The sequence below is a fragment of the Zea mays genome, chromosome 9 (genome assembly GCF_902167145.1).
Source record: "Zea mays cultivar B73 chromosome 9, Zm-B73-REFERENCE-NAM-5.0, whole genome shotgun sequence".
Classification (NCBI taxonomy): Eukaryota; Viridiplantae; Streptophyta; class Magnoliopsida; order Poales; family Poaceae; genus Zea; species Zea mays.
Genome location: NC_050104.1, coordinates 117,205,184 through 117,276,642, shown reverse-complemented (window position 1 = coordinate 117,276,642; position 71,459 = coordinate 117,205,184). Strand labels below are relative to the sequence as shown.

At 44.8% G+C, this 71,459-nt stretch overlaps 4 protein-coding genes, 1 non-coding gene and 1 pseudogene across 6 annotated transcripts; 3 read left to right on the top strand and 3 right to left on the bottom strand.

The window, feature by feature from the left end:
• Window positions 1–28,566: 28,566 nt before the first annotated feature.
• LOC103640206 (tubby-like F-box protein 11) lies at window positions 28,567–30,473 on the bottom strand. Of its 2 annotated transcripts, none has more exons than XR_004852732.1 (6): window positions 30,002–30,345; window positions 29,739–29,826; window positions 29,510–29,633; window positions 29,232–29,399; window positions 28,837–28,972; window positions 28,567–28,752 (listed from the first exon to the last, which is right to left on the bottom strand). XR_004852732.1 is itself a non-coding variant. In XM_020544267.2 (6 exons), exons 1-4 carry the CDS (start codon window positions 30,333–30,335, stop codon window positions 29,249–29,251), a joined length of 693 nt encoding a protein of 230 aa, XP_020399856.1. In that variant the 5' UTR covers window positions 30,336–30,473; the 3' UTR covers window positions 28,567–28,752; window positions 28,837–28,972; window positions 29,232–29,248. The 2 variants fall into 2 exon arrangements, 1 of the variants encoding a protein (XP_020399856.1); XM_020544267.2 differs by having other exon boundaries at window positions 30,006–30,473.
• LOC103638894 (uncharacterized) lies at window positions 30,388–31,242 on the bottom strand (annotated as a pseudogene).
• A 3,880-nt stretch (window positions 31,243–35,122) lies between these two features.
• On the top strand, window positions 35,123–35,546 carry LOC111590106 (uncharacterized). The gene is made up of 2 exons (XM_023301017.1): window positions 35,123–35,240; window positions 35,289–35,546. Exons 1-2 carry the CDS (start codon window positions 35,123–35,125, stop codon window positions 35,534–35,536), a joined length of 366 nt encoding a protein of 121 aa, XP_023156785.1. The 3' UTR covers window positions 35,537–35,546.
• A 6,182-nt stretch (window positions 35,547–41,728) lies between these two features.
• Window positions 41,729–44,821, top strand: LOC103638892 (transcription factor MYC2). The gene has a single exon (XM_008661676.4). It carries the CDS (start codon window positions 42,229–42,231, stop codon window positions 44,338–44,340), a length of 2,112 nt encoding a protein of 703 aa, XP_008659898.1. The 5' UTR covers window positions 41,729–42,228; the 3' UTR covers window positions 44,341–44,821.
• Window positions 44,822–46,082: 1,261 nt separating this feature from the next.
• TRNAG-GCC (transfer RNA glycine (anticodon GCC)) lies at window positions 46,083–46,153 on the top strand. The gene has a single exon. It is a non-coding gene; the product is annotated as a tRNA-Gly (tRNA).
• A 400-nt stretch (window positions 46,154–46,553) lies between these two features.
• Window positions 46,554–68,616, bottom strand: LOC103638891 (dnaJ homolog subfamily C GRV2). Its single transcript, XM_008661674.4, has 22 exons — window positions 67,765–68,616; window positions 66,840–67,070; window positions 66,657–66,744; window positions 66,031–66,239; window positions 65,751–65,852; window positions 65,617–65,679; window positions 61,177–63,381; window positions 60,555–60,917; window positions 57,884–58,024; window positions 57,110–57,502; window positions 56,513–57,004; window positions 56,038–56,261; window positions 55,574–55,918; window positions 55,158–55,452; window positions 53,981–54,415; window positions 53,546–53,891; window positions 52,892–53,235; window positions 52,340–52,807; window positions 51,170–51,294; window positions 50,490–50,613; window positions 47,289–47,357; window positions 46,554–47,153 (listed from the first exon to the last, which is right to left on the bottom strand). The coding sequence occupies exons 1-22, from the start codon at window positions 68,200–68,202 to the stop codon at window positions 46,956–46,958; spliced, it is 7,698 nt and encodes a 2,565-aa protein (XP_008659896.1). The 5' UTR covers window positions 68,203–68,616; the 3' UTR covers window positions 46,554–46,955.
• Between the last annotated feature and the right edge of the window lie 2,843 nt (window positions 68,617–71,459).

Genomic DNA, 71,459 nt, shown 5'->3' with positions numbered 1-71,459 from the left:
AGTGAGTAAGAGAGCCTTTCAGAAGAGACAAGGGAGGTATAAGTAACCTTTCTGCCATATCCTTGTGTCAAGATACGCAACAGATGATTGTTGGAGACCAAAGGAATAAACAAACCAAAGCTTCTCCAACTCCAATGGCTATTTTAAAGTACGACAGTGCTAGGGAAAGTTCGGTAGTGCCGCACAAGCCAGAGAGATCAAAAGGTTATGAAACTTTAGCATTGGCTTTCTACACTTTGAAAGGTAAATGTGCCTTTGAGCCATTTATAAAGTGTTTTGGTGATTAACTACCCAACACACCATCTTGAACTAATCCTCTTCATGTGAGCATGAGCATATGTGTATAAAAAGCAGATTGGAGCTATCAAGTCCAAAGAGCACAAATGTGAACCTAAATGAGCAACTTCGTGGAAAATGGTATAAGTGTGAGGTTTGTACTTTTAAAATATGTTGCATAGGTCCTTTACATGTTTCTAGTACTTGTTTTTGGCTCTAACTCCTTTTGTAGATAAAATCACTTTTGGGACTTGAATTTGCACATATTGCAAATCCTATTGAAATAGAGGAACAAAGGTACTAATCTAGCACTTAGTCATTTGTTTTAGTTGCTAACTATGTTCATCTAAGTGCTAGGGAACTTCTCAAGTCTAGCCCAAAAAAGTGAAGTAGTTTGGCTAAGAAACGACAAACTTAGGCCAGACTGGGCCTCACCGGGTAGTCCGGTGTACACCGAACATGTCCGATGCCTGGCCTGGTTAGCTGCCCAACTGGCCGCTCTCGGGAAAACGTTGGGGCTCGCCGGCTAAAAATCACCGGATAGTCTGGTGTGCATCGGACATGTCTGATACACCAGGCAGCCAACGTCTCTTCACTCGCATCAACGGTCGGCACCTTGATCAATGTGAGCCACGTCAGGAGGCAACAGGCGGGAAGGGGCACCGGACATGTCCAGTGTGCCATCAGACAATCCGGTGCACCTGCGGATAGATGGCAATCCGCACCTTCCAAATGAAGAAGCAACAGCTCCTTGGCCCCTTAGGGCTATAAAAGAAGCCCCTAGGCACCTCTACCAGGACACCAAGAATGCTAAGAGGACACTATAATTCCGAAACTCTGTGACCACGTCTTTGAAGTGTTTGAGAGAGATTTGAGCACTTTTCTGAGTCATTACTTTGTCGCTTTGTTGTTGCGCTCTCTCTTTTGCATTTGTGCGTGTTGTTGTTGCGTTGTGATCGTGTGTGTGTGTACTCTACTCCCTCCCTTACTCTGATTTGGATGGTGATCATCTTGTGAAAGGTGTGAGAGACTACAATTTGTGGAGATTGCTCACAAACGGGTTTGATATAAGGAAGAATATTGTGGCACTCGAGTTTGATTTTTGGATCACTTGAGAAGGGTTGAGTGCAACCATTGACCGAAGGAGGTCACCATAATGTGGAGTAGGCTTTGGTCGAACCACGGGAAAAATCGTTGTGTCTCTTGTCCATTTATTTTATTGTGATTTATGTCTTCCTTTGAGCATAAACTTCACTTACATATTGCTCCTAGTTTAATACACATCTCAAGTGACCAATCAAGTGAATAGTCTTTCTTTCTCTCCTCTTCTCATCTGAACTTGGTTTTTAGTCACTCTAACCCATAAATTGGGCCAAGTTTGTGTTGTTTGGAACAAGTTTTGCAGGATTACCTGTTCACCCCCTCTAGGTGCTCTCACACTTAAGTAGAGGTATTATGAGAAGTTTGAGCATTGGAGAACCAAGTATGTCTGACAAACTCACTGATTTCTTAATAGTGCGGCATCTCTACACTATGAAATGGATAAAAGCATACAACAAATCTTATAGGCTTTTGGAGTCCCTCCTTTATCATGAGTATTCTCCCTTTTTGGTGCTTTTCCTGTCATAATGCTTGGTAAACAAGATTAATCCTCTAATTGTATAGTTATTATCACCAAAACCCACAATTAGCCTCGATTGTACTTATAGAGATGACCGATCCTATGACGATTGAATTGCTTGAGTAAGTGAGGGTGATTTTGGAAAACATTACCTTTGGTGGAGAATCAAATGTTAAGATAGCATATAATTTTTTGTCTGATTTCAACCAAATCAAACACCGTGTCTAATACCATCGCAAATATTATCTTGGTACGATCCATTCACACATCGCTAAAATCCTAACCCTAGAACTTAGATTTCTACTATTGCTTTGTTTTAAAAAAAGAAAAAATGAAAATAAATATCTTTTACATTCTAGCCTATTTCCACTGCCCTGTGCCTTCAGTCTTATCCCACTATCTCCCGATGGACACCGCATGCCTCTCACCTCTGTTACCGAAGCCACGTCCAAGCGCTCATCTCCCCAACTCCTCCCTCACTGTCGTGCCTTCCGCTAGCAGCAGCCTCGCGTAGGTCGTCTGGTGAAGCGCGTCTGCTCCTCGCTTTGTTGTTGCGCTCTCTCTTTTGCATTTGTGCGTGTTGTTGTTGCGTTGTGATCATGTGTGTGTGTACTCTACTCCCTCCCTTACTCTGATTTGGATGGTGATCATCTTGTGAAAGGTGTGGGAGACTACAGTTTGTGGAGATTGCTCACAAACGGGTTTGATATAAGGAAGAATACTGTGGCACTCAAGTTTGATTTTTGGATCACTTGAGAAGGGTTGAGTGCAACCATTGACCGAAGGAGGTCACCATAATGTGGAGTAGGCTTTGGTCGAACCACGGGAAAAATCGTTGTGTCTCTTGTCCATTTATTTTATTGTGATTTATGTCTTCCTTTGAGCATAAACTTCACTTACATATTGCTCCTAGTTTAATACACATCTCAAGTGAGCAATCAAGTGAATGGTCTTTCTTTCTCTCCTCTTCTCATCTGAACTTGGTTTTTAGTCACTCTAACCCATAAATTGGGCCAAGTTTGTGTTGTTTGGAACAAGTTTTGCAGGATTACCTGTTCACCCCTCTAGGTGCTCTCACACTTAAGTAGAGGTATTATGAGAAGTTTGAGCATTGGAGAACCAAGTATGTCTGACAAACTCACTGTTTCTTAATAGTACGACATCTCTACACTATGAAATGGATAAAAGCATACAACAAATCTTATAGGCTTTTGGAGTCCCTCCTTTATCATGAGTATTCTCCCTTTTTGGTGCTTTTCCTATCATAATGCTTGGTAAACAAGATTAATCCTATAATTGTATAGTTGTTATTACCAAAACCCACAATTAGCCTCGATTGTACTTGTAGAGACGACCGATCCTGTGACGATTGAATTGCTTGAGTAAGCGAGGGTGATTTTGGAAAACATTACCTTTGGTGGAGAATCAAATGTTAAGATAGCATATAATTTTTTGTCTGATTTCAACCAAATCAAACACAGTGTCTAATACCATCGCAAATATTATCTTGGTACTATCCATTCACACATCGCTAAAATCCTAACCCTAAAACTTAGATTTCTACTATTGCTTTGTTTTAAAAAAAGAAAACATGAAAATAAATCTCTTTTACATTCTAGCCTATTTCCACTGCCCTCTGCCTTCAGTCTTATCCCACTATCTTCCGATGGACACCGCACGCCTCTCACCTCTGTTACCGAAGCCACGTCCAAGCGCTCATCTCCCCAACTCCTCCCTCACTGTCGTGCCTTCCGCTAGCAGCAGTCTCGCGTAGGTCGTCTGGTGAAGCGCATCTGCTCCTTGCTTGTAATACCCAATTTGTAAGTAACAAGGAAAAGAATTGATTGTATTACATGTTTTGCCATCTACATGATAGAACATGGGCATAGCCATAATTAAGAGAACAAATATCTAATAAAATACTCTATGCATCATGTTGGAGTTTTGTTTGTTTGTGCATTTAATCATAGTAACAATAATATTAATAAAATATGATAATGAGTTGAGAATTTGGATTGAACCCCAAATTGAAATTTAGAATTGGAAAATGGAAATGGGAAAAGAATAAAATACTACATAGTATAAAATAAATATATAAGTAAATTATTCCCATACCGGTATGTTCAAATTGAACATTTAATATGAGGACAAATTACCACATACATGTGGGATTCACCAAGTTCAGAAATTACCTAAGCGGAATTCACCAAACAGTTAAGAAATTACCACATACCTGCGTGTCACACCCCGGGCTTTAAGGAACAAAGCCGGGTGCATCTCATACATGCGCCAAAGAAGACAACATATATAATAACAGAGTGTATAGAGATAAATGTCACAATTATCAGAGTATTTATTACATAGCGGAAGTCTTACAAAATAAAAGATAAATATAACAGGATCTCAAATCTATCCTTGGCGCCAGAAAGTCAACTGGGAGACGCCACCTAGATCGAATCAAACTCCTCGATATGCGTCTCCTCTTGAACCATCTGTTCCTCTCCTGTGGGGGGTGTGAGACAGCAAGGGTGAGCTTACACATGTTCATCTCTCAACAAGTTGTGGGGAATAATGTGCATGAACTCACCAAAGGTGGGAGTTCATGTGAAGTGTAAGGCTGATCAACAAAATAAAGGTTGAAGCTGAGCATTGCCTTTATAAGTTGGTCAAAATTTTATTAGCAATTACTAAGTATAAGTAAATACCAAACCCTAATAAATAATAGAAAAAATTAACAAATAATCTCATGCCAATGCAAATGACAAATTGAGTTTTAATTCCATATATTAATCATGTGAGGGTCCGAGCTGCTCATGACCGTGAGCACGGCTAGTATACCAGTTTTACACTCTACAGAGGTTGCGCATCTTTACCCACAAGCCGTGTTACCCATCTGCCAAGGGGTCATGAATCCCATACACCTCTACCAAGGAAGCGAGGCAGGGTAACACTACGAGGCCTTTACAAAGTTCCACTAGCTTCAGAAAACCTGCTACAGTTTATAGGAAGCTCCACTGCAGGAATCCCTCGCCTGACCGCCATCGCAGCAAAATCAACCCAAGGACCTCCCTACACTGACCACTCCCCTACTGCCCTTGCCCCTTTCGAGTAAGGTAGTCATCCACTAGCTTTCCTAATTAATCAGCCAAGGGCGTCCCATTAAACCTTTGTGGTAGCACTGTTTTCCCGGGTGGTCGCTCCATGTTCCCATTAACATAATGATCTTATCATGAACATAAATAACATAACAGAATAATAGGAACATGGATATAATGAAATATTAACCCAAAACCACATAATGCAATAGCATAACTACCCAAGCGAATCAGGGGTAAACAAGGTAAACAGGATAAACAGACTAGGGTGACCTATTGGGTCCCATCAAAATTAAACCTATGCATGAATAGTGATAATAAAGAATATTATTGGGTAACAAAAGTGAATCAAGGGAACAACTTGCCTGGCACTTGAGATTCCAGTTACCAGGGTAATTCTTCAGATCCTCGTGACCTCGCACTAGTCGGAGCAATACAAACAAACATAGTATAGACAAAATTAACATCACACCAAACATAAGAATAAAACTGCGTAATAATGATCTACGCGAAGCTACGAGATCGTGGGAATGAGAACCACTAAAATCGGAGTTACGGTTAAGGAGTTATGATTTTATATAGGATTCATGTGATTAAAATATTAAACTATATTATAAATTGGTTAATATAAATCATATGAGAAGTTATTCTATAAATAATTATCTCAACTTTAATCTAAGTTATGAATTTACCATAAATTATATTTTGGTAGATAATGATGAGCACATTAACAAGACTATCCAACATAAGTTAAATAAAGATCTAATTATAAAAGAACAAGACGTGGTATAATAAATGTTGCTACTGTATAGTAAATATTTATATGAGACTAACACAACTTGAATGGATCAAATCGGAGTTATAGATTTTAAGTTATGAATTTCTAAAGATTCTATGTGTTTTGTACAAACTTAAACAGGATATAACTTTTAAAGTAACTTTCATGTGAAAACAGGCGTACTATGTGATAAACAATAATATTATAGAATTACAGAAATTGAAATGGACTCATTTGGACTTAATATGAATTTTCTATGGATTTAACAAGATTCTAGAATTGTTTTTATATAAGAAATTCATTTTATGAATCAATTTCTCTGATTTACCATTTCCCTGGACTGCGCCTCAATTTGCAGAGAAGACAGGGGCTAATCTACAAAAATTCCAGAGACTCAGAGCACTGTTGCACTGGACGGTGGGTTAATTTGTAATTCAGTAGGGGTTCTTTAGCATAATTGCCAAGGCGAAGAGGTATCGCGAATCCACAACCGTAAAATCTAACTCAACACGCCAGATTAGATCGCACTGAGGTAAATAGACTCCGGCCCTTAGATCTCAATCCCACGGTCCGAGTTTAATGAGAGCATGGTCAACACTCGGCCACCGATCGCACATCCAACGGCCCGGATCAGAAGTCACGAAGGGGTATCCACACATTTATTCCTAGGCATACATCGATGGATCAACGGCTCAGAACGAATCGGTCATGATCTAATCTCATTCGCTGAAAACCGATCCAACGACACAAGATGTTTACCCCCAGATCTAATCCTAGCCACAGGTTCTACATCTGACGGCTGGCGTGTCTTCTCCTATCCCGAGCACCCTAGGCGGCGGGGCTGGCTTCCCCCGCGGTGGAGCTCGCCCGCGGGCGGCAATTCCGCCGCCACCGAGCACTAACCCAAAATTAAACTGGTGCTGAGAGATGAGCGATGAATGGAGAACATCCTGGAAGACGAATTTGAGAGCACCTAGAGGGGGGGTGAATAGGTGATCCTGTAAACTTCAAAACTTAAGCCACAAAACTTTGATTAAGTGTTAGCACAGTTAATGCCAAGTGGCTAGAGAGAAGATCTTGCACAATATGATAATCACAAGGAGTTCAACACAGAGAAGACACAGTGATTTATCCCGTGGTTCGGCTAAGTACAAAACTTGCCTACTCCACGTTGTGGCGTCCCAACGGACGAGAGTTGCACTCAACTCCTCTCAAGTGATCCAATGATCAACTTGAATACCACAGTGTTATGCTTTTCTTTCAATATCCCGTTTGCGAGGAATCTCCACAACTTGGAGTCTCTCGCCCTTACACTTGAGATTCACAAAGAAATACGGAGTAAGGGAGGGAAGCAACACACACAAATCCACAGCGAAATGCGCACACACACGGCCAAGAATCGAGCTCAAAGACTATCTCACAGTTTTCACAAGAACGGAGCTCGAATCACTTAGAATAACAAACGGATGCGCAAAGACTGAGTGTGGATGATCAAGAATGCTCTAAGGTTGCTTGGTTACTCCCTCCATGCGCCTAGGGGTCCCTTTTATAGCCCCAAGGCAGCTAGGAGCCGTTGAGAACAAATCTGGAAGGCCATCTTTGCCTTCTGTCGTCGGGCGCACCGGACAGTCCGGTGCACACCGGACACTGTCCGGTGCCCGATTTATTTCCATAAACAGCGCAGCCGACCGTTGTAGATGCGGGAGCCGTTGGCGCACCGGACATGTCCGGTGCACACCGGACAGTCCGGTGCCCCATTCCGACCGTTGGCTCGGCCACGTGTCTCGCGCAGATCGCGCGGTCGACCGTTGGCCCGGCCGACCGTTGGCTCACCGGACAGTACGGTGCACACCGGACAGTCCGGTGAATTTTAGCCGTACGCCGTTAGCAAATTCCCGAGAGCGGCCTCTTCGGCCGAGGCAGCCTGGCGCACCGGACACTGTCCGGTGCACCACCGGACAGTCCGGTGCCCCAGACCGAAACAGCCTCTTGGCTGTACACAGCCAACTCTCTTCTTTTCTTCTTCTTCCTGTTTCTAATACTTAGACAAGTATATTAGTACACAAAACCAATGTACTAAGACTTAGAAACATACCTTTGCTCTAGATTTGCACTTTGTTCATCCATGGGCATTGATTCACGTTTAAGCACTTGTGTTGACACTCAATCACCAAAATACTTAGAAATGGCCCAAGGGCACATTTCCCTTTCAATCTCCCCCTTTTTGGTGATTTATGCCAACACAACATAAAGCAACTAGAACAAGTGCAAAATCACTTCAAATAAAACTCAAATTGATTTTGATCCAATTTTGGCATATATGGATCATCCTTTGCCACCACTTGGTTTGTTTTTGCAAATCAAACTCAAATCTCTATCTCTAAGTCAAACACACATGTTGAAGCATAAAGAGAGTCATTCCAAAAGAGATTGATCAAAGATTTCAAAAACTCCCCCTATTTCCCATAATCAACACTTCTCCCCACAAGAAGCCAACTTTTGACAAGAGAGACAATAAGAGACAATAAAAGAGTTTAACAAAACAAAAACTCTATTCTACTATTTTCAAAATCTCTCAAGTGGTAGCTGATCCATTTATCGCTTTGGCCTTTATTTTCTCCCCCTTTGGCATCAAGCACCAAAACGGGATCAATCTTGGCCCTCTTAACCCCATTGCCTTACCAAAATCTTCAAATGAGAACACAAAGGCAATAAGAGTCTAAAGATGAACTTGGAATAAGTTACCCTCTCATCGGAGTGCAGTGGAAGTCTTTCATGGTCCAAGTCCACCTTTTCCCTTTCAATCCTCCTTCGAGACTAAATCATCAAACTCAAGCACATGGTTAGTCTCAAAGGATCAAGTTGTAACACATCTCCCCCTAAACATGTGCATCACTTTGCAACGGACTTGTGAGGTCCAGGGAGTGTTTGTACAAATTGAGCACCATAATAAGCAACAAAATGCAAAAAGGAACATGATCAAAAGCATAAATACATGTATGCTACAATTCAATCCAGGTTCCGCGAATCTAAGACATTTAGCTCACTACGCAACCTGCAAAAGGTCTTCTCATCTAGAGGCTTAGTGAAGATATCGGCTAGCTGGTTCTCGGTGCTAACACGAAACACTTCGATATCTCCCTTTTGCTGGTGGTCTCTCAAAAAGTGATGCCGGATGTCTATGTGCTTTGTGCGGCTGTGCTCAACAGGATTCTCCGCCATGCGGATAGCACTCTCATTGTCACATAGGAGTGGGACTTTGCTCAGATTGTAGCCAAAGTCCCGGAGGGTTTGCCTCATCCAAAGTAGTTGCGTGCAACACTGACCTGCGGCAACATACTCGGCCTCAGCGGTGGATAGGGCAACGGAGGTTTGTTTCTTAGAGTTCCATGACACCAGGGACCTTCCTAAGAATTGGCATGTCCCCGATGTACTCTTCCTATCGACCTTACATCCAGCATAGTCGGAGTCTGAGTATCCAACTAAGTCAAAGGTAGACCCCTTTGGATACCAGAGCCCGAAGCAAGGCGTAGCAACCAAATATCTAAGAATTCGCTTCACCGCCACTAAGTGACACTCCTTAGGATCGGATTGAAATCTAGCAGACATGCATACGCTAAGCATAATATCCGGTCTACTAGCACATAAGTAAAGCAAAGAACCTATCATTGACCGGTATGCTTTTTGATCAACGGACTTACCTCCTTTGTTGAGGTCGGTGTGTCCGTCGGTCCCCATCGGAGTCTTTGCGGGCTTGGCGTCCTTCATCCCAAACCGCTTTAGCAGATCTTGCGTGTACTTTGTTTGGGAGATGAAGGTGCCGTCCTTGAGTTGCTTCACTTGGAACCCAAGGAAGTAGTTCAACTCGCCCATCATCGACATCTCGAACTTCTGCGTCATCACCCTGCTAAACTCTTCACAAGACTTTTGGTTAGTAGAACCAAATATTATGTCATCGACATAAATTTGGCACACAAACAAGTCACCATCACATGTCTTTGTAAAAAGAGTTGGATCGGCTTTCCCAACCTTGAAAGCATTAGTAATTAAAAAGTCTCTAAGGCATTCATACCATGCTCTTGGGGCTTGCTTAAGTCCATAGAGCGCCTTAGAGAGCTTACACACGTGGTCGGGGTACCGTTCATCCTCGAAGCCAGGGGGTTGCTCCACGTACACCTCCTCCTTGATTGGCCCATTGAGGAAAGCGCTCTTCACATCCATTTGGTACAACCTGAAAGAATGGTGAGTGGCATATGCTAGCAAGATACGAATTGATTCTAGCCTAGCCACAGGAGCAAACGTCTCCTCAAAGTCCAAACCTGCGACTTGGGCATAACCTTTTGCCACAAGTCGAGCCTTGTTCCTCGTCACCACCCCGTGCTCGTCCTGTTTGTTGCGGAACACCCACTTGGTTCCCACAACATTTTGCTTCGGACGAGGCACCAGTGTCCAAACTTCATTGCGCTTGAAGTTGTTGAGCTCCTCCTGCATGGCCAACACCCAGTCCGGATCTAGCAAGGCCCCCTCTACCCTGAAAGGCTCAATAGAAGAGACAAAGGAGTAATGCTCACAAAAATTAACTAATCGAGATCGAGTAGTTACTCCCTTGCTAATGTCACCCAGAATTTGATCGACGGGATGATCCCTTTGAATCATCGCTCGAACTTGGGTTGGAGGTGCTGGTTGCGCTTCTTCCTCCATCACATGATCATCTTGTGCTCCCCCTTGATCACACGTCTCCTTTTGATGAACCTGTTCATCGTCTTGAGTTGGGGGATGCACCGTTGTTGAGGAAGAAGGTTGATCTCGTTCATCTTGTTCCTGTGGCCGCACTTCTCCAATTGCCATGGTTCTTATAGCGGCTGTCGGAACATCTTCTTCATCTACATCATCACAATCAACAACTTGCTCTCTTGGAGAGCCATTAGTCTCATCAAATACAACGTCGCTAGAGACTTCAACCAAACCCGATGATTTGTTGAAGACTCTATACGCCTTTGTATTTGAGTCATAACCTAACAAAAACCCTTCTACAGCTTTGGGAGCAAACTTGGAATTTCTACCTTTCTTCACTAGAATGTAGCACTTGCTCCCAAATACACGAAAGTAAGATACATTGGGTTTGTTACCGGTTAGAAGCTCATACGACGTCTTCTTGAGGAGGCGGTGAAGGTAGACCCTGTTGATGGCGTGGCAAGCCGTGTTCACGGCTTCCGACCAAAAACGCTCGGGGGTCTTGAACTCTCCAAGCATAGTCCTCGCCATGTCGATTAGCGTCCTGTTCTTCCTTTCTACCACACCATTTTGCTGTGGTGTGTAGGGAGCGGAGAACTCATGCTTGATCCCTTCCTCCTCAAGGAACTCCTCCACTTGAAGGTTCTTGAACTCGGACCCGTTGTCGCTCCTTATCTTCTTCACCTTGAGCTCAAACTCATTTTGAGCTCTCCTGAGGAAGCGCTTGAGGGACCCTTGGGTTTCAGACTTATCCTGCAAAAAGAACACCCAAGTGAAGCGGGAAAAGTCATCAACAATAACTAGACCATACTTACTCCCTCCTATGCTCAGATAGGCAACGGGTCCGAAGAGGTCCATGTGCAGCAGCTCCAGGGGTCTTGAAGTGGTCATCACATTCTTGCTGTGATGTGCTCCTCCCACTTGTTTACCTGCTTGACAAGCTGCACAAGGTCTATCTTTTTCGAATTGCACGTTAGTCAAACCTATCACGTGTTCTCCCTTTAGAAGCTTGTGAAGGTTCTTCATCCCCACATGTGCTAAGCGGCGATGCCACAGCCAGCCCATGCTAGTCTTAGCTATTAAGCATGCATCTAGACCGGCCTCTTCTTTTGCAAAATCAACTAAATAAAGTTTGTCGTCTAATACACCCTTAAAAGCTAGTGAACCATCACTTCTTCTAAAGACAGACACATCTACATTTGTAAATAGACAGTTATACCCCATGTTGCATAATTGACTAACAGATAGCAAATTATATCCCAAGGACTCAACTAAAAACACATTAGAAATTGAGTGCTCATTTGAGATTGCAATTTTACCTAATCCTTTTACCTTGCCTTGATTCCCATCACCGAATATAATTGAATCTTGGGAATCCTTATTCTTGACGTAGGAGGTGAACATCTTCTTCTCCCCCGTCATATGGTTTGTGCATCCGCTATCAATAATCCAGCTTGAACCCCCGGATGCATAAACCTGCAAGGCAAATTTAGGCTTGGGACTTAGGTACCCAACTCTTGTTGGGTCCTACAAGGTTAGTCACAATTTCCTTAGGGACCCAAATGCAAGTTTTGTCTCCCTTGCATTTTGCCCCTAACTTCCTAGCAACTATCTTCCTATCCTTTCTACAAATAGCAAAGGAAGCATTTAAAGCACAATAAATTGTAGAAGGTTCATTTACTACTTTCCTAGGAGCATGAATAGTATTCTTTCTAGGCACATGATGAATAGCATTTCTCCTAGTCATATCTCTACCATGCATATAGGAAGAACTAGAAGCAGTCATGGCATAAGAATCATAAGCATGTGAATCAAAAGCATCATAACTTCTAAAAACATTTCTAGAATTTTTCCTATCATGATACAAAAAGGCATGGTTCTTTTTAGCACTAGTAGCCATAGGGGCCTTCCCTTTCTCCTTAACGGGAATGGGAGCCTTATGGCTTGTTAAGTTCTTGGCTTCCCTTTTGAAGCCAAGTCCATCCTTAATTGAGGGGTGTCTACCAATCGTGTAGGCATCCCTTGCAAATTTTAGCTTATCAAATTCGCTTTTGCTAGCCTTAAGTTGAGCATTAAGACTAGCCAATTCCTCAGTTAGTTTGGAAATTGAAACTAAATGATCACTACAGGCATCAACATCGAAATCTTTACACCTAGTGCAAATCTCAACATGTTCTACACAAGATGTTGTTTTGCTAGATTTTTCTAGTTTAGCATTTAAATCATCATTTTTGCTCTTTAAACTAGCAATTGAATCATGACATGTAGACAACTCACAAGAAAGTATTTCATTTCTCTTAATCTCTAATGTAAGTGATTTTTGTGCTTCTACAAATTTGTCATGTTCTTCATACAACAAATCTTCTTGCTTTTCTAAAAGCACATTCTTATCATTCAAGGCATCAATCAATTCATTTATTTTGTCTATTTTAGATCTATCTAAACCCTTGAATAAGCATGAATAGTCTATGTCATCATCATCACTAGACTCATTATCACTAGAAGAAGCATAAGTGGAGTTTCGAGTACTCACCTTCTTCTCCCTTGCCATAAGGCATTTGTGACGCTCGTTCGGGAAGAGGGATGACTTGTTGAAGGCGGTGGCGGCGAGTCCTTCATTGTCGGAGTCGGAGGAGCAATCCGAATCCCACTCCTTTCCAATGTGTGCCTCGCCCTTGGCCTTCTTGTAGTTCTTCTTCTTTTCCCTCTTGTTCCCCTGTTCCTGGTCACTATCGTTATCGGGGCAGTTAGCGATAAAATGACCAATCTTACCGCACTTGAAGCATGAGCGCTTCCCCTTTGTCTTGGTCTTGCTTGGCTGCCCCTTGTGACCTCTTAGCACTGTCTTGAAGCGTTTGATGATGAGAGCCATCTCTTCATCATTAAGTCCGGCCGCCTCAATTTGTGCCACCTTGCTAGGTAGCGCCTCCTTGCTTCTTGTTGCTTTGAGAGCAAGAGGTTGCGGCTCGTTGATTGGTCCATTCAAGGCGTCGTCCACGTACCTTGCTTCCTTAATCATCATTCGCCCGCTGACGAATTTTCCTAGGACTTCTTCGGGCGACATTTTGGTGTACCTGGGATTCTCACGAATATTATTCACCAAATGAGGATCAAGAATGGTAAAGGACCTTAGTAATAGTCGGACGACGTCATGGTCCGTCCATCGCGTGCTTCCATAACTCCTTATTTTGTTGATAAGGGTCTTGAGCCGGTTGTACGTTTGGGTTGGCTCCTCGCCCCTTATCATTGCAAACCTTCCAAGCTCGCCCTCCACCAATTCCATTTTAGTGAGCATGGTGATGTCGTTCCCCTCGTGAGAAATCTTGAGGGTGTCCCATATTTGCTTGGCATTGTCCAAGCCGCTCACCTTATTGTACTCGTCCCTGCACAAAGAGGCTAGCAACACAGTAGTAGCTTGTGCATTTTTGTGAATTTGTTCATTAATAAACATAGGGCTATCCGAGCTATCAAATTTCATTCCATTCTCTACGATCTCCCATATGCTTGGATGGAGAGAGAATAAATGACTACGCATTTTGTGACTCCAAAATCCGTAGTCCTCCCCATCAAAGTGTGGAGGTTTGCCAAGAGGAATGGAAAGCAAATGCGAATTCGAACTATGTGGAATACGAGAATAATCAAATGAAAAGTTTGAATTGACCGTCTTCCTGTAGTCGTTGTCGTCGTCCTTTTGGGAAGAAGAGGATTCGTCACTGTCGTAGTAGACGATCTCCTTGATGCGCCTTGTCTTCTTCTTCTTCCCATCTTTACGTCTGTGGCCCGAGCCAAAGTCGTTGGATTTATCATCTTTTGGCTCGTTGACGAAGGACTCCTTTTCCTTGTCGTTGATCACGATTCCCTTCCCCTTAGGATCCATCTCTTCGGGCGGTTAGTCCCCTTCTTGAAGAGAATGGCTCTGATACCAATTGAGAGCACCTAGAGGGGGGGTGAATAGGTGATCCTGTAAACTTCAAAACTTAAGCCACAAAACTTTGATTAAGTGTTAGCATAGTTAATGCCAAGTGGCTAGAGAGAAGATCTTGCACAATATGATAATCACAAGGAGTTCAACACAGAGAAGACACAGTGATTTATCCCGTGGTTCGGCTAAGTACAAAACTTGCCTACTCCACGTTGTGGCGTCCCAACGGACGAGAGTTGCACTCAACTCCTCTCAAGTGATCCAATGATCAACTTGAATACCACAGTGTTATGCTTTTCTTTCAATATCCCGTTTGCGAGGAATCTCCACAACTTGGAGTCTCTCGCCCTTACACTTGAGATTCACAAAGAAATACGGAGTAAGGGAGGGAAGCAACACACACAAATCCACAGCGAAATGCGCACACACACGGCCAAGAATCGAGCTCAAAGACTATCTCACAGTTTTCACAAGAACGGAGCTCGAATCACTTAGAATAACAAACGGATGCGCAAAGACTGAGTGTGGATGATCAAGAATGCTCTAAGGTTGCTTGGTTACTCCCTCCATGCGCCTAGGGGTCCCTTTTATAGCCCCAAGGCAGCTAGGAGCCGTTGAGAACAAATCTGGAAGGCCATCTTTGCCTTCTGTCGTCGGGCGCACCGGACAGTCCGGTGCACACCGGACACTGTCCGGTGCCCGATTTATTTCCATAAACAGCGCAGCCGACCGTTGCAGATGCGGGAGCCGTTGGCGCACCGGACATGTCCGGTGCACACCGGACAGTCCGGTGCCCCATTCCGACCGTTGGCTCGGCCACGTGTCTCGCGCAGATCGCGCGGCCGACCGTTGGCCCGGCCGACCGTTGGCTCACCCGACAGTCCGGTGCACACCGGACAGTCCGGTGAATTTTAGCCGTACGCCGTTAGCAAATTCCCGAGAGCGGCCTCTTCGGCCGAGGCAGCCTGGCGCACCGGACACTGTCCGGTGCACCACCGGACACTGTCCGGTGCACCACCGGACAGTCCGGTGCCCCAGACCGAAACAGCCTCTTGGCTGTACACAGCCAACTCTCTTCTTTTCTTCTTCTTCCTGTTTCTAATACTTAGACAAGTATATTAGTACACAAAACCAATATACTAAGACTTAGAAACATACCTTTGCTCTAGATTTGCACTTTGTTCATCCATGGGCATTGATTCACGTTTAAGCACTTGTGTTGACACTCAATCACCAAAATACTTAGAAATGGCCCAAGGGCACATTTCCCTTTCAGAATTACCTTCGGGGGTGAGGTAGGGACCCTGGCCCACGGCACATCGAAGCTCCGCCGTGGTGGTCGGCCGCCCACGATGAATTCCAGTCTCCCCAAGTGGCAGTCGTAGAATTGGTGGTCTCCCTAGCTTCGATTTGACCCTGCGAACATCAGAGAGGTTCTCCACTAGCGATCCATGGCATCAGAACTTGTCCATGGCACCGGCGGTGAACGGGAAGGAGGAGAGAAGGAGCAGTAAGCACGAGCGGGTCGTGGGAGGGGGAGTCAGAGAGGTGCGGCTGGAGGAGTAGTCGCGAGGCGATTGCGCGGTGGCGCGGCAGCTTCGGCCATGGGCTAGAAGGTGGTGGCCATTCTCTCTCTCTGCTACCTGCGACAAGCACAAAGTGCTTTACTGGCGCGGCTTAAGGTTGGCTATCGGTGTGGCCCAGGGATGTGAGATGCGCGCATAAGTATCCAATGGTCACGGAAGAACTGGTCCCCTGCATGCGTCGGCGGGGAGCAACGACCGATGCGCAAAACCCGGCCAGCGACCCGGTAACAGAGCCTGAGCATCGGCGAGTCTGTTGGGTGAAGAAGATGCGGGCGAGAGGATGAGGGGTCCACCAGGCAGCGATTCGAGCGAGTAGTACTGGCCGACCGGTGGGGCCAGTTCGACAGCACGCCCACGATGAGAAGAGCCAAGCGTGAGTGCGGGCGCATTGGTGGGTCGCGCGGGATTAGGTTTAGTGGGCCGGTTGAGAATAGGCCCAAGCGTTGGGCAAGGTTATTTCTCTTTTATATTTTTTGTTTCTTCTCTTCTTTTTTTATTTCAAAACCCAGTTTTCAAAGTTGAATTCAAATCTGTGTTTTAAATGTACATCCAAAATCTTCTTTCTTTATATATATATATATATATATATATATATATATATATATATATATATATATATATATATATATATAGATGAATACTTCGATAATGAAATATACACATGATATCTAATTATTTACTTAGAAAACATTATTTTTAAATGCACACTTAGAAAAGATAACCTTCATTACATATCCACTTAGGGGAGGTTAATACATAATCTCCCATGAAGTGTTTTAGTTCAACTATTTTTAAGGGGCGTATTATTTGTAGTTTATAAAGGAAATAGTAAGTAGTTTGAAAGTCTCTCTTTTATTTGTTGCTCCAACCTTTTTGTTTTAAGTTTTGGATATAAATCTTGAATACCAAATTCTTAGTTATCATTATGTGTTTAGTTTTGAGAGATATATTCTATGAAGGAATGAAATTGTTATTGGAATTCTTTTCCCAAAACAGAATTTTAGGTGCTACAAATCCTACCCCCCTTAACCGAAATCTCGTCCTTTTGATTATGGTTAATCCCATGTTATAATAATGAGATGGGAAACCAAATGATGATATCCACTTCTTTTCTCTATTCACAAATTGGGCATCACACTGCGGGACTGATGAAGATTAAAAAGAAGGAATTTCTATCAATCAAACAGGGCAACATGTCAGTTAGCGAGTACCGACACAAATTCATTCAACTATTAAGATATCCTCCGGATGAGGTGGCTGATGATGAGAGAAAGCAAGAGCACTTCATAGAAGGACTCAATGGGCCACTACAGTATGCACTGGTTGCTCATACCTTCCCATCATTTTAGAGGCTTCTTGATAAAGCTCTATCTATTGAACACAAGCGTGTTCAACTGGGAGACATGAAGAGTGAAAGTTGCCTAGAGGGGGGGTGAATAGGCGAAACCTGAAATTTATAAACTTAAACTTGCACTAAGTCAGGGTTAGTGTTAGAATTAAATCCGAGTGCGGAAGATTATTTTTCTTGCTAAGAGTTGCTCAATAGATACGGATGTCGCTTGGGAGCAAACTCAAATCAATACTAGCAAGGAAACGTTAGAGAGAGGAAATGGGGAAAACAAATCAAATGTAAATCAACACAAGTGAACACGGTGATTTGTTTTACCGAGGTTCGGTTCCAAAGAACCTAGTCCCCGTTGAGGAGGCCACAAAGGCTGGGTCTATTTCAACCATTTCCTTCTCTCTCAAATGGTCACTTAGACCGAGTGAGCCTTCTCTTAATCACAGGGGTCACTAAGACCCCGCAAGGACCACCACACACTTGGTGTCTCTTGCTTGGCTTTACAAAGCACTTAAGAATTGGAATGAGAAAGGAAGAAGGCAATCCAAGCAACAAGAGCGCAAATGAACACAAAAATTCTCTCTCTCAAGTCACTAAGTGGTGGAGTTGATTTTGGGACTTGGAGAGGATTTTGATCTATTAAATGTGTCTTGGAGTGGAGTCTTTTGCTCTTGTATTGAATGTTGAATTCAGAACACTAGGATGGCTTTGAATGAGGTAGTTGGGGGTATTTATAGCCCCCAACCACTTCCTAGCCGTTGGCAAAGTCTGCTGGCGATGGACGCACCGGACAATCACTGTTCACTGTCCGGTGCGCGCCACGTCAGCGCGTCCGTTAGGGTTTTAGAGCTGTTGACCATTGGAGCTGTTTGTCTTTTTGCTGCACCAGAGAGTCCGGTGCCACACCGAACAGTCTGGTGACCTCTGACTTCTGTGCGGCACTGTTTCGCACTGTACATCTAAGCAGTCGACCGTTGGAGCGCAGGGAGTCGTTGCTCCACTGGCTCACCGTACAGTCCGGTGGCACACCAGACAGTCTGGTGAATTATAGTGGAGCGCTCCCAGAAGAAACCCGAGAGTGGCTGGTTTGCTGGCTGCCTGGCTTGGTGCACCGGACAGTGTCCGGTGCGCCATTTTTCAGCACACTCTAAGTCTTTTGCTCCAGATTTGATTGTGCCCCTAACTGGATTTCTTTCTTTGTTTATGTTGAACCTTATGCACCTGAGATAAATGATATCTAGAGAAACTAGTTAGTCCACGTGGTGTGTTGGACGTCAACCACCAAAAACGATTATAGGAAATGATTAGGTCCATTTCACTTTCAAAGAGATGAAGGCCATTACCCAGGGGCAGGGTAGCAGCAGTATTCGCCCTCGCTATGCTCCGCCCTAGGGTACACTGGCTTGTCCTGGAGGAGGATCGTGCCTAGCTTAGTATGCTCCACAGTCCCCACAGACACCTCACACTCGTCAGGCTGCCCCCACTGGCACCCCAGCGAGGCCTACAGGACAGAGGACAGGCCCTACATGCTTCAAGTGCAGTCAGGTTGGGCACTATGCAAATGCTTGTCCGGTGGGGAATTCTAGCACACCAGCTAAAAACAAGCAACAGACTCCTGGCAAGGGATTCAGCATTGCCAGGGTTAATCAAGTCAGTGCTGAGGCCACTGCTGATGGAGCGGACATCACTATTGGTATGTTTTACATTAATGCAATTCCAGGAGCATTATTATTTGATTCTAGAGCTACGCATTCGTTTATTTCTGCTCGATTTGCCACCACCAATGAATTACCACTTCAAAATATGAAAACACCAATGGTAGTAATTACACCTAAAGGGCTTGTTGAAGCAAACTATATGACACACAGATGAACCCTGAAAATTATGGGAAGGGAATTATGGTCTACACCCATAGTATTAGAAGAAAGCAGTATAGATCTGATACTCGGGATGTCCTGGTTAAGGAAGGCAAAGGCATTTATACACTGTGATAAGGGAACCGTAGAACTCACCAGTTCCAAAGGGGAAAGATTTGAAGTCGAGATTACTGTAACCGCCTCTACTAGACCTGCCATATTTCTAGTGGATGAAAATTTTGTGGGTAGGAACATCCGAGTTGTTAGAGACTTTCCAGACGTCTTTCTCGAAGAGTTACCCGTAATGCCACCAGATAGGGAAGTTGAATTTGTCATTGATCTCTTACCTGGTACTGCTCCAATTTCAAAAAGGCCATATAGGATGTCAGGAAGAGTTAAAAGAACTTAAGAAACAATTAACCGAGTTGCAAGAGGCAGGGTACATTCGTCCAAGTTCTTCACCTTGGGGAGCATCGGTTCTTGTTTGTACAGAAGAAGGATGGTTCTCAAAGGATGTGCGTGGACTATAGATCACTTAATGATGTTACCATTAAGAATAAGTACCCGTTACCTCGTATTGAAGACTTATTTGATCAGATGAGAGGTGCTAGGGTGTTCTCTAAGATTGACCTTAGGCCGGGCTACCATCAAATGAAGATTAGGCCATCTAATATTCCTAAGACGGCTTTCTCTACCCGATATGGTCTATATGAATTCACAGTCATGTCGTTTGGCTTAACCAATGCACCAGCCTACTTCATGAATTTGATGAACAAGGTGTTCATGGAGTATCTTGATAGATTTGTCGTAGTATTCATCGACGACATTCTCATATATTCCAAGAATGATAGTGATCATGAGGAACATCTGCGGATGGTGCTACAGAAGTTATGGGATAACCAGCTCTATGCCGAAGTTACCAAGTGTGAGTTCTGGCTTGATGAAGTACCATTCCTCGGGCATATCATCTCCAAAGGAGGAATTTCAGTGGATCTGGCTAAAGTAACAACGATAGTTGGGTGGAAGATACTAAGTTCAGTTACAGAGGTTCAGAGTTTCCTGGTACTCGCGGGTTATTACCGGCGATTCATTGAAGGATTTTCCAAGAGCGAAGCCTATGACCTCATTATTAGAGAAGGGGAAGGAGTTTAAGTGGACTCATGAATGCCAAGAGAGTTTCAATCAATTGAGGTTTAAGTTGATGTCACCCCTAGTGTTGATTATGCCAGATCTGCAAAAGAGATTTGACATAAATTGTGATGCATGCTGTCAGGGCTTGGGATGTGTTCTTATGCAAAAAGGACATGCCATCGCCTACGCTTCTCGCCAGTTGCGGAAACATGAGTTGAACTACACCACTCATGACTTAGAACTAACAGCCGTCATGCATGCTCTCAAGATTTGGAGGCATTATATTATGGAGACCAAGTGCCAAGTCCACACTGATCACAAGAGCTTAAAGTATATCTTCACTCAGAAGGATCTCAAACTTAGGAAACGTCGTTGGATGGAGCTCATCAAGGATTATGACTTGGAAATTCACTATCATCCGAGCAAGGCAAATCTGGTTGCGGATGCCTTGAATCGGAAGGAGCATGTTCATGCAGCTATTGTAGCCCAGTTACCCGATGAGTTAGCAGAAGACTTTGAGAAGCTCAATATGGGGATAGTTGCTCATACTGAAGGAACCACCATAGAAGTAGAACCTACCTTAGAATAATAAATATGAAAGGGTCAGATCGGTGATGTCAAAATTCAAGAGATCAAATATCTGATAACTGAAGGTAGAGGCCCAGACTTCACGGAGGATGAGCAAGGCACGATCTGGTTCAAGAACATGATTTGTGTCCCTGAGATTGATAGCCTTCGTGAAACCATATTGAGGGAAGCACATGACTCAGCCTACTCCATTCATCCTGTCAGTACCAAGATGCATCAAGATCTAAAACATAAGTATTGGTGATGTTTGTCAGAGGGTAAAAGCTGAACATCAAAGACCCGCTAGATTACTTCACCCACTGAAGGTACCTGAGTGGAAATGGGAAGAAATTGGCATGGACTTCATTGTTGGTCTACCCCGCACTCCTGCAGGGTATAACTTGATTTGGGTGATTGTGGACAGACTAACAAAAGTGGCTCACTTCATTCCTGTGAGGACCAATTACACGGGGGCCAAGTTAGCGGAGTTGTATATGGCCCAGATAGTTTGTATACATGGAGTGCCTAAGAAGATTGTGTCAGACCGGGGATCACAGTTCACTTCTCACTTTTGGTAGAAGTTGCACGAGTGCTTGGACACGCAGTTGAATTTCAGCTCGACCTACCATCCTCAAACTAATGGGCAGACCGAGAGAACCAACCAAGTGCTAGAAGATATGCTAAGAGAATGTGCTCTTAAACATGGTGGCAGTTGGGATAAGAGTTTGCCCTATGCAGAGTTCTCATACAATAACAGTTACCAGGTCAGTTTGAAGATTTCCCCGTTTGAGGCTCTATATGGCAGAAAATGCAGACTCCACTATATTGGGATCAAACTGGTGAAAGGCAGTTCTTTGGGCCAAAATTATACAAGAGGCAGAAGAACAAGTATAGTTGATAAGGGAAAATTTGAGAACCGCGCAATCAAGGCAGAAAAGCTATGCAGATACCCGGAGAAGACTGCTAGAGTTTAAGGAGGGTGATCACGTGTATCTAAAAGTGTCACCGATCCGGAGTATGAGGAGATTTAAAGTCAAAGGGAAGTTGTCCCCTCGCTTTATTGGGCCCTTCTTGATCCTAAAGCGAGTGGGGGAAGTTGCCTATCAACTGGAATTACCTGACCATCTTGCGGATGTACATGATGTCTTCCATGTATCCCAACTGAAGAAGTGCCTCAGAGTACCCGAAGAGCAGCTACCTATGGAGGATCTTAGTATTCAAGACGATCTGACTTATGCTGAGTATCCTATCAAGATCCTTGATACTTTGACTCATGTCACGAGGATTAAGGTGATCAAAATGTGAAAGTGCAATGGAGTCATCATGGAGAAGATGAAGCTACCTGAGAGAGAGAAGAAGAGCTGCGAATAGAATTTATCCACCTCTTTCCTAGTTCCTCTTAATCTCGAGGGCGAGATTCTTTTTAAGGGGGTAGGATTTGTAGTACCCAATTTGTAAGTAACAAGGAAAATAATTGATTGTATTACATGTTTTGCCATCTACATGGTAGAACATGGGCATAGCCATAATTAAGAGAACAAATATCTAATAAAATACTCTATGCATCATGTTGGAGTTTTGTTTGTTTGTGCATTTAATCATAGTAACAATAATATTAATAAAATATGATAATAAGTTGATAATTTGGATTAAACCCCAAATTGAAATTTAGAATTGGAAAATGGAAATGGGAAAAGAAGAAAATACTACATAGTATAAAATAAATATATAAGTAAATTATTCCCATACTGGTATGTTCAAATTGAACATTTAATCTGAGGACAAATTTGCCACAGAATTTGAATTTAAATTTGAATTGAAGTTTTGAATTTGGGAAGAAAAAAAGAAAATAAAAAGAAGAAATTAAAGAAAAAAAAGATAAAACTAATTCGGCCCAATACTCCTTTCTCTCCTCGCGCGGCCCAAACTCTCCCCTTCCGCGCGCGCCACCCTGACGAGCGGGGCCCGCTCGACAACCGCTCACCTGCGCCCACAACACGACCTATCCACCTCACTGTGCGTGGGGCCACACCGTCAGCCATCATCTTCATAACAAACCATGCCAAGATCACCGGCGTCCGTGTCGGCTTCGCACCGGAGTTGGGGGTTGAACGGGACCTCTCTAATTCGCTCTACATGTACCGCAGCCTCGCCTTATGGATTCACCATGATTCGCCCATAGCTCGCTCTTCCGCTCCAGGCCGCTCTATCGTCGCTTGCGGGGGTCGTCGGAGCCGTCGTGCCCACCCCTGGGCCACCGCGCCACCTGAAGCCAAATTGGTGTGCAGAGAGGTTTGCTTGGCGCCACTGAAGCCGCTCGTCACGTCGCTTGTCAGGAGGGGTCCCTAGTCTTTGGGCAATTCCTTGTTGGAATCGTTCGTTAGCCATCGAGCCACGGGTCGCCGTGGGCAGAGCTCCGATTCGAGTATCACGCGGTGAGTGCCCCTTCCACCGTTTCACCTCGGCCTAGGGATCGTTTTAAAACAGTCGCGTGGTATTTTGGGCACTGGGGATCCGTTGCCTTGGTCTCCGTCGGGATGGATCACTGTGAGGAACGACGGTGCCGCCGTGGGCCCGGACCTTAAGGAAGGACATTGGATGACCGTCGATGCCATGGTAAACGGTCTGGATTAGATCCTTGTAACGCTTCGGGGGAGATCTCTTCTCTTGCGTCGATGAAGGATCGGATGGATCGGGGAGAATCTCGATGTTTAGAATCAGGACAGTCAGATTTGGATCCTACGGTTGGGTTGGTATTCTTTGCCACGCAAGCTCATTAAATGCCACAATCCACACCGCCCGACTCCTTGATTCCTCTCGTTAACCTCCCCTCCCTCAGATCCACCTCACGCCATCCCCCGACTCCTCGCTGTTGTCACGCCATCCCCGCCTGGTCCCCCCGACATGAGCACCTCCGTCGTCGTCGCTCGCCTCAGAGAAGAGAGGAAGGTGGCTGCTGCATCGACCCCGCCACCTCCATCGCTATCACCCGCCTTGGAGAAGAGTGGGAGGTGGCCGCTGCACCTACCCCACACTATCCTCGCCCCGATCGACACTCTGTCACCATTGCCCACCTCAGAGAAGAGAGGGAGGCAGCCGCTGCATCGACCCTGTGCCATCCTCGGTTGTCCCTTGTCACCGATCGATACGGCCACCTTCCTTGATTCAACTGGCTTGATCTACGGTACCCTACCCTAGGTTTGATTTGATCTGTGGATTTTGGGGATTTTGTTTAGGGTTTGATCAATGACGTCGAAGAGGATCCTCAAGGAGTTGAAGTACCTACAGAAGGACCCGCCCACCTACGTAGGTGATTTACTCTCTAGCGCTCTGGTTTGTGTACAGATTTACGACTACATACCCAAGAAGAGGCGCATTGCTTGTTTAGGAGTCTGTTTCTTTTGATCTTGTTGCTGGTTGTTTTTTTGGAAATACTTCTATCGGTCTGGTGTGTGGTGGTACAAGTTGCTGTGACATTTCAGTGCTCTCTTGTAAGATGTTAACCCCTGTAATAATATTGTTAAGATTTGAATGCAAGCTGGGCAATAAGCCTTTCGTCTAAAAAACAGTGAATCGATGAAATCCACTGTCATGTATACTTTCTCAATGTATGTAGTACATGTTGACCAAGAGAGATTTTTACGAAGGTCTACTATGGAGTCATCTATGTATTCGATTCAAGAAGCTCAGAAAATCAAAGTGGGTTTCTCTTTTTTTCATGGCAATCTGGTATGGTGTCTGCTCCATAACAACAAAATTTGTCAATGGGCATGCTTCAAAGTTCTAATGGAATTAATTTCATGCTCCCAGTCTAGAACATAATACAGAGTTCATGATGTTTAACTAAGCTGATGCACGTATATTATTAGTTGTTAGGGAAATCCTTCTGTTACTTTGATGTGTTTTTCAGGCCGAAATAAGACAGCCAAGCATTTGTACTTTGACAGAATTTGTATTTTAGTGTCAGCTACATGAATATCGTACTCTCAGTCACTAGCACCAAAATTATGAGGCAGTCCATTGGGAAGAAAGATCTACTTGGCTGAATTAGCATTGGAGTTAAGTTGTGAGTGCCAGCAACATCATTGTTATCTAGACATGATCAATGTGTTCTTATTTATTTGGTAATTATAACTATGCTGACACAAGTAATGAAGTTTTTTATTCAAATATTGTTTTTCTATCTCCAATCATGGGCACTGTTGGAGCTGATTAGACATGATGGTGCAGCCGTGCAGCGTTCCATATGGGATGAGGGCTGAAAAGAAAAGTACGAGGACAGAAACACACTTTGATAGTTCATGAATGAATTTTTGAAACTTTTTTGAACTAGGAAAACAACAAGGTAAGCCTACACGGTTAAATTTTATTAAAACGACCATGATACAAAAGATAAGGAAACACTCCAGGTAAGCACGTACGAGCAAGGATAGAACAAGAAAAACTAAGAACCACTAATACACAAGAATCAACCCAAAAGTGAAAAAGAAATTGCTTGTCACAAGAAATATAAAGTTTGTATATCACGGTGATGTCTGTCATTTCGTATCTATGTTTTATATTCATTTTTTAATTACCGTGGCAACACACGGGTACGTACCTAGTATCTGCATACACTACCGGAATTTGGCTCTTTGCCGAGTGCCATATTCTTTGCCGAGTGTTTTATTTCGGGCACTCGGCAAAGAGCTCTTTGCCGAGTGCCACGCAAAAAACCCTCGGTAAAAGAAAACACTCGGCGAAGAACCTCTTTGCCGAGTGTTTTATTTTTGACACTCGGCAAAGAGTTTCTTTGCCGAGTGTATTTTTTTGACACTCGGCAAAAGGCTCTTTGCCGAGTGTCACAAATACAACACTCGGCAAAGAGCTCTTTGCCGAGTGTTTTTTCTCCAACACTAGGCAAAGACAATTTAAAAATCACATTTTAAAGTAGTAAATTAATTCAAATGAAAAAGTTTTCAACTACAAATTTGTATAACTCATCATGATGTACAATTTATATATTGAACATTTCTTCATATGACAAAATAAAAATAAATTTGTTCATAAAACCTATATCTCTCTCGTAGTTTATGAAACTACGAGAGAGACGTATAGAATTTGTGCATATTGTTAGAACCATCATCTGAGATAAACAAATTACCAAACAACCAAAATAAACTTTGTAGATCTTGAGAAGTTATAGAAGTTTATAGTTGACAACTTTTTCATTTGAAGTCATATTGTCAACGAAAACTACGTCTGAATTTAAAAAATTTAAAATTTGAATTTTGAAAACGACTTCGAAAGGAAAAACCACCAACATGAAAGTTGTAGGTATTGAAGAGTTATAAAACTTTGTAGTTGACAATGTTTTAGTTTGAAATCATCTTGTTATGCAAAACTATGTTTGAATTTTGAAATTTGAATTTTTCAAACTGTCTCGGATGGAAAAACCACCAAAATAAAAGTTGTAGGTCTTGAAATGTAATGAAACTTTGTAGTTGACAATTTTTTGATTTGAAATCATCTTATCATTGAAAATTTCGTGTGAAATTTTTAAATTTAAAATTCAAATTTTATAAACGGTCTCGGATGTAGAAACTATTAAAATAAAACTTTTAGATCTCAAAAAGTTATGCAACTTTATAGTTGGTCACATTTTCAAATGAACTCATTTAGTGCCTTAAATAATCAAATTACTCTCGATTTGTTATAGTACATGGGGAATGGAAACGTAATATAAACATAATTGGTGTAGTAGTGTAGTGGTATAGGAGAGTATGCGCGAGAGAGAGGTTGCGAGTTCGAATCTCACCATTTACAAAACATATAAGTTTGATTCAAAATAATAGTGAAAAATGATAGGGCAACGAGTAAGGTAATAGGGTAGGGTTGGAGAGTTGTTCCTAGAATTTAAAAAATGTTTTGTTGTTTTTTTAATTTTTTCGATTTTTAATTTGCCGAGTGTTTTTCTTTGTCGAGTGTTACACTCGGCAAAGCCTTTGCCGAGTGTAAAATAGCATTTGCCGAGTGTCTTAGACACTCGGCAAAGAACGCGATTCCGGTAGTGATATAATGCACCAATCGTTCGTAGAGATGGCTGCTAATTAAGTCAACCATCAACCATTCATCCCTGAAAAACAGGAGGAGATTGTAAAAAACCATTTGTGTGTAATAATAGTGAATTAGGAGCTCCATTGCGAGCTAGCAATGCATGTGTAGTCCCGTTGGTTTCAGGTGAACTGGTCGAACAGGATGCCTCTTCACTTGCATATATATATATAGAGAATGCACCCAGGCCGAACTTACGCGCCAAGAGCACCTGGTCTGAGCCAACCGCCTCACCCAGGCCGAACCAACGCTTCGTCTTCGTCCCTCCCGCACGCTCCCGACAGAATGCTACAATTTTCGAACCAGACCAGCAGTTGCATCTAGTTATATAGAAGTTGTAATCACACCAGACCAGCAGTTGCAATTACACCAGACCAGCAGTTGCAATCATATTTTTTTAACAAAATTTTCCAGAGTTATTCAGTACTTGCAATAACATCAGAGCAACTCAGCAGTTGCATCCACACCACACCAGTAGTTACAATTACAACACACCAGCAGTTGCAATCATTTTTTAACAGATATTTGAGTAGAATTATACAGCAGTTGCAATCACACCTAATGCGGGGTTGCAATCACACCACACCAGAAGTTGCAATTACACCTCTTTGTCCTGACACTAAAACCAGCTAACTTTGCATAGTCAAGGTAAAAGAGGTAGGCTTCTTCCCTTGTATCAAATGTTTGCCGCACCCTGGGGACAAACACATCAAGTATGTTTGCATCCTGCAGAACAACACGCAATCATGAGTTTGCAATTAGCGGATACACATAGTTGCAATCAACAAGCAATAAACGTTGCAACTGGAGTAACAACACAGCATGCAATGGTAATCAAGGAGTAAAAATAGAGACTCAAGTTTGCAATTAGAGGATACTCGCGACGGGGGGCAGGGAGACGTGCGTACAGGTGGGCCGAGGGCGTGCTCTTATGGGGATGCGTGCTCGGGGTGTTATTGCACCCTGGGTGCATTCAATATAGAGAATGCACTCAGGTACATTTTAGTGCCGTCGTGTATATATATATATATATATATATATATATATATATATATATATATATATATATATATATATATATACTAGGTATGTGCCCGTGCGTTGCTACGAGGGTTAAAAATAATATAAAACACAGATACAGAATAACAAACATCACTATAATATGTAAAATTCGTGTTACAAAAATATCACAATAACACTAATATTGTATTGACGATATAAATATATAATATTATATAAATACGTCCACTCAAATAAAATAAACTAATATGAAACAAACATTATATTATCGCACAAATTATTTCTAAAGGCTCAATATAAAAATTTGAATGGTAGGCAAATATGTTGACAACCATACACTAATCTAATCTTTTTTAGCAATATTGATAAGTATCTGTTGTATGTACCCTGTAGTTAGATTTTTTCTTGAGTCCTCTCCCATGATTTCAGTAACGGGACAACATACAACAACTGGTCAGAAGTCAAATCCACAAATCTTAAATTCTCAATCACATATAGGTAGTAACGGGCTATAAATTTTACACTATAAAATTGAGGATTAGATCGGATTAGAATCAGGTTCTATTTCTATTCATTTTTGAACTAAAATTAATTAAGGGCTCAAAGAAATTGTGAAGAGACAATTCCATTACCATCCCTAATCACATCCCACGAGCCATCACCGTTGAAGTGCACGCGGCATAGTAGATCTCCACCCGGGTGTCGCCGCCCTCCTTCCGCACCACGTCGGACTGCAGGTGCCATCAGCAGCATCTCAGCCCTCACATTTCCCCCAATAGCAGTAGCAGTAGGCCAGCAGCAGCTTCTTCACGTACCTTGGGGTGTTCCTGGCCACCATCTCGTCGGGGTTGAGGTCCCGGAAAACGCTGAGCATGCCCGGCGCCTCCTCCTGCTACTGCCCGATCTCTTCCTGCAGCAGCTTGATCCTCTCCGGCAGGTCCTGGAATATAACTATTCCAATATATATGGCTTTAAATCCGCATAAATTATTAGCTTGACATAAACTCAGACATCCTTTTAGATTAATAGTATAAAAATAGGGATGCAATAATAATCAGTAGGAAAAAAGTTTAGCAGCATTTCCCATTGAAACTGTAATTCTCAAGGGGGTGGAAATGTATTCACATGATGGTGTGTATTCATAGTTGGACGTTTCCTTGGAAAGAAACTTGAACCTAACATTGGAAGAATAAAAAATGTCTTGCCATACCTAGAACCCAAAGTCGCCTAGTAAGAAATGTGAGAAACCATATAATTCCTAGCAGGTACCCCAGGAGAAACTTGGGCTGAGCCGATCATGTACCCCTTTGAAACCGCAGCTCTGGCACAAGGTGGATGAGCATCATAGACGGTAAACTTTGTTCTCAAGAAGTTTGATCTGATTAACAGATAAGAAAATTTTAAACCAAGGTCTCTATCATAATTTGATACTTTTTATCTTACACACGAAACAAGTTACAATTTCTAGACGCTTTCTTGAATGCTCACCTTAGCTTGCCAATGTAGGAACCAGCCGATGTGTTCTTCGCATCAAGCGAGATTAGGTATTCAGTGCATGCGGGCCTACGACATTTGCGTGCAGCAAGTAGAAATTTCCCATCATCAGCTAACCCTGCAGAGCAAGAGAGAGAGAGAAAAGCACCCCATCGACGATGATCACATCCACGTCGTGTTTGCCCAACAGGCATTGCATACATACAGGGTGAAAAGAGCATACCATCAGTGACTCCAAGGCACAGAGAATACGACTGAGCAGCCCGGTCCCTCCTGATGAAACATTTGAGAGGGGCATCCCTTGGGCCAGGCTGCAGGTTACAGATTTGAAATTGCAAGTTAATAAAACCCGAATAAAATCGATGAACAGAATTTCAGACCTAAACAAATCATACACACACAGATGGCATAATAGCAAAGTGTGTGAGTGACAAAATCATAATTTTGTATTCGGGTTCAGAGTTGGTGAGAGGGAACCAAAACAACCTGCTTGAGAGATGGGGAAGGTGAGTTTCCCAGAAGCCTCCGGCACGCGCACAATCTTGACGGCGGCCCTCCAGCAGCGGCAGACGCAGGCGCACACCACGATGGCGCTGCGGGCCGGCCACCGTGGCTCCTGGTCCTCGACCCTGACCAGCACCATACGTAGAAGCTCGAAAGGCAACTGCGCCCAGCAGCCCTCCCGCGACGCCTCGTCCGGCTCGGCTGCCGGCGCTCGCCCGGCCCCGGCGTGGCCCCCCGGCCGGAACCGTAGCACGCCGCGCAACGAGATGGCGCCGATCTTGCCCTTCATCTCCTGGATCATGCTGCTGAAAGGCATCGCCTTTCGCGGTCCTCCCACACCGAAACCACCACATATATTTCACATCTCATCAGCCCAGCTGCCATATATAGATATACAGCTGCCATATATAGATATAGAGTGAATTGCTTCTTTGTTTGTTCTTTGCAAATGCCGACGAGACACAAGAGCCAAGGAAAAAGGAGAGGTTTTTTTGTCATTCTCAATCTCACCTTGCTGATCTTGGGCATGACGTACCGTAGCATGGAGGCGGTCGTTGAGGCGCTTGCGGCGGCGGTGCTCGACCATCAGGTTCTTGGACAGCATCCCCTCGACCCTCTTCTTCTTGGACGCCAGGGCCGCCGGCGGCGCGGCACCAGCGCCAGCGCCGAACGTGCCGCCGCTCTTCGCCAGGCCGGGCTCCACCTTGCAGGCCCCGAGGCCCGTGGCGCCGTCCACCAGTGTCGCTGATGCTGCCTTGGGCTCGACGATGTCAAGGAACCCCATCTCGCCGCCATAGTCACCAGCATTGGGCCCGGCAAACGAGGCGGCGCCGTAGACCTCACTGAGGAAGTCGAAGCCGGGCGCTGCCGCCGGCTGCGGTTGCGGCTGGGCGTAGGAGGCGATGGGAAGGCGCCGCAATAGGAAGCTCTCGACCATGGCGGGATTTGGGCGCCGCGGGGAAGGAGAGTCTGCGCACTGTCGAGGCCACGCGGCGATGGAAAGGCAGATGAGGCAGGGAGGGATTTGGGGGACGCGGTCATCTGGAACGCCATTGTCAAGGAGCGCGTGTGGCGAGGAGCCGTATCGCGGCAGGGAAGGAGCACGTTGTTCGCGGAGCAGAGGGGTAGGAGAGGAGGAAGGGGCGGATCGGCAAACCCCCGAGCGGAACACACAAAAGCGCTCCACCACCGCGAACCATTCCTTTCCTTTCTATCTACCTATCCCTCCTTGGCTCCTCGCCCTTTTCCCTCTTGCCCGAGTCGCTCGCCTCCCTGCCCCTGCCAGCCGCTCCTCCAGCTCGGCCCGTGCCGCGCCTCGCGCTCCGCCTCCGCCGCCTTCTCGCGGAGCCTACGTGCCGCGGATTGGTCGGCCTTGACCAGAATCGCCCGGTTGTGGCGCCGCAGCCGATGTGCTTCGACAGGTCCCCATCGCTGCCGCACCGTCGTCGTTCGCCATTCCCTCCATTGTAAGCACCACAGGCGAATCGAATCGAAATCAGATGGGTTTGCAGGCGGAGGCGTTGGGGTCTTCGTCTTCCTGCCGTTGTGGTCCCTATCGGAGGCGGAGTGGGGCACGAGGCCGTGACCTGGCTGGGCTCCAGCGACCGGAGGCGGAGAGGGGCACGAGGCTATGGGCGGGCTGGGCTCCAGCGGCAGGCTGCAGAATGGTGGAGGGAAGAGCGAGGGAAGAAGGCGACTGGGAGGAAGTGATATGCGCAGGAGGGCAATTGCGTCGGGCACCACCCCCTTCCCTCCCATCCTCCTTTATCTCCCTCTCCAAGCGATGATTGCGGGGAATGGTAGAGAAGGAGGGAGACGTGGGATGGGGGCGCGATCATCGCGCGGTGATGAGGGCGGCTCGCGTGGTGATGAGGGCGATGACATTTTTGGAAAGGAAGGGCGGCGAGTGCGCTGGAGACGGACGGTGGCAGTGGAGGGGGCATTGATGGAGATGTGGAGGCAGAACCGTGCACCATATCCTGTGAACGTCTACACTACTGTCTTATATAGTTGTATATATATATATATATATATATATATATATATATATATATATATATATATATATATATATATATATATATATATATATATATATATATATATATCCATGCATTGCATGTGTGGGCCGGCCGGCGCCTGTAGGGCATCCAAGTTGCCGATGCTTTGATTTGACAAAACTCGACAAAGCGAAATTCTGTTCTGTGGAAGCGGAAAATACATTGAAACTGGAAAGCGAAGATAAAATTAGCGAAAACCGATCAGACAGTCCATCCAATAGCTCCGATCCCTGCTTATATATATGAAACACGTGATCGACGCATATATAATAACTATTGCAGACAGTATTAAGATTTCAGAATGTGAAGTACTATTGCAGAACGAGAATCACATGCGTGGGCGCGCTGCTTTCATTTTTTGATGCATGCACTGCACGGGGGCCCCTGAGGGTGCTGCCGCGCAAATGTGTGGTGGCCAGCCAATGGCCATTCACATCACATGCAGGTCACCGCAGGTGCAGGTGCAGCAGGAGCAGGACCCGCCAGCACGTGACGACAACCAGGGTAATAATAATTAAGGCCCAAAAATCAATTGCACTCGGACAGCTCACCACACCACGCGAGCAAATCGTGCTGCAGGCCTGCGCTGCGGTGACTAGGGTTGGCAAAAAAAAAAATCCGTAACCCAAAATCCGAACTCAAAATACCTAAAACCCGAATTTTATTTGAAAATTTCGGATAGCAACATACAAAACCCGAATTTAGTTCAGATAATTCGGATATCACAATCGGGTACCCGAAATACCCGAATTATCCGAACTTTCATTTGTCATGTACTCATGTCATGCTTAATTATTAATTTGTACATTTATAATTATGTGTATGTGTGCATAACTTGTGATTGTAGATTGCTTGTGTTTTATATGTCCATATATATCATTATTCAAACTATATTTTTATACTAATTTAATCGGGTGTTTGTGTTTTTATGAAGCCGACACAATAGTTCGGGTAGTTCGGGAATACCCGAACCCGAAATTTCGGGTACCCGAATTTTCGGGTATTGCAAAACCCGTTGTAATTTCGAGTATCCATTCTCAAAACCCGAAATTTTAAAAACCCGAATTACCCGACCCGAAATTTTCGGGTAACTCGAACGCCCACCCCTAGCGGTGCCGCCGATTTTTTTCTTATTCAGCCCTATTTTCGAAAAATATTTACGTTTAGACCCCAGAAATTTTATATGCAATTTTGGACCCGATACTCGGCGCCATAGGATGTGGCGCCGAGGTAACACAGCTCGGCGCCACAGCCTATGGCGCCGAGCTGTGACATGGCAGTAACGGCTCCCTGCGCCTAGGGCTGACATGGCACTGACGCGGCGCTGACGCGGCCTCATAGCTCGGCGCCACAGATCTTGGCACCAAGCTGCGGAGGCCTATAAAACCGGTCGCGCTGCTGGCCGAGAACACCACATTTCCTCTCATTTCAAAACTTCGTCAAAAGTTGTTGTATTCAAATATTCGAGTTGGGACACTTCGTAGACCAAGGTATGGTGTCTAACTGATTCGTTTTGTATATTGGGTTATACTTTTTCGATTATTAGTCTCCAATATTGCTCATAATATATATAGTATCGCTAATATGATGAGTACATTTCATTTGATTATTTGTGTAAACCTATTATAAAGCCTATTAGGTACAAAGTGATAATTATAATCATTTATTAGATGAAAGACATATACCGGGAGGCATTGTGGCAGAAGAGAGGTCGCCCTCGGGAGTTATATCCGGATGTATCTAGTAAGGATGCTCCTGTTCCTCCTGAACTCCCTATGCCTAACTGTAACTGTGGCATACTGGCTTGGGTATGTCGATCCAAACATCCAGACACGGTTGCTCGCTGCTTCTACCTTTGTGGCGGTTTTGACGTACGTAGCTTATGACTTGTGACTTAATTTTGTTCGCATTTATTATTTACTAGATGTGTAATAGTGCTTTGTTCCATTGTTTTAGGGGCACCTGAGGTGTTTATTTTTCCAGTGGATCGACGGTCCTGGTAAATTTGACCCTCGATATCTTCTTTTCGCTAATTGATTGTGTGGAAGGACTAGTCATGAGCGTTTTAAGCGTTGGATACCTCCTCCCCTGAATCCTCCACCAATGACGGATGCGGAGAAGGAGGTAGCAACAGAAAGAAGGCTGGACTCACCGTCTCGATGCGATTGTGGAGACCGTGCTGTCATCGACGAAGACACTGAGAAACAGTTTGTGTGTCCGAACATTGATTATGTGAGCTCATCGATACGCTAAATGTATAAACTAGTTATTTTTTTACAATAAATTACTAATTTATTGTCCTGCAGCCATACGGGTGGCGTAAGTGTCGTTTCAGAGAGTGGTTGTATGGTCCTTTGTCCCATTGGCTAGAGCCAGAGGTAAAGGAAAAGAAAAAAAATCAGTGGGCGGAAGAGTTGAAGTTTGATCCAGTACTCTGCAAATGTGGTATTGAAGCTAAGTATGGAATAGTTCCTTCTGAGCTTGATGTTGGATATTTTTATGGACATATGGTCGATTACGATGAGATTGGTATTTATTTATTTTTTTGCACCAGCTGTAATGTTATACCGATACTTACTGTTTTTTGTAGGAGACGAGGAAATGCAGTTGGGAGAGTTACGACGACAAAGGAGAGGTGATGCGCACAATAGAGTCCAAGAGACTAATGGGACAGAAGATGCGTTGTGGATCTCAGCTCGTCGATTCGTACATTAACGATCGCATATGCGACATGCGTAGGTACGCGAAATTTGCCTTTTATGATAGTCCGAAGCGTGCAGAGTTTAGGAGGTTGAAGGCAGCAGATGAGAAGAGAGCACAGGATGCAAGGGAATGGGAAGCGGCTTGAGCCGAGAAACAAATGTTGGATAATCTTGCTGATCGTCTCAAGGGAAGTGAGTGAGAAAAATGATACTATAATTTTGTTAGTACAATTTACTTATCCTGACTTTGCTAACTTATTTTTCTCATTATATTTGCAGAGATTGGATGTGGCGTAAACTATTTGGCCGATGAGGCACATGCAAGATATATTCAGGAAAAAATGGCGAGAGTTGAGCTGATGGAGGAGGAGGAGGACGACACATCTAGATTAAGTGAGCTTATCGCTCTCGCAGAGGCAGGATTACATGGAGAAGAGGAGGACGACACATCAAGGTTGAGTGAGCTCATCGCACCAGTTGAGTCAGAATTACGTGCTCAAGAGGAAGAGAACGAATTTATGTCTCAGGCCGCCGAAGAGGTAGAGGCGGATTATTACAAGCAGAAGTCTGATGAGGCTGAGGCTGAGGATGAGCTATTCTCCCAAGCTGCAGATGAAGCAGAAGCCAATTATTACAAGAGAACTGTTAACAAGTGTGATGCAGGACAATGCAGCAAGTGGAATGAGGTTGTCGTTGAGGATTGCGCGACGGATGACTCCGAAGATGAGTTACTTATAGATTGTGATTCTGATTGAAGAAACTTGTAGCCTGTTATGTAGTACTTTTATATCCAAAATATTTTAGAACTCTACTTGCATATCCAAAATAGTTTAGAACTCCGAAGATGAGTTACTTATTGCTTGTCATGTTTTTTACAATTCACAAAAATATTTTGCTAGAGTTCCCCTTGTTTTATTAACAACCACAGTTCAAATAATCACATATTATAAGACATCACCATATTTCAATATACAATACATCATAAAATAATAGAGAATATAAAAACATCCACACGACATCTAACAATGTTGCGTGATGGCTCTAGGTCTACGAGAAAGGGGGACGCTCGACCTCTCCTACGGCTTCGCAACGCGGCTTAACCTTTTTTTATTACTAGGTTAGTGCCCGTGCGTTGCAACGGGAACATATAATATCATGATAACTTATATATAATTGTGTTATATTGTTATGAGAAAAGATTTTGTAATCCATTGGTGATCCTAGCTATACATATAAATTTTGTGATCTCTGGACCATTGATTAGAAAGAAAAAGGCTCCAGTCTCGTTTGCAACAGCATGAGCAATAAGAGTCTTTCCAGAACCAGGTGGCCCATATAGCAATATGCCCTTTGGTGGCTTCACACCAATAGATTTGAAAAGCTGAGGATGGCGTAGTGGAAGCTCAACAAGCTCTCTGATTTGGGCCATTTGCTTTCTAACTCCACCAACATCATAATAACCAACTTCATCAAGACGCTCCTCATCCTCTCTCTTAATAGGCTCCCCATCACAAAATATTTCAGTATCTAGGGCAACGATACAATATTCAGAAGGGTCAGTCTCTATCACTTTGAATTACACGTTTCTCATTCCACCCATGACAAGGAAAAGGTCTCCTTTCCTCACGGGCCTGTATGCTTCTAGGAAGTATGTTGCACAGTTTCATAAGGGGTGTTATTATGACAAAACAGCTGCAAGGTCTACATGAAATGGCAGAAACAATATACAAGCATATTAATTAGGTGGTATAAATGGCAGACTCCTCCTTGATCAGAACTCAGTAAACCATTGACAACAAAAGAAAAGGGAGCTACTTCAGTTGAAGTAACATGAGAAATAAGTGCCATGGAGCCATGCTGATGCCCAAAAAACCTAGATCAACTAAGAAATTCACAAGATCAGAAACTTACGTTTCAAGAAGGCATCAAATAGGTTCCCTGTAATGCCTTCAACTGTATCATCAATTGGAAGAATGTGCACATGCTTCCCATATTTCACATCCTGGCACTGGTGGACAAACAGTAGCCATAAAGAGACTTTAAAAAAGATAGGCCAACCCATATCCAATTGTTCAGTCCCTTGAAGACACTTGAGTTACAAGTACAGCCATCAAATCCAAATTATCACGATAGGGATCACAAAAAAAGAATTTTGTATGCAGCACATCATCTTCATCTAGCAGAACAATGAAGACAAATTTGAATAATACTAAATAGTGTTGCTTCCCTATTCTAACTATGAACAATGAGTTAATCATGCATTACTAAATAGTGTTGATTCTCTGTTCTAACTATGAACAATGAATTAATTCATACAAAAAGAATGGTTGCATTTAAATATAGAACAAATGTATGAGGAGATTTGAACATAACAAACCAAGTATATTAAAATATGTTACTGAAGCAAGCAATAAAAGAAATCTAGATTACTACTACCTTCAAATAAATCAATGGTGTACGAATGTGAATTGGTAAATTTCTAAAATCTACACACTACAGCAGCAAAGCAGAGGGAGCCCAAATACCCTCACTGCCTCAGCACACTCAAGTTCTCAAACAATACAACAAATTACAACATTAAACACTTCAGCAAGTACTTGAGATAAAAGCTAAGTTTATTTCTAACAGGTCTGCACTCCAAATACACGGAATTCAGATCGAACACATAGAGATCGGTCACGTGATAATACAATATGCTAAATTAGCTCAACATCCCAAAGCTGCTGCAACAAGCTCAGATTAGCCATATAATATAAGACCTTGAGGAGCACAGTATCGCCACGAAAGAGCTGCAGCCTCTGTCAGGGTGCAGTGCGACGATGGAGTTATCGTCGTTGGTGGCCTCGTCGACGACAAGGCGGTTCGGTGACTTTTTCCTCTCTAGTATCGTCGTCGAGTAGACCTTCTTCTCCTTCCTGCACAACTGACGCTTGCATTGTAACTTCATCGGAGAAAAAAGAATGATAGGATATAAAGTAATGGTTGCCAATGTCACAAGAAATGTAACTACTACCGGAAAGAATGTTGCTACCTTTTAATGTTACTCATAATCAGAATGTTTGCATGGAAGTACATTGTTTTTACGAAGTAGTAGTCGCGCTGAGCACTCACCGGGTCTTTTTACAACAACGCTTTCCAGTATTGCATCTCCATGAGCGCTTTCACAGATCGGTCATGGGTAGGATAGTGTGATCCGGTAATTGAGATCCCCAAGCCAGGTTATCCGATTGTGACAAAATGCATGCACATGACTAAGGGATAGAATTGCACAAGATGAGCAATTGCAAGGCGTCAGTGCAATGGCATGGTGATGGGAACTAAACCGTGAAAGCTAGTGCATAACAAGGTGGTTGCTTACTCATGCTCCAAGATGGTTTCCGGCGATCCCTCATACTGTCTACAAATTCTCATTATGTCGTATTATCATAGCTAACTGATGAGTCAGATCATCTTGTAGAAACAACGCAAAGGCCAATAAGAATCATAGTGAAAAGCTTTGAAATAAATACCTTCTTTACCACTGGATTCCAAATATGTTTAAATCAAATTAAATGTTTCTTGTTGATTGCTTGTGTAGGTTGCATGCATTGTTCAAGATTGATCACGATAGAGTAAAATCCACCTTATTTCCAAGGTAGCCCATTAATCCCCTCCCAGCACAGGACACCTTCAGATTTTGTAATGTCATTCTTCATCTCTTTCAGAGCCCAAATCATTAGGAACAATCCAACCATCTGATTGCTTGCAACCAGGCAGTACCTAGTCATGGAAATTAAACAAACAAAAAATTAACTTAGTTTTACAAACATGATTTGAAAAGTTCAATTATATATTGTGAAGTCGAACTGTATTTTCTAGTAAAGAAGGCATGATCAAATTGACAATGGCCGTAGTCACGGGCTGATCCGTTGCATTCTTCCATACGCGGAGCATTTCCGTATCCTTGCACCATCAGAGAGAGCACTGAATGCCATGCTGAAAACCATGATAGACATTTTATGAAGACTTGGTTGCCGATTGAAAAGAACAAAATCCCCATCATTGAGATGCCTCTCCACCTGGGAGAATCCAAAATGAGTAAAAACATAAACTTTACAAAAGCAGCAACTTCTATAGTCAGCAGCAGCTATAATCATAGTGAAAGTTGATATTTACCTTGTAACCAAGCTCCAGATGCTGATCGCTGCTTTTCTTCACATACCGAAGATCAAGCCTCTGACCATCTCCCCTGATAATATATTTTGCACCGGTCTTTCCTGGGGGAGGGTGAGGCCCATATTCAACAAGCACGAGCAAATTGCTTCGTATCAGTCCATACTCCCGCACAAACCACCTCTGCTTATCCATTTATTTTGCACTCAAGACAAACACATATAACAGAGTATAAACCCATCACAGGATGGCACATGTAATGGGTGTTCGAGTTTTCGTGATCTTCCTAAGCTACAAGACCCAATTTACTACTACCACAGATGAGGTCTCTAAAGTCCAGGAATTGATTCGAGGTTGTATTTCTCCGATGTCGTCAGTCCGTTATCCACCCCTGGTTGGGTTCTTGATTGCTCCAGAGCATTCAGCGTCTGAAGGTACGAGTAGGAGGCATTTCGATTGGGAGGCAGGGGGCTTGGATTGCTGATCTTGCTTGCCAGGAAGAGCCTGATGAGCCCTCTGAGGAATGGAGCCATTGTGTCTGGCTCGTACTCCAGAAAATACATGATTCCTCCCATGCACATGCAGAAAAGAGCCACCTGCAAACACTACCAAGTTACTGTTTTTGAAAAAAGATGGTGCATGCTAGGTCGGTAGATCCAGGATGCTAAAAGAGACTTCATATTGAAAATGAAAAGTTTGCAAAGAAAATAAATGAACATATACAAGATATACTTCAAAGCACTAACATCAAAAGTTCAGACCCCTAACTGTGTATTGCCAACAGCAAGGCCAAAAATAATTAGTATGGTCTGCGTCATTTTGGAAAAAAACAGTCACCTCCGAGTTTTTGTACGTACTCATCAGGGTCTAGATCATGCTAGAATAATTCAAACATGAAAGTGTTAGATGCATAGCCATCTATCCAACCAACCCACCCTCAACCCCAAATTATCATAATCATGGCCATGCTCTTGTTGCAAACCACGAGCAACCACACGAGCTTTATAATGCTTAAGAGAAAAACTGATGAACTCATTTACATGTAATAGGACGAATATGAGGATAAGGAACAAGATCCCACATGCTGGTACGCTCAAGCGCAGCAATTTCCTTAGCCATCACAAGCTACCATTCTGGATGAAGAATAGGATCAAGATAATTAGAAAGAACAGTACAGGAAAACCTTGCACAGTAACTGGTCCAAAACCATACAGATGAATAGGTTGACAAGATTCATGGCTATGAAGAAGAAGCGACTCAAGTGAAGAATCGCTAGGTGAGGATGGCTACTTCCTGGCAGGCTGTTTAGCGTTCGCCTGACCAGCGACACCCACTTCCTCGCGGGGCCATTGTCCTCGGCATCGAGGATGTTCCTGGCGTTCAACAGGACGATCTCTTGGAACCTGCATGCCGGCGCAACCGCAATGACTCAAGAATAAATTAGGGGGCTTTACCCGAGGATGTAGATGTAGGCCGGCGGCAGAGCCAGCCATCGAGGCTAAGCGAGCCTGGCGGCATGCGGCCACCTACATTCCATGTAGCAGTCTCCACCGGCGGCGGTCTCCTGAAACGCGGATCTAGGCATCGGGGGTGCAGTGCGGTCGGATCTGGGCGCCGCGGAGGGAGGGAGTGCGTGGGACGCTGGCCGCGGGGGAGGGAGAGCGCTAAGAGCATGGATTCGCGGGGGCTGGCGTGCGGGCGTGTGGGCGGCTTGGTAGCGGAGGTTTTCGCGGCAGCAGGCGTGCGGGCTTGAGGGCGTGCGAGGGTTGTTCACGGAGCTAGAGGACCGGCGGACGTTCCGCCGGCGGGGGAGGCGCGGGCGGCCGTGCGGGTGGGATTCGCGGCGGGGGAGGCGCTGGCGTGCGGGTGGGATGCTGGCTGGTTTCGCGGCGCCGGGATTCGCAGGCGGGGGCTTTCGCGGCGAGGGAGGCACGTGGATGCTGGCTGGTTTCGCAGCGAGGGATTCGCAGGTGGGTGGGAGGCGCGGGCTGGTTTCGCGGCGAGGGAGGCGTGGGGATGCTGGCTGGTTTCGCGGCGAGGGGATCGCAGGCGGGTGGGAGACGTGGGCTGGTTTCGCGGCGAGGGGATCGCAGGCGCCGCGGGGATGCTGGCTGGTTTCGCGGCGAGGGGATCGCAGGCGGGTGGGAGGCGCGAGCTGGTTTCGCGGCGAGGGAATCGCAGGCGGATGGGATCGCAGGGCGGGGCCAGTCTACACTGCCTCCTTAATAGTTAGTACAGATATATATCTCCTCCTGCTTCGCGTACTCGGGACGCTACGCTTTGTAAAAGTAACCTATACCTGTAAAGAAGCTTGCCGAGCGTTGGTATACCCTGACAATTGTACATGGTTGCGTTGCGTGTAGCATGTGTTGCGCGCCAAGAGGAGATTACCATTGATTAAGCCGAACGCGACCACGACCTCCATCGGCGGCCACAGCACAGCACAGCTGCCCCGCACCTCGTTTTATATTAGCACTAAGCCGAATCACAACAGATATTTATATAGACGGTTGGCTAGCACGCTGCCCGCCTGCGACGCTCGCTAAACACGTGAACACGGATGGACGGCCCCAGAGATCGCGTGCGCCGTCCCGCATTGCCCACCTGGGCCTCCTTATCTTTCATTGGCTTGTCCGCTGCGTGGGCCCACCGACCCATGAAGTGGAGGGCCTTTGCTGCTTCCAACCGCTGCACGTGGGCCACTCTCCTGACGGGGATGGAATCAACTCAACGGTCAGACAGAGCCGGCCACAAGCTACTATAGGCTATCTACCGATGCCCACATGCTGCTGTTTCTGCACGTGCGTGGAGTAATAAAAACGTGCAGCAAATTGCGATGCTCCATTCGAGCCATCTCAGTAGGAGTACATATATTGACGATTAGGCTAAGGAGGTATTTAAGAGGTCCGTGACATGACATGGTTGCGCTCCTAGCAAGCACCAAGCAGGTGTGTGCGTCATTTTCACGTGTAAAAATAGCACGCCCAGCGGACACCATGGCTACTCACTTCTCGCTGACAATCGGGTCCACTTTTGAAGGAGGCGGGCTACGAACCCTCCTGAATTGTAGGTCGGTGCTGTGGCCCCGTGGCGAAGGGATGTTGTTTCCCTTCCTGTATTTGTCCTCGCCTCGCCAACCGGACAGGAGGCGGGACAGGCGCCCAGCCTCTGTCACGGGCGTTTTCGCCGCATAATCCCACGGGTTCCGCGTTTCAACCCATTTCCTTCGCCTTTCCCCTTCGCCCTCCATTCTCCGCCCACCGTTTCCTCGGGTCTGCCACGCTACGCCACGCCCATGAACCTGTGGACGGACGACAACGCCTCCATGATGGAGGCCTTCATGGCCTCCGCCGACCTCCCCGCCTACCCCTGGGGGGCGCCGGCCGGGGGCGGCAACCCGCCGCCGCCGCAGATGCCGCCGGCGATGGCGATGGCGCCGGGGTTCAACCAGGACACGCTGCAGCAGCGGCTGCAGGCCATGATCGAGGGGTCCAGGGAGACCTGGACCTACGCCATCTTCTGGCAGTCCTCCCTGGACGCCGCCACCGGCGCGTCGCTGCTAGGCTGGGGCGACGGCTACTACAAGGGCTGCGACGACGACAAGCGCAGGCACCGCCCGCCGCTCACGCCCGCCGCGCAGGCCGAGCAGGAGCACCGCAAGCGCGTGCTCCGCGAGCTCAACTCCCTCATCTCCGGCGGCGCCTCCGCCGCGCCCGCGCCCGCGCCCGACGAGGCCGTCGAGGAGGAGGTCACCGACACCGAGTGGTTCTTCCTCGTCTCCATGACGCAGTCCTTCCTCAACGGCTCGGGCCTCCCCGGCCAGGCGCTCTTCGCGGGCCACCACACCTGGATCGCCGCCGGCCTCTCCTCCGCGCCGTGCGACCGCGCGCGCCAGGCCTACAACTTCGGCCTCCGCACCATGGTCTGCTTCCCCGTCGGCACGGGCGTGCTCGAGCTCGGCTCCACCGACGTCGTGTTCCAGACCGCCGAGACCATGGCCAAGATCCGCTCGCTCTTCGGGGGCGGGCCGGGGGGTGGCTCGTGGCCGCCCGTGCAGCCCCAGGCGGCGCCGCAGCAGCAGCACGCCGCCGAAGCCGACCAGGCGGCGGAGACGGACCCATCCGTGCTGTGGCTCGCCGACGCGCCGGTCGTGGACATCAAGGATTCCTACTCGCACCCGTCGGCGGCCGAGATCTCCGTCTCCAAACCGCCTCCGCCTCCGCCTCCGCCGCAGATTCACTTCGAGAACGGGAGCACGAGCACGCTCACGGAGAACCCCAGCCCCTCCGTGCACGCGCCGCCAGCCCCGCCGGCGCCACCGCAGCGGCAGCAGCAGAATCAGGGCCCGTTCCGCCGGGAGCTCAACTTCTCGGATTTCGCGTCCAATCCTTCCTTGGCGGCGGCCCCGCCGTTCTTCAAGCCCGAGTCCGGCGAGATCCTCAGCTTCGGCGTCGACAGCAACGCCCAGAGGAACCCGTCGCCGGCGCCTCCCGCCAGCCTCACCACCGCTCCCGGCAGCCTATTCTCGCAGTCGCAGCACACGGCGACCGCCGCGGCGAACGACGCGAAGAACAACAACAACAACAACAAGCGTTCGATGGAAGCCACCTCCCTGGCGAGCAACACCAACCACCACCCGGCGGCGGCGGCGAACGAGGGCATGCTGTCCTTCTCGTCGGCGCCGACCGCGCGGCCGTCGGCAGGCACGGGCGCGCCGGCCAAGTCGGAGTCCGACCACTCGGACCTGGACGCGTCCGTGCGCGAGGTGGAGAGCAGCCGCGTCGTGGCGCCGCCGCCGGAGGCGGAGAAGCGGCCGCGGAAGCGCGGGCGGAAGCCCGCGAACGGGCGCGAGGAGCCGCTGAACCACGTGGAGGCGGAGCGGCAGCGGCGGGAGAAGCTGAACCAGCGCTTCTACGCGCTGCGCGCCGTGGTGCCCAACGTGTCCAAGATGGACAAGGCGTCGCTGCTCGGCGACGCCATCTCCTACATCAACGAGCTCCGCGGCAAGCTGACGTCGCTGGAGTCGGACAGGGAGACGCTGCAGGCCCAGGTCGAGGCGCTCAAGAAGGAGCGCGACGCGCGGCCGCACCCGCACCCCGCTGCCGGGCTCGGCGGGCACGACGCCGGCGGGCCGCGCTGCCACGCGGTAGAGATCGACGCCAAGATCCTGGGGCTGGAGGCCATGATCCGCGTGCAGTGCCACAAGCGCAACCACCCGTCGGCGCGGCTGATGACGGCGCTCCGCGAGCTCGACCTGGACGTGTACCACGCCAGCGTCTCCGTCGTCAAGGACCTCATGATCCAGCAGGTCGCCGTCAAGATGGCCAGCCGCATGTACTCGCAGGACCAGCTCAGCGCCGCGCTCTACAGCCGCCTTGCGGAGCCCGGGTCTGTCATGGGCAGGTAATCAGGCAGGAGAGCTCATCAGCTCGCCTGTGCCTGCCGGATAGGGACGATACCGATACACTGCTACCCACCACGGGGACTGTCATCGCGGTCACCATGGTTACAAAACACACACACGCACGATAGGCCTTAGAGATTCAGGAGGTGGAGGACGGCGGCGACGATGATGATGCTGGTGTTGTTGAAAACTCTAGAAGGATGGATGGATGATGACACCTAGCTTCCGGCTGCTGTTCATCATCCTCTTGTGTTTTTGCTAGTAGCCTGGTAATTAGCAGGATTAAGCAGCCGTCAAGCGTCACCCCCGTTGTTGTTAATTAAGTACCTGTTGTTGTGAGCTGTGACGACGATGGATCGACCGATGTTTTAGCGTTGGTTGAATCCAAAGCTGTATATAGGATGTATGTATTATTACAGCAGGAATTCGCTTGCAACTGAAGAGTCCGTTTTTTTTATTCAAGTACAGCACGTGGTCTTTGTTTGGTTTTGGTGAAAACATTCGAGGGATCGATGTCGCTGTATCTTGACCGATGTTCTATGCATCTTTATTTGATGTGCGTTCCCATTAGCCATTTTGATGAGCTGAAAGCTGTGGGCGTGTCCTGTGTCACCTGTGACTGCGAGGGCGTGCGAGAATTTAACATGAGCGACAGTAGGATGTGCACATGACATGATGGAGACGCTATGGACAGGGGCGGCATGTGAGTTGGGTTTAGTTGGGTAAGCTTCGCCATCAAGCACGTGCGAGCACTAGGCATCAAGCGAGTTAGGCAAGCCGCAAGTGAAGGAGAAGCAGCTCGTTTTTTCCTCCTAAAAAAAGGTAGGAGCAAATTGCTTGCTTCTGAGTTTGCAGGAATATTCATTTTACTTTTTTGCTATTTTAGGACGGGGTATTAAATACGACTATCCAGCGACCATACAGGCTCCAGCCAACCTCTGCATGATGGTTGAGTTTCGGTACCGTTTGGTTCACATATTTGTAACGTAATGGGTAACGAATAACATTAAATCATGTTTGTTTTAGTTCAACCGTAATCCGATACCACACTAAAATTTGATACCAGCCTATTCAAATTTGTTACCGGCAGTAATCGAACCGAAACCATTACCATTACCATTTGCGTTACATTTTTTGAACCAAACAGCACCTTCTTTTGTGGCGATGGATGGGGAAAGGGCACAGCCGCACATGCATCTGTGTAATTTGCTTTCTTTTGGGATGTTGTTAGCTCTGAGTCGGCTGGACATGTTTCATGGAGGCGACGAGTGGCGTGCGGCTTTGCTTATCGCGCATGCGCATGTCACTTTAACTAACAGCAGACCGGGGCCGGCTGCAAAAACAGCTTTGCTATATGCTTCGCTTGCCTGCCCAGTCCGTCTCAATCTAATCCAATATCCATTTGCCGCGCACTGAAAGGATAAGAGTGGCTCCATTTTTGCTTGCAAGTATCGGCGAGTGCTGCGTCTCTAATCATTTATCTTGTTTGTAATACGGTAAGCAATATTGGGCAGTGAATTGAGGATAAGAGATCCGGAGTGATGTCCACATGCCTTTTTTTTGGCTCGATCTGCTTCTTTTAAAAACTTAAATCAAGAAATAATACAAAAATGACTCGACCCCATGTCCATGTGACTCCATTTAGTTCAACCCTCTTGTAAATTAAAAGCTAACATATACTAATAATGACATACTTCGAATGGAACACTAAACAATAAAGCTAGTTGAGCTTATCAATACAACAAGCACCAGTGGTCTAGTGGTAGAATAGTACCCTGCCACGGTACAGACCCGGGTTCGATTCCCGGCTGGTGCAGCAAAATTTTGTTTTTTTTATGCATCGTGTCACCGAGGCTGAGGGAGCATGTTATTTTTTGTGTGCTTTTCTTTTGTTACACGCAAAACTTTCATTACAGATGAAATAGCAAACTCTACCCACAAGTTGTGACGGACAGGCTATATGTGAAGCAGCAGGATTTTGTTTTTTTTGTATGTCACGCATCGTGTCACCGAGGCTGAGGGAGCATGTTATTTTTTGTGTGCTTTTCTTTTGTTACACGCAAAGGTGTCAGCAAACAACTTCATTACAAATGAAATAGCAAACTCTAACCAAAAGTAGTGACGGACAGGCTATATAAAACCTACACACACTCGGTGGTCATACACGACAATATGACTGTAAAAGGTTAACTGACACCAGAAAATGCTCATCAAACAAAGGCAAAAAAAACATTTATTTCTCTCGTCACAAGTAAGTCGTGTGATCCGAACAAGGGAGTGCATCAACCCAGTAATGAATGGATACAATATTCAGCTCGCGTATTCTATGGACATCTATGGTACCCAAAAAAAATCATATGCTTTACAAAAAAAAAACACACACACAAAACCGACCCCGACCCTTATGTAATGGAAAACTGTACAATGGTATGCTATGCTATGCTATGTACTGAAATGCGGGCAACTGATCAGCTGCTCATTGGTGGGAATGGAGACACGAGCTGTATTTGGTGACAGTAACAAGCCCACTCAAGGTGGCCTCACTCTACAAATCGTTACCATGGTGGTGCCTTCATGGTCATACTCCAAGGAGCAGAGATTAAGTGTTTCGTTTTCCACTACGAATGCTGATAATATTGCCGTCCACTAGGGTTTGCTGGAGCTGATGGTGGAGAGAGAGAAGAAGATGGCGGTGCGGCGAGGGCGTAAGTGAATCTTGACGAGCTCTCAATGAGCCCAGCAACTCCAGCAGCAGAAGATTGTGCACTGGATGGAAGGAAAAGGTCGTGCTTCTGGTCTTTGTAAGCACTCCATACCTACATAAACGGATTTTTTTCAGTCAAACATTTCTTTGTCATTTTCTGTTTGGTGGACCACTTGTCATGATCACAAGTGTAGTTTCCCAATTTAATAGGGTTCTGTAATTTGTATTGCAGTGGGGATTTACTTACATCAGAGGAATTCAGGACTTCACGAACTCTAGCACAGTGTGCACCTTCGGTTGCAAAAGCATGAAGCACCTGCGTAAATCAAACAAAAAAAAAAAAGGTTACTAAGAAATGAAGAGAATACCAAATAAGCCGTCAACAAAGAAACAAGCCCTGTAGACCGATGAGGCATCCAACTATGCATAACAAGTGCATCGAAGACGACAACAAAAAAGCAGCACAAACAAACAGTTAGACCCGTTTGGTAGTTCTAGTCAAAGCAATCTGTTCGGCTCTGACTTCTCTGGTTAGAAAAACATTTGGCAAAACAACTTCTCATCTTGTTGAAAACTGTGAAATGTCTATAATACCCTTCTATTTTCTATTTTTTTCTATTTTTCCTTCATTCTTTCCTTTATTCCTTTTTTATTTGTCTCTTTCCACCTTATATCCCCACCACACATTCACAGGCACACTACGCGCAGCACCCCTCCACTCCGATGGATGTGTCGCCTCTCTTCGGTCGATGCCGCTAGGACTGCTTCAGCCCCTCCCCGCACCAGACATACAAGGGGCTTTGACAAAACCGAAAGTGGGTTTCAGACATACAAGGGGCCTTGACAGTACAAGTTTTAGTAAAATATCTACAATTCTGGAACCTCTTGGACAGATTGGAACTGCAGCAGGATATGCCGGATCAGCACTCTTGGCGCCTGTCTAAGCATGGGTGCTATTCCAGTAAATCTGCATATGAGGTTTTTTTATTGGGACAATTAAATTTGGCCCTTGGAAACGCACATGGAAGACGTGGGCTCAATTAAAATGCAGATTTTTATATGGTTGGCAGTTAAGAATCGATGTTGGACGGCTGATAGACTTGCAAAGAGAGGACTACCCCACCCTGGTTCTTGTCCTCTTTGGGATCAGGCTGTGGAGACTATCCAACACTGTCTAACTACTTGCACCTTTTCTAGAGAAGTCTGATTTCTCTTATTTTCTAAGATGGGTCTACAAAATCTTGCCCCACAAGCTGATGACAGACTTGTTAGATGGTGGAGCAGAACCTCTAAGATATTCTCTAAAGAGCAAAGAAAAGGTCTCAACTCCTTCATTGTGCTGGTTGCATGGGAGATTTGGAAACACAGAAATGCCTGTGTGTTTGATGGGAAAAGACCCTGTGTTCAGACTGTACAGCAGGCTGTGGCCTATGAGAGTGCTCTATGGTGTGCAGCAGGAGCCTCGGCGCTTCAGGGCCTCATTAGCCACCATTTTTCTGTTCCGGTCTAGGTTTTGGTCATTTTTTTCCTCTTCTTTGTTAGTCATGGATGGGTTCATGTATGCTTGTTGGTTGCCGCCATAAGGAGGCTTCAATTTTGTACAGGTCCACTAGGATCTTTCCTCTTTCTTCTTAATATAATGTCACACAACTCTCCTGCGTTTCTGAAAAAAAAGTCTACAAGGAGAGTATGAGTGTTGCATAACGACGATTAGCTAGTGACTAGTGTAGTTCGCCAATGACGTGTTGTTTGTCCTTTCATGTTGTGTATGTCCTTATTATGTTGGTCTGACTGAAGTATGTGTTGCATCTTTGCATATCATTTAGTAACGATGGTGGTTAATGGATCTACTGGTGAACTATGAGATCAAACCAGAAGACGATGTAATGGTGACTCAGTCCTGAAGATGATGGTGGATCATGTCCTGGAGACGAACAAATACTAACTTTGTACAATACAAGTTTATCTAAGCCTTGGTGCATGACCCCTATTAAAAGCATTTAGTGCCATGCTACAGGACTCACGAGAGATAGATCCGTTATACTATACTGCTATCACATGGTTTGGACATGGATAATAATTGAAGACCCGGCATGACTCTAGACTTCGATATGGATTTGGTTGCAATAGAGTGGAGCTCTAGTTGCATTAGTCCCACCTATGTCAATTGAGAATCGCTCATTGGTGGCCATGTGACAAGTTCGAAGGTATCGAACACATAACAGGGGCCTAAGTTACAATTGACCGTGAAGTCTAGTACTTCCCTACATCTCAAGGTCCTAGACAGTTTATTGGAATGCTTCACTAGCCATTTGACGAGTTATCAGAGGGGGAATGTCCAGGGTAAAACTTATGAGGGTGAACCCTGTCGTCGATTAGCGCGACAAGCCTCATAGGGCGTGTTCCCCGGGATGGTCGAGACACTTTCAGACCTAGGTTGTACTGCTATGAATAGGACTTGTATTCAATTTGAGGACCTAAGGCCAGCATATACATAGGTATATGAGGGCCAATATGTACTAAACCCCTTATACAATGGGGATATACAGGAAAACATAAATATACATCTAACACCTCCCACAAACTCAAGGTGGATCAACTACACTGAGTTTAGAGAGAGAATTGATGTTGGGCTCTGGTTTGTCCCTTGATGAAGAAATCAGCTAATTGAAGCTCTGAAGACACAGCGAAGATCAGTGGCATCATCTTGGACATGTGCTCGTGTATAAGAAACATCAACACCAATATGCTTAGTAGGCTTATGCTTTACCGGATCACAAGCAATACTAATAGCACCAGTACTCAAAAGAGTCAATATAAACAAAAACACCAAAATCAGCAAACAACCATTGTAGCTGAGTCACCTCTACTGTAGCAAGAACCATAACACACAATTCAACCTCTGTACTCAAACAGGAAACTGGTTGGTGCATGCAGCTTAATAAGGAGGCACATGCGGTTGGAGAGGAGGCTGGAGAGGAAGGAGGCACATGTGGTAGAGATGGTGCGCCGCCAAGACGGTGAGACCTATTGCTGCTCGTTCGAGCGCGAGTCGGAAGGCAGACGATGGCTGCAGTGCAGAGATGCACGAAAATGAGAGGGATGGAACGATTCTAAAGGAAACCCTGATGGGCAAAAAAACCAATGATCCTAATGGGTCAATTGCCAACCCATGATGAAAATGAAATCCACCCAAATCATCCAATTCGTCATAATTAGTCGATGACTAATAGGATGACTTGATTTCTAGTCACTCTACTCAAATCATTGGGCATAGTCGGTGCCAGGGGAACGATAAAGCCAACTAATGACAAGTAGTCGGACGACTTAATAGCACTGATCAAATCTCATGTGACTGTCACCCCTTGAAAATAAGATAAACTTAGGGTATAATAGGATTGAACTGAAAAAACTTAATGGCATCCCAAATAAAAAAGCCAACAGTTACCTCCACAGCCAAAACACGCCCAATTGAAGCCTCTGATTCGTTCCACTTCATTTTATTACGGAGTCCCTGTCTTCCACCAGCACGCCAGTCAAGAATACCAAGGAGCACTTCAACAAGACCAACCCTGTTTTGTTTCATTATGAAATACACAACCAAGATTAGTTGTTGAAAGATTTGATTCCATGAAACTAGTTTGGAGTGGACAATATTTTTCCCACAAAGTGTAAGACGAAGCAAAAGAAACTTTTGGACAAAATCATGTGTTTGGTTTGTTAAAGGTTCAGAAAATGTAACATATGTATTTACGTAAAGAAAGATGCATTAACATTTTCAATGTTTAATAAATAAGAAAAAAATCAATAAAATGGATTGCTTAAGTAATTTTATAAGCAAGCAAAAACAGGCATGCCTTGAGATACTACAGAATACTTGAATTTGCATACTAGACTCAAACAATTTCATCTCCTCTAGTAAGTTCACAATTTATGCACTGCTGACTTGACTTCATAAGCATCTTTGGCCATATAATGCACAATCAATTACTGCTCCTAAACTTCTGTTTCAGGAAAAAAATCATTAAGTTTTACTAATGTTTTTTTACGGGAATTTAGCTTTTAAGGCAATTTCACAAATTCAGATTATATGCACTAATAGCTATATAGACATTCAGAGCAGCTTACTTAAGCCCCTGTGCAACAAGAGCATCACGAGCCCGATTACCAGCACCGACTACACGCTTTAATGTCTCCAATGCCAGTATACTTCCACCTTGCCATCCAATTGCTTTCATAAGCAGTGGTATGACCTGCATGGCAGTTCAAGCAAAAAAAAAATATGATGGATCCCTTAGATGCCACTTGTGACAGAATGTGCTATGAAATTGATCATACTAGGTCTTCAGGATGCCACGGAAAGCACACTTAAAAAAAGGTAGTATCCTAGGTAGGCAAAACAGGCCAAAATCTGGAAGTGGTCAAAACGCTAATTAGATGTTGAAACCGCGTTTCATGCGTTTTAGACCATTAGCTACTTTTGGCGCAGTATGTTAGTTACTTTTGGGTCCAATCCGGCTTAGTCTCCACATGCTTGCCCTACTCCCCTGCCCTGAAGCCCAATGGCTAATAGCACACCGCTCTGCTCTATATCGTCGTCACCGCCTGAAGTTGTTGTTGTGTCTACTGCACCTTGTGCGCCCTCTTCTCTCCCTCCGCGTCGAGTGTGCCCTCCTTCCGCGGCATGTGCAGCGGCTTCTCCGCGCCGTGAGCCGTCCGTGTCGCTCCTCTCCCTTCACGCTACCCTCTCCCTCCGTGCTGCCCTCTCTCTCCTTCATGTTATCATCTGAAATTATGATATACTGGTATTTTTCCTATGTTGTTTAAAACTACGTTTAAAAGTCAAAACTTCAGCCCTGAGCGTTTCAACGTTTTATTGTTTTAATAACCTTGAGTGACTATGGAATTAAAGAGATTAATACTGCAGTCTGAATAATAAAAGATTCCAGAAGTCGAATAATCACTATATGCATATAATCTAATCTGAACTACATGTCTAGACAGAATAATTATTTTTCATAGATGATGCTCTAGTATTAAAAAGCTTTATTATGAGACATTTTAGGAGGTGACCACAAAGCAGTCACACTGTCTAGACAGAATAATTACTATTCAAAGGTATTGTTTTAGTACTAAAAAGCTTTATTATGATAAACATTTTAGGAGACGACAGCAAAGCAGTCACAATGTTGTATCAACAAAATAAAAAGATATTATGCAAGAGATCGACCATGCCTTACCTAGCTAAACTTACTACTTACTATAGTAACTTAAAAAAGAAGTCAAAGAATCAAATACCTGAGGAGTTCCTGCACTTGTTGATGCCATAGCTTCTGCACAGGTTGTGCTAGACGCAAGCTGATGCAGAACACGCAAACAACTAAGGCGGACACGTTCTTGTGGAGTCTGCACAGTGGCCTCAGAGTGAGATGAATTGTCATGTTCACCAGGTTCTGCCTGCGATCCACTGGAAGCCTGCCCAGATGCCATAGTTTCCCTTTGTCCCTCATAAGCCATAGCTGCAACAAGCTTTGGAACATAACCGAGGTAGCCAACATGGTCAGCAAGCACTGGATGAACTCGTAGTAAGGAAACCAATGCCGCGGACAGTAGCAAAGGAAGCTCTGGATCTGTAGCAATTGCTTCATGATGTGTAGCAGCAACAGAGGAGACATACTGATCTAGGAGCCCTTCAAGGAATCTTTTAGGGTTTCTCAGTGGAAACTTGGGATCCTTAAGAAAAAGTCTTACATAAATTCCACCAACCTGAAATTTGGACAGCATACCGACATCTTAAGCAAAGTTACAGAATTATTTTACACAACAAAAAAGTTCTGGAATAGAAACTACCTGTGGTTCATCCTTCATTACATGTTGTCCGGAAGCTTGTTCAGGTACATCCCAATCAACAACACGTCCTTTCATCTGCTCTTGATAGAGGTCTGATGCCATTGTTGCCAACTGTGCAGAAAGAGAAGCTGCCATTGCGGGTGTCCATACTAGTTCAGGAGTTTCAGTTGTCAGCTCAAGAGAAGAAACAACCGCTTCACCAGGTCCATCTTTAATGGCAGAAACCAAACCATCAGGCAGGAACCTGGCAAGGGTGATTGCTACCCTGGGGCCATGCATTGGTTGCCCAACAAGTTTGCCCAATAAAGATGCAGCTACAGCTCTTTGCTGCACAGGGATTTCCTCTACATAATACACATTAAGTGATTAATATAACTTAAATAATTAGATCTATTGAAGTTGTTGTAACAAGTAAAAACGTTTATAAATTAAACCAGGTGCAGAGCAGTTAAGCGAAGCAACGTTTAAAATATAACTTCACTGAAGGTTGGTAAACAAAAGTAATTTCAACCAAAATTTTAAAAAAATAAGTTAATTAATACTACTAGAACATGTGGACTGGAGTATCATGCACATTATGCAAAAAAAAAAACAACTGATAAACAAAATATCAGCCCTAACTATAGTAACAATACACTGAAGTGAAGATCAAACCTTGAAGTGGCAACATAAGTTCAAGAATGTAAACAACACCACCATGCTTGGCAGCTGCCCAGGCAAGCTCTGGTGTGCTGGCTAAAGAATACAGTACAGCAAGAGCTCCGTCCCTGCAAGGGGGATTGCAGTGGAGTATCTGAAATAGCAAAATCAGGCTCATCCTTTCTGCAACCATAGCCTCCAAACAAGAAGCATGCTTAGTCAACAGAGAAAGAACACTTAAACAGATTTGTGGGCTGGTGCTTTCAGAAGGAACATGCAGTGCAAGGCATTCAAAAAGAGGAATCAGACGCTCCTTGGAAGCAAAAACAGCAGCTAAGCCTGGATTACTTGTAAGAAGATTCTGCAATTAAAAACAAAATGACGGCATTAATTCAGTAAATGTTCCTCACACAGAAAAGGTTACAGAAAGTACTTTTTCAATAAAAGCACCTGAAGTGATGTTAGTCCACTTTGGAGGTTTATAATAACTTCAGAATCTCCATCTGTACTTTGTTTTCCTGATGAATTATCCATTTTTCCTTCAATAGTTGAATCACTGACTTCATCATTTCCAGACATAGATGCTTCAGTAACTGAACCATGTTGATGAATCGTCTCCAAATTAATGGAATTCCACTGTAGTACTAACTCTACTATAAACTTAAGCAGGGCAATGCAAAATTCCTCCTGGTCACTTATTTCAAAATCCGGTTGGTTGTTGTAAACTCTCAAGTATACATTACCAACGTTCAATTCTTTAGATAAAGCTTCATAGGTGAAAGAATGTGATTCTGTCAAATCATATGAACCATCAGGGCCTTGACTAGCACGCTGCTGGTCAACAAATTTGAGAAGCTCCCCTCTGGTGGATGAATTCCATATGATCTGCAATAAAAGGATGTTCTTTTTTTAGTTCAAATTCATCTGCACAAATACAATATAGCAGTGGATCGCATTATTCTCTGTGGATCGCAATAAAGTTATTCTATGTGGTTGCCTCATGTGCAATTACACAGAGAATAGCTTTTAATCACACATGAGGCAATAACACTACACAACATATTGAAGTGGATAGCATACACACGTTCAGCCAAATAGAAGTAGATTCTAGCAAATTGCATAAGTTGTGCCACAAGGAACGCTGTATTTGCTCGCTATAAAGTATCGATGTATATTGAATGAAGCATATGCACTAGGATTCTGAGAGTATATGTGCATTTGCATGCAAACTAACCTGTTGGACATACTGCTTGATGCCTGAAGTTGGAATTAATTAATTATAAATCCACTCTGACTATAATTCCCTATATTGATGTGTTCATAGACCACACTAAGGCGCAGGTGCAATTGTCATGCGTGCATGCATGATGTTAGCAAGTAGTTGATCATAAATCAACTTTGGAGTAAGAAGAGCATGTGTGCATATACTCTAAATAGACTGAATGTGCATGACCACACTATTTGGACGTATGTGCATGCGTGCATGTATATTAGCATGTTGCTTAACATACAGACCATGTTATTGACTAATTTACAGCATGCATACATTAATGATATATTTTATTTATTGTGAAATTATCAAAATATTCTAGGTATATAATACTACAATTAAAATAGAAGCCATTACCTCTGGTGATTCCAAATTTGAATTTAGATTTGATAATAACTCTTTAGGTGGGTGGTTTCTCAGCATGTCAGCAAGCTTTGGAGTAAGAAGAGCCTTCAGTGCATTGTATGCAGGTTTGTTATCTGGGTACAGGATATCATCGCCACTGAGACCACAAAGCTTAGACAAAGCTTGAGTTGCATGAACAGCATGCAGATTTTTGGCAATCTGCACCCTTGCCCCAACACCATGTGCTTCACATGTCTCATTCTCTTCTGCTGTCGAATCGTATTGAAGCAGCAGGGGTAGCACATACCTGCAAGTATATAAATCAGAGATAAGATTTGTTTTTCTCCTAATGTACTATCATATTTCGGTAAGCATCTCTTTTCCACAGTAATCTTAGAAGCAACAAGGATAGCAGGCAAGGCAACTACCATAAAAATCCAGCCCTGAGCAGAGCATTTTGCAACTCAGATGAAACCAAAACATTCGCAGCTGTCAGCAGCGCAGCATCCACAGCTGAGGGAACAAACTCAAGTTCTGTGCAATGCACAATGCCATCGGCAAGGCCACCAAACTTAAGAATCTCAACTCTTCCTGATTCAAACTGACTGAGAACAGAGAAGGTATGCATTATGTTGGTGACTATTCTTGCAGCTGGTTCATTTGCTGGTGTAGTTGGCTGAACAACACACATACAGCGAGAAAGAAGTGTTGCCAACAAGGGGATACCACCATCCCTTATAAGTTCTTCTCCATTTAATGAAGATGATGCACATCTAACATAACATTACAACAGGAACATCAGATAACAAAGAAGGGGAACATCTAAAATAATCAAAGTGAGCAGTTTTTAAAAAATGTATAAACCCAATAAAGTAAGTCTGTGTTAGCTTACGTCAACCAAATTAGCTCCGAAGCAGCTATCAGAAGAGGGGTCCTATCAAATGAAAGAAAATTGCTGTCATCTTTATCTACAGTAACTGCATTTAGCAACATAGGATAACCAGCATATTTGAATGGTCCCAAGACATCTCCATATCTCTTGTACAAGATGCGTTGTGCCTTCAGCAAGAGTAGCAGCCTCCAGACTTGTGGTCCCTGCAATCCCTGCATACTAGCCTGCATATAGAGACGATAGACACTGTAAATAGCCAACAATGTGAAAATATACCTTAATGGGTCTCGCTAGTTTGCATATATTCTACTAACAATTTGTAAGAAAAGAAACTCAATAGGCACATAGAATAATAAAATGCTGCTCATTTCAATGAATACAAGGGAGAACTAAGTAAAACAGTCTAAGCAACAAAAGAAGGCATGAAAAGATATCATGCATAAATGGGGCAACTAGTCATACAAACAAGGTGCACCTGCAATCGCTCATAAGCCTTTTGCACAGCAACAAATTTCTCCCTTCCTTCAGGGTTCTTGTCTGGATGATATTTTATTGCTAGCTTTCGGTATTGGCGCTTAAGCTTCTCCTCATCAATGTTTTCAATTTTGTTTCCGGAATTAGCCAAACTTAAGTCAGATGACTGCTTGATGCTACCGTTCTCACCAAGCACAAGATCATCAAGAGAAATCTCGAGTATCTTACAGACTTCTTCTTCAGATAAATCCATTGGACGACGAGTTAACTCTTCACGCCACATCACCAACAATGACTGCAAAAACTCCACATGTTCTACAATGGGCCAGTTAGGAAACCTAATCTCATCACATAGGTTGCGGAGGTAGTAACGATGGCACCACATCTCATCTTTCAGATTCGGGTAAGTCACAGGTGGCATAGGAGCATAATCATACAATGAATGGCAATGCTGTGCCAATTTCTGAGGAAATTCACCGAGATGCTGCAGAACCTGCCAAAAATAAGTTGAACAAAGTAATTTAAAATGAGATTAAAATCTCAAAACAAGAGAGCAAATGTTTTTTACAAATAAAAATAAAGTACATAGATAAAAGACCTGACAAATAAGGTTTTCTGCTCGCATCTTGTGGGTCCATATAATTTCTGGTGTGTCAGAATCAGACACCATTGCACCGGCAAAAGCAGAAGGGCCACTGCGCTCCAAGACATACAGCAAAGATTCTGGGAGGAGTCCACCCAGTACACTACGCTTTGCCAAAGGCAAAGATGAAGATAGTGCTGCCTCTTCACCACCATGAAAAGCTTGATGAGTATGTGTGGCCGAAAACAAATGTGCAATTGATAGGAGATTTGAACCAGGATATGCCAATGCAAAGTAAAAGGCACCAGTAATGTATAATCGAATCATAGCTTTAGGGTTTCTTGTAACAATAGCCATAAGCAATGAGGCAGCTGCTTCAACAATGCTTGGTTCCCCAGTAAGCATAACCTATACAATACAATTTGTTTTTTGTCAGCATTTGGTCAATTAAATTGTTCAAAAGAAAGAGAAACATACATCTGAAAAGTTGAATAAGATAATTGAATCACAAATTAAAGCATGAATTTTAATGGCACGAAAAATAGCTTATATCTTATAACACAACTGACAACTGTGCATTATATTGCGGACAGAGTTACAATTTAGTGACAGTTCAAGGAAATGCTACTTGCATCAACAGAGCTTTAAGGATTGCATTGTATTAACTTATACACATTAATCTGATGGTTGTAGACTAAGATACTGTCACTTTTATGTTGTACTTATACAGTCTCCAACATCCACTTATATGGTGGAAAAAGATAGCAAACACTTGAAGCTAGAGATAACCTGGGCCACATGAGGAAGGCATCTTGGACTTGACAATATACGTTTCACCCTAGGAGTTGGAGTTACTATTTCACCTGCATCATCAAGATCGGACCGTGCAGATGTCATACTGTGTAATATAGATAATGCAGCATCCCCAATCTGTAGAAAGAAATACATTTTTATGTGAGTCAAAGAAAGTGCAAATTAATAATACAATTTTATGCGACTGAAAGAAAGTGCAAAATTAATTTTTGAGGAAAGAATTTGTGCTTGCGGATAGCTTATTCTGCCTATGTTGCCTCAACATAAAAGGTCCCAAGTCCTAGTAAAGGAGGAGGGTTGTGATAGGCTTGGCGAGCCAACGTTAAACCTAGTCATTCTAATGGAGATGAAACCCGAAAGAAATCCATCGGGGTGTAACCTTCTTAGCGACGCACCATATCGGAACCCGGATATGGTGTTAAATGGACAAGGGCCGAATCAGCAGCCCCTTGGTGACACACCGTGACACCGTGTCACGATCTAGGCACAGTGTCAAGTAAGCAAGGAACGGGTCGCTACTTAGTGGCATGATACATCGACGTTCGAGTGTAGTGAAAAAATGTGCAAAGGTCTTCACATCACCGACAGGTGCGAATGGTAAGGAAGCTAGTCAAACCAACTATGATTTGTTTAGGTAGTCAAATGTAGGGTCGCTTACAGGTAAGTTAAGTGAGTCAGTTGAGAGTTGAGACAACGACTAGGATGCTAAATGGAAGGATCAAAAGACAAAGGTGGACAATACGGCTTCGAGCTTTGGTACACATGGACAACTGTAAATAGAAATAGAGTGGGAGTTTTGATTGATAAGAGTCTAAAGATTAGTCGCCCCTGATCGACCCTAATCGTCCCCCTGGTCATCCTGTGTATTCCAGGACATATATATATACATATAGTCATATATATAACACTATATATAGATATATACTTATATAGTATAGACTATAGAGACTTGCAGCAGTATAAATAGTCCAATATTCAATACTTGAATAGTCCAAAACAGCAGTACATCCAGCTTACTAGACCAGCACAGCAGCAACAAGTTTATTCAATACTTGAATAGTTCATAAAAGCACAGCAGCAACAAATTTATATGAAACTGCAAGTCTATAACTTACTAGACCAGTAGACCATAACCAAGAAGGCTTCAGATGAGGAGCTCATCTCCAGTCCCTGTGTTCTCTTTTCTCCCAGCCGATGTAGAGAGAAAGGTGTTGTTGTGTTGGAGCCTTGGAGGGAGAGAGAAGGGTGAAGAAGGGAGCTGGGAAGAGAGAAGGGTGTTTTCTGATTTTCTCCCAGCCGTCAGGGAAGCTAAAAAGACAGGTAGACCTGGGGGGGGCCTACCACTATTAATCATGGGCCAGTCCAGTCAAACAGACTGTTGGACTACCTGAGCACAAACTGGACTGTTGGGGGCAGTCTAGACTGTTGGACTACCTCTATTAATCGCGACTGATCGGCTCCTAGGCAATTAATCGTTCCATATCGTCGCCTAATCGGACGATATGGACGATCACTAACACTAATCGAGTCGAACACCCTAATCAAGCACAAAGAAACGATCAGCCCGACTAATCGTGATTAGTCCGACGATCTGAAAACACTGATATAGTGTTTTATATGACAAGAGAGTACCACAGAAGCTAAAAGGCAAATTTTATAGGACGGCGATTAGACCTGGTATGTTGTATGGTGCAAAATGTTGGCTTAAAAAAGACAAGTTCAACAGATAAGTATTGCGGAAATACGCATGATACGTTGGATTTATAACCATATAAGAAGGGATCGAGTCCAGAATGGTGATATATGTGATAGGATAGGGGTAGCACCAATTGAAAGAAGCTTGTCCAACATCGATTCAAATGATTTGGACATGTCCAACGAAAACCTTTCGAGGCATCAATGCGTAGTGGGATCCTAAGGCACGATAGCGATAGGAAAAGAGGAAGAGAAAGACCGAAATTGACATGGGAAGAGACAGTAAAAGGAGATTTGAAAGGATGGAATATGCCCAAAGATTTAGCCTTGAACAGAAGTATATGAAAAACAACTATCTATGTGCTTAAACCATGATTGTGGGTTCGTTGGGTTTTTAACCCTAGCGTACCCCAACTTGCTTGGAACTCAAAGACTTTATTGTTGTTGTTGATAGCTAACACTAAAAAAGGATAGACTAAATGCTAGCGGCTCCCACATAGGTGAGGTCTGGAAAAGGAATAACCGAGGCAAACTTTACCCCTGCGGGGTTCCTGATAGCTAACACTAAAAGAGGGAAATAGCAGCATAGGTGTGAGCATGTGTCCAACCAGAAGCTGCAGATTTAGGCCTTGTTTGTTTCAGCTTTTTTCAGTTTCTGGCCGCCAGAAGCTGCTGCGGACTGCCAAACGCCCAGCTTTTCAGCCTTTCTCTATGAGAATCACTTTAGTCAATGCCGTCCAAAATCAACGTGAACACAGAATCGACCGAGTTGTTGCAATTGCAATAGTAGGAAACCATCACTTTCTACATCCTAAACCCTATGGACTCTTTTATCTTCCTTCGTATGTAATCTCCACGATACTTAGATTCTCTCCACAACCAGATTCTCCCCACAGCCAGATTCTTAGAAAAGTTCCTCAGTAAAAAGCTGAACCAAATAAGCCCTTGATACCTGAGTGGGAGTCAAAACAGGCACTCTTACAGAAAGTGCCCATCGCAGTTCCCGTATATCCCGTAGCCCTTTCCAGTCTGACATGCCAGAAGCCCAACATTTTGTTGTCCAATCAATTGACTTCTTTGACCACAGCCTTCTTATTGCATCTTTTTCAAGTGGCCCAACTTGTGTGCCATCTTTATCAATGTACATCCATTCTTTTGAAGGTTCCATAAATGCAGTTGCCGCGATGAGGTTAGATTGCAAAGGAATAGCAGTCCGCTCAGATGTTTCATGTGCAACAGTAAGCAAATCAACAGCCAAAACACAGCCTCCAACCAAAACACATGCTTCAACATTTGAAAGGTCATTCATCAAGACCTATAAAACCACAGAAAAAAGAGGGAGAAGATTTATCAGCATGTGAAGGTGTGTGGCAGATCCATAATAGTAAATTGGTTCTTGAAAAATATTGTCCAAGATTAATGTCCATGTTCAAAGCTAATGTCTAGATACTCGTCAATTTTACTGTACAGTGCCCATTGCCCATAAAATGACAACATAATGAAGCTTGTTGATATTAGCACATATTATGTCATATTACTACAAAATAGAGAAATTAGACTACAGAGCAACAAACCTTTAAAAGTAGTAACAAACGATGCCTCAAAACCCTATCATCGGTTCGGTCTAAGAGGACAGTAATATGTGGAGTGCCATCAAAAGCCCCAATAACTTTATAATGTTGCTCATAAACTATAGTCATTGCCCTTGAACAGAGTTCTCTTACAGAAGACCCTCCACCACCACCAAAGCCATCTAATCTCCCAATGTCACACCAATCATCAGATGATCCCAACTCGTCAGGTACTGCACCATCCACAGTAAGACCAATATCTGCATCACACAAAAATTGATGGTACAGAGCCCTAAAAAAGGCAACCGGATCTCGTAGTGGAAAATTGTGTGCTCGATAGTTGCTTCCAATTTCAAGCAGCAGTCGCAAATAGTATTGCCCCACACAGACTTCTTTGGACAAGCTTGGGTAGCTCACTAAAAATTCAGCATAATTCCATGACATTCGAGGTAAGTTGTCACTACCACCAGCGTCCTCAGTGACTGAACTTCCAGGGACAATATCATTTGTTCTTGCTTTCTCGACATCCAGGTTATGAACTTCAGCTTGCAATGCTTCCCTCAGTTCCTGTCTGGTGCGTTCATTCCATATCAAATCTGCTCTGTTGTGATCTAGACTGAATGCCCTCCAAAATCCATACCAATTGCACAGGAGCCTGCCAGATCCCACAGGAGTGTTTTCCACCACAACCTGTGCAGGGACTGAAAAATCTGAATGCGATGAGCTCACAAGATCACCATTGGCATTGGAGTCCACTGAATAAACATGTGAATCCAGCTGTGGTTCCCCAATTTGATGATTATTTTCAGAAAGGGCCTCAGGTACAAAACCATGTGGCACTGTAACTGCACAAGAAGGATCAATGCTTATACCTGGCAAAGGAGAGTGGGTGGAAGAGTATGGGCCAACATGCCTCTGATGAACATCTGCTACTCCATAAGTGCCCGCACTGGTGTGCCTGAAGGGTTCCCCATCCTCAACACCATTGGGGGGTACCCCTTGTTCTTGTACTGACATACTTTTACTACCACGGACCCTCCTCTGCTGAAGTATTCGTCTCTGCCTTCTGCTCAACGGTGCTTCATCATACTGGCTCTGTGATTCTTCATCTGAACGTGTATGGAGGTAAGCAACAAGTCCAGGAGGAAGTATTCTTGATAGCAAATCAAGTGCAGGTTGATAGGAATCAGCCCAAAGAGCAACAAGTTGCCGACTAACATCACGCTGTTCTCCAGCAGGCAAGAAGAAAGCATTTAGTAAATGCCTCAGAAGAGCACCATCCTTCAAGGCAGCATCACGCATGAACTCTGCTGCTATTGCATCTTCCTCAGCAATTGTCCGCATTATAACAGAAATAGTCTCTCGCACACTTTCAGCTGGATGTGCAAATAATGCAAACAAACGACGGCGCAAACCAGCAACTTGACGCAGTAGCTCAACAAATGTAGCATGTTGGGTTGTTTCACCATGGGGTTCACAAAGCATAGCTTCAAGGACTTCCACAACAGACAAAGATAACAACGGTGACACCGATATTGGCCTCAACCTGTTAACAAGGATCGGAACATACATTGGTTGCGAGAACAGTACAGACTTTGCATGCATGTAGGTGGCATGGGATTCTCCCCTTGCATCCATTAAGATGGATGAATCACCGGGACCACCACCAATTAGCATAGCCACAAGTCCAGCAGCTTCAGCTGCTACTCCTTCCGAACCATTCCTAAGCAAACCCATTATTCTCCCAACAGCGACAGGAAACGACATCACATGTGATGCCACACTTCTTGATGTAAGTAGCCTGCGTAAGCATGCAACAAAACCCATTATTGTTGCTGCTGCTTTTGGAGATGGAGGCAGAAGAGGAGGAGCATCAGCAGGAAGGCTATGTGGTATGGTTGGAAGAAGACTGATCAAGGCCAGTACGACCACTTCAGGTACTTCAATATTGACGGGCACTCCAGTGTATGGTACACATGCATTAAACTCCCTTATTCTACGCCACAATCTGATTTTTGCTCCAGGAACAGTGTCAGATGACACTACAGCCTCTTTAGCAATTGCGGCCAAATGTTTTGTGTGCATGGAAGCTGACTCCATGTCAACAGAACCATGATAGGGCATCTCAAGATGTGCTACCCCACAAGGCGGATCTATGCGATGACCAGACATTGTTAACCTTGGTAGCACTGGAATTGCACACTGTCTCTGAAAACAACAAAGCGAAAAGGAAACATGAGGCGCAAAAAAGGCCAAGATGAGCATGACAGAAAATACATGTAGCATGACCCCATGAGCATAGATTAGTACCCTGCATTCATATGTGTCACGCCTACTCTATGCTTGACTTGAAAAAAACTCAACAACATGAGGAAGATCACTCCAAGTAGGAGAAATGGAGATGCATAACAGATTGCACTATGTTGTAACACAGTATATCAAGATTTCACCTCTGAAGTATGAGTTGAAGTTATTCTACAGATGTATTAAAGAAAGAAGATGGGATTATGTGGAAATGGAACAGCAACACTACATAAGCGCACAAATCAAAATGGGAGTGGAATGGTGCTTGTCCAGGTGTTGTTGGTCATTATATTTGCGGATCTTAACAAACATATTCGTATTTGCAAATAAAATGTTGCCACAAGTGGTGCACATACATTCGAATCTGTATTCTTCATGACTCAAGTGTAATTCAAGATAAATGAATCGAAAATACAGACTGAATGCTGCCAGAAGAATAAAATGCACCTTAGGTCCTGAAACATGTGCAACAGTTTCACTTGGGTTCACAAACTTAGGAATTGCATGTTTAAATCCGTGAACTTATGTAAGTGGGTCATAAAAGATTCCAGTTCTATGTTTTATAAGTAACTAAAGATGGCACACCACCTTGGTTGAATCCTAGTAAATTCCAACACAGACGTGCTACCGTCTTTTTTGCATTTTAGTCCTTTTGGGGCTTTATTTTCACAAATACACCCTTTTCAGTTTCATTTCAAAAAATGGACCCTCACCTCGGCGCCATCACTATTGGCGCCGAGCTACAACGTGTTGGCGCCAATTAGTTTGGCGTGTACATGTAAGAGTCGACGTCTACGTGGATCTGACGTGGCAGCACCTCGGCGCCGTGGATCTCGGCGCCGACCTCCATGTATATAAATATACCACTCCAGCCGTCGGTTTTTTGATTTTTTGATGATAGCAGTCATTTTATCAATGATTCTTCTTCATACTTAGTTTATTTGGTTTATGAATTTGTGTTCTGTTGTTGGTGACCTAAATTGTAACTTGGATAGTTGATGATCTTATACCTGTTAAAATTTACAACTTAGCATTTGATTTACATCAGTTCAGCCACGGAGACATCTCCTGTAAAGTGGTTGAAGTGTTTTTGTGAGCGCCAAACGTCTTGTCGCGGGGGATGCACGTCATATTTCTCAGGTGTCATATTATGCTATGATCAGCAGTTAATGTCAGGCACCAAACCACTATCCCATCTTCAGTCATATCAAGCCACAGTATGCATCTTGGTGTTCTTGCAATAGCATGGCATGCAAGGAATTATGAGCTTGGTTAAACTATTTGTTTCTGTGTTCACTTTTAGTTGCAGGGCTATTGCAGTCCGTTACTTAATTGGTGCATGATTCCCTTGTTTATTATAAAAGGATGATTTTGGATCAATGGATAACGAATTGCACGTTTGAGCTGAGTTATTTACACTCATCCTTGCAGGACTAGTCCAGTTGAATTTGTGGTCTCGCGAGTAGGTACTATGAATTTATGGTCGGCGCCGAGATCCACGGCGCCAAGGTGCTGCCACATCCGATCCACGTAGGCGTCAGCTCTTAAATGTACACGCCAAACTAATTGGTGCCGACACGTTGTAGCTCGGCGCCAATAGTGATGGCGCCAATAGTGATGGCGCCGAGGTGAGGGTCCATTTTTTGAAATGAAACTGAAAAGGGCGTATTTGTGAAAATAAAACCCAAAAAGGGCTAAAATGTAAAAAAGACGGGACGTGCTACTTGAAACTGCTAGAGAAATGGTTTGTATTTTAAGGAAGCTTCATGGAGCTGGACAGTTTTTACAAGATTTTTTTTGGATCTTATCTAGCAGACCGTGACCACCATTTAGTTTAAATGGCATTCAAGTGTCATCATTACCATTAGTCGCTAATCATGTGCAATTTGAACAGTTGATGATGCACAAATACAAGTTTTGGCATCCAAATGTGTGTTTCTTAGGTCTGGGTACCCAGATGGCACACTTAAAGTCATGTCCAGGTTGTATGCCTTTTCTTTTTTTGGTTAACATGCATCGCTAAGTTGTGCCAAAATACAAGAGACAGTCATGCTTGTTAATCACCTTAAATTTGGTGTAAAATATGCCAAGGTAATATGACGTCAATTGGTTCATAATGAGAGAGAGAAAACAATGTACCTGGGTTTCTAAAACATCAAGAACTGTTGCAAGTAGATTATCACGGGAAGTGCTTGCATATACCTGAGAAAAACACAGAATAATTACATAGCATTTCCTGTAATGGGATAGAGACCTGTATGATATGTACTTACATGAATTGGGCAGCCATCATTGAATTCAAATGCAAATATCTGTGGTTCTTCTACAAATCGAACAAGAGCACTTACTGCTGAGAGTGGTCGTACTATGACAGCCTGGAAAGAAATTCAGTGCAAACAAGTAAGAACCTATCATATGCTCTCTTTTGTGTGTGTTTGTGTTAGGCGGGGGTAGGGTGTTGGTACTCAAAATTGATATCATGTCTTGGATTGCCAATAGCTCGAGGGAGAAGAGTTTTAACAATTCATATAAAATTGAGGACAAAATTTCTACCTCATAGTTCTCTGGACGTCTTTCAACAAGTGAAGTGCTTGTAAGAACAAGCAGACAAGAGACAGAATCGCCCTGTTCTCCAAGCCCACCCCTTGGTCCAACACCCAAACTTAAGCTCTCAATATAAGCAGTGCCATGTGCAGCAGAACGTAATCTTGTTACTGACCACTCTCCATGTCGTGTTTCAGCAGCTCCAACTGCCTCCATAGCTGGGAAAGAAGTCCACATGCAATTAAAAATTAAAGAAAACCATAGTCATAGGCTCACAGGTAACAAATAAACTATCGTTGAGAGTTTTTAATCCTTCATTATATCAGATAATTGTAGGATCCACAGCATCAATAAATGTGTAACCAAAACATGAGACAAACGCGGATTTTGATCAATCTGGAGCTTGAAGGTGGTATTTACCTAATTCTCACAGTTCATCTGTGTTTTGCAAGCTGCCAAGCTACAAAACATATTGATAGAAAGGCAACACTAGAGGCATGATAATACGGTGAGAACTGAGAACATCAAATAGATATATAAAAGTATTGAGCAAACATCTTCATCCTTATCAACATCTAAATTGATTCCCCGATAAAATACAGTAGAACTAAAGTTCACTATAGATATATGTCTACCTCTTTTTGCTATGAACTCGTCCGCTTTCATTGATTGTGAATTATCCACAGATAGTGATAATCCAATCTTTAATTTGGCAGTTTTCGTCTGAAAGATAACCAACAACAGGAAGTTACATAGAACTAAAAAATCTGTATCACTGGAGTGGAACGACCAAAAAGGACGAGGACAAAAGGGTGTACCAGATGCGATATAATTGCAGTGTTTGTAGTTCCTGAAGCAGCCATAAAAGCTTTTGACTTCCGACCATAAAGCGGGCATAGCACAAACCCTCCACCTTCAGTAGTCTTGCTCCCATAGCTATTCCCCAAGAGAATAATTGCTGGAGAATTCATATCTCTGAATTCCAAGCACCAGCGCATATAACCAGAAGCCTCAAGGAGCTCAACACCCACAGGAGTAACCTTAAGTTTCTACAGAATGTTCAGATACCGTAACCAAAGTATTAGACATCATGTGATAATTTTTTCTATACAGCATTATATGAGTTATAATATATTAAAGATGGTCTCCGCAATCATCTAGATATCTAAATAATGACCATAGAAGTGGTGCACTACAACAATCTACCACATCCAGTCACTTATATATGATATTTCGAACAACAAACAAACTAAAGCTAAATGCAAACCAAACTTGCTTTCTGGAACATCATATGGATCTGACTGGAGGGAGTATTTATTAGCACATCATCTATTTTAGCACATTTTGTGGCACAGGTTGAATAGTAGAATTTGTTATCCTATTTTTCGTATAGTTAAAAAATCACAAAAAATTGAGCAAGAATGAATGTGCAAATATGTGAATTGTCTTCAATAGTTCTGCTTGAACTGGTAGCCTAGTGCTATGAGATCTGGTAAGTTATCTTAAGGATGAACAAATTCATTCATGAAGTAGGGTAGTACTATATGAGATTGGCATGGAAGCATCAACTGATCAGAATAGAGTTGTGCAGCAAAATTACTTGCAGAAACTAAGCCTTGGTTTATTTAAAAAATGAAACACAGCCTCGCATTGCTAGTTTTTGTTTACAGCAGCACAACACAATAGACAGTAGCGGGATGTGAAGTTGACAGAAGCGGGAATTCAGTAAGGCGGTGTGCTTACGAAGGGGGCCCACTCGTGGGTGCGTCGGCGGAGATGGAGGACGGGGAAGTCGAAGGAGTCCTGGACCGGGCGGAGGCGGTGGAGTTCGGTGAGGATCCCCGGGCGGAGCGGGGATGAGAAGCGCATAGGCTTGAACTTGCCGCGGGCATCGGTGCGGACTGCGAGCGTGAACTCGTCGGTGGCAGTGAGAGCCTCAGCATGGTCGAACTTGGAGCCGACATCGTAGGAGTTGGTGAGGTTGAGAGTGGTGGGGTCGAGCGTGACGACGCAGGAAGAGGCGATGCAAAGGACCCGGCGATACCTTCCCCTCCACGAGTGCTTGACGACGATGTACCGGGCGAGGTACTCAGGCTCCTCAGCGACCGCCGCGGGGGCGGAGGCGGATGCAGCAGACGATGTGGCAGCCTCCGCTGCGGCGTGGCGGCTGGCAAAGTCCATGGAGGCTAGACTCGGGCCCGCATTAGGGTTCCGCCACCACGGTAGGGAACGGGAAGAGTGGCGCGAGTGAGTCGACCCCAGCGCGGCGGACGATCACGAAGCGAGACAAGGATCCCCTTATTGATGCTGCTGCTGCCCCGCCGGTTGCCAGAGGATGGTGCTCGCCGGCGCAGCGGCCGGAAAATCCTTGCAGAGATTTTGTGTTGCGCGAGTTCTCTTGGTGCTTGATCGATCGATCGGTTCGTTGGCTCCTTTTCAAAGAATGTTCTATTTTCTGCCCGTTTTCAAGCTGTTGCTTGTGCTTACGATCTCACTTCTATTATCCTCTGTCTTCGAAGCTTTAATTTATAGGGGGAGGGATCGTTCAAGACAACATAGGACCGGCCGGCTTCCGTGTTTGGCTTCAGCACGAATGAAGTTTTTCTTCGCGTTACTTTTCCCCCTCTATATAAGATGTTCTGTTTATATTTTATAATCAAACAGATAAGAACGAGTAAGAACACAGTGGTATATTGTATGTTTTCTGGCCTCACTAAAACCACTGTATATATTCGAACACTACGTCAAGAAATTAATTTCTCTATATCTAACGAGGTTCTTCCTATTTTACGTTTTTCTTCAGTGTCCTTCTCAAAGTAAACTTCATATTAATTGTATCGACGACATGAACAATTACATGTAATATGTTTTACATCAACAAAGAGTAAATTCGGTCTTGTTTGGTTATATAAGCTAGATTACGGTGAAACACTACCGGAATCGGTCTCTTTGTCGAATGTTTGAAGCATTCGGCGAAGGCCGGAAAACACTCGGTGAAGGCTTTGCTGGAGAGCTCGGTGAACTGTACATCGATAACGGCTTTTTTGCCGAATACTTTTTATCGGGCACTCGGCAAAGAAAAACCGTCGTCACGTCGACCGTTAACGGCGATGGAGCCTTTGTGACACTCGGCAAAGCACCTCTTTGCCAAGTGTTACATTCGGCAAAGTGTCCAATATACCCCTTTTTTCTATTCCCTCCAAACAAACAAAAGATATATCACATATACATCACAGATATCACATAATCATCACATACATAACAGAGACCACATATTTCACAAATCTAACAAGTTTTTCACAAACATGTCTATGTTCATACCAAGTTTCACCAACATAAGTATTACCAACTCAAACATAAATTCAGGACAAGTTTCACCAACATAAGTTCACACAAGTTCACCAACATAAGTATCACAACTAAGCTAAAGAGGTGGGTGACTGGACTGGTGTGGCGATGGGTTGGGTGATCCATTAGGGTTGTTGGATGCTGCCCAGATTGTCCATGTACAGAGAAGAGATTGCATGTGTTATACCAAAGAAATATATATCATGCAAGACTAGAATTTTGATACTCATAGGAGTATGGAACTCAACAGGGTCAACTGTAGGGAACAACGGAGGTGGTGGAGCAAAACCATGTGCGGTGTCAAGACTCTACATGTACTGCAACATCTCTGTCATCCTTACCTCCATCTCCTGACGTTCCCTCCTCTCTGTTTCTAGCTGGGTCTGTAATATTCTAAGTCAATGTTATAGTAACTCAAAGAGAAGATATATAACTCAAAGAATGACGAGTTACAGAAGCACACTAACCTCGAGTTGTTGTATGCGATGATGTGAGTTGTCATGCCGAGGTCGTATGGCTAGGCTCGAGCTCGTGCTCCTTGCTCGCACATGAGACAGAGTGGGAGTGGACGACGAGTCGATTCCCCGTCGGCAATCCAATACCACCTATGTCTCTTGCCTCCTCCGACCCTCTTGAGGACATCGGGGTGAATGTCCTCGGTCCTCGGATCGTAATCTGGCCCATGGACCTCCTGTGCCATGGTGGTGTACTCATGAAGGCGGCTGTAGATGGCGGGATTGCTATACGCCTCGAGCCCATCATTCGGGTTGTAAGTGACATCGGACATCGCCTTGCCCTTGTGGGCCATAGCATAGGCCGAGATGATGGAGCAAGGCTAGCCACCATGTGACGCCGACTACAAGATGTAACATCCCAAAATTCCAACCCAAGGTTTAGAACCCTAATCTCCTACCCCCCTAATTTTTTATCTCTCCCTAAACTCCATCCCATAGGTCATCTCATCATATGCATACACTTTGATTGTTAGAAGCACCTCACATAGATTATTTTTAGCACCTAAGATTATTTAGCTAATTATTGTTCAAAAGAAAAAGAGATAAAAAGAAATAGAAATAGAAATGAGAAATGAGAAATAGAAAATAGAAAAATAAAAAAAAGGAAAAACTCCCCCCTCGGCTGGGCCGCTTCCGGCCCAAGCCACCCCCCCCCCTCTCGCGTGCCCGCCCCTCCCTCTCTCCCTCCCGCGGCCCAAGCAGCCCAGCATCGCGCGCCCGCGCCCGCGCCTGACACCCCGACCCACTCGTTAGCTGCCCCTCCCCTCCCCATCTCTCGTCGCTCTTCCGCTGGCAGCCCGGGCCCGCCCGTCAGACCCCTCGTCCCGCCCATGACTTCACCGGCGCGTTCGCCGCCGACCACCGCCCGCCCCGTCTCCTCGCTATTAACGCGCTCACCAGCTCGGTTGGCACCATGCGCCCCCGCTCACTGTGCCCGAGCCGTCCCTTCACCCCCCGCTTGCCCGAGTCGTCCCGTCGCTAGTTTGCGCCATCACCACCGTCATGGCGAGCTCGTCGGCGCTCGCCACCCCTCCTCCCTTCCCCCTCCCCGGGCGCCTATAAAAAGGACTGCCCGAGCTCCGCCTTCCCCACATCAGCCTCGGCTACCTCCCCTTCCCCGAGCTTGATTGAGCCAGCACCGCCGCCGTCCCTCCCCTCTCCGGTGAGCTCCGTCCTCCTCTCTCTAGTGGCGTTTGATAAAATTGCTCTAGCTCTTAAGGTCCGTCGCTCTGTCACAAGCCTAGCGCACACCTGCTCGTCGCCTATTGCGCCCGGTAGCCTCGCCGGCGACTTCACCGCCGCGAGCGCCCGCCACTCGCCGTGGACCGGCCACCCCAGGCCTCCACCGGTCAAATTGACCCCACCTCCGAGATCCCCTACCCCCGCCCGTGCCTCGCCACCACTCCCCCGTCGCAAAACCGGACTCCCGGCGGAGAACCACCGCGGGATTTCGCCGTCGGTCGAACCCCGGCCGGCTCCCTCTCCCCCCGTCACCGTTCCATGCCGTCAGCCCCCCTTCCTCTGGCATGTGGGCCCGCGCCGTCCCCACGCCGTCTCCCCCACTGACGGGCCGAG

Coding starts and splice junctions, on each gene's coding strand:
- LOC103640206 (XM_020544267.2), bottom strand. CDS start 30,335: ATGCCTTTCAGCAGCATGATCCAGGAGATGAAGGGCAAGATCGGCGCC. Junction 29,634..29,738: donor GTGCCTTGGAGTCACTGATG/GTATGCTCTTTT, acceptor CTTGCTCTGCAG/GGTTAGCTGATGATGGGAAA. Junction 29,400..29,509: donor TCCTACATTGGCAAGCTAAG/GTGAGCATTCAA, acceptor TCTGTTAATCAG/ATCAAACTTCTTGAGAACAA.
- LOC111590106 (XM_023301017.1), top strand. CDS start 35,123: ATGGCGAGAGTTGAGCTGATGGAGGAGGAGGAGGACGACACATCTAGA. Junction 35,241..35,288: donor GGACGACACATCAAGGTTGA/GTGAGCTCATCG, acceptor CTCAAGAGGAAG/AGAACGAATTTATGTCTCAG.
- LOC103638892 (XM_008661676.4), top strand. CDS start 42,229: ATGAACCTGTGGACGGACGACAACGCCTCCATGATGGAGGCCTTCATG.
- LOC103638891 (XM_008661674.4), bottom strand. CDS start 68,202: ATGGACTTTGCCAGCCGCCACGCCGCAGCGGAGGCTGCCACATCGTCT. Junction 60,918..61,176: donor GTTTGTTACTACTTTTAAAG/GTTTGTTGCTCT, acceptor GTGGTTTTATAG/GTCTTGATGAATGACCTTTC. Junction 51,295..52,339: donor CAAGTGCAGGAACTCCTCAG/GTATTTGATTCT, acceptor ACTGCCATGCAG/GTCATACCACTGCTTATGAA.